Source organism: Cornus florida, unplaced genomic scaffold (genome assembly GCF_030987335.1).
Source record: "Cornus florida cultivar Cherokee Brave unplaced genomic scaffold, ASM3098733v1 CherokeeBrave_3.0.0_Hap2_Chr08, whole genome shotgun sequence".
In the NCBI taxonomy this organism is placed as follows: domain Eukaryota; kingdom Viridiplantae; phylum Streptophyta; class Magnoliopsida; order Cornales; family Cornaceae; genus Cornus; species Cornus florida.
This window is the reverse complement of record NW_026775578.1, coordinates 43,794,498-43,866,586: the sequence shown is the minus strand read 5'-3', so window position 1 is coordinate 43,866,586 and position 72,089 is coordinate 43,794,498. Positions and strand designations below refer to the sequence as shown.

The 72,089-nt window shown below is 37.0% G+C and overlaps 2 protein-coding genes and 1 pseudogene across 5 annotated transcripts; 1 reads left to right on the top strand and 2 right to left on the bottom strand.

Moving 5' to 3' along the window:
• Positions 1–15,325: 15,325 nt before the first annotated feature.
• On the bottom strand, positions 15,326–32,126 carry LOC132271534 (uncharacterized). 4 transcript variants are annotated; one of them, XM_059772935.1, is made up of 7 exons: positions 31,869–32,126; positions 30,876–31,611; positions 19,456–21,105; positions 17,330–17,514; positions 16,993–17,170; positions 16,071–16,890; positions 15,326–15,860 (listed from the first exon to the last, which is right to left on the bottom strand). In XM_059772935.1, exons 2-6 carry the CDS (start codon positions 31,582–31,584, stop codon positions 16,106–16,108), a joined length of 3,507 nt encoding a protein of 1,168 aa, XP_059628918.1. In that variant the 5' UTR covers positions 31,585–31,611; positions 31,869–32,126; the 3' UTR covers positions 15,326–15,860; positions 16,071–16,105. The 4 variants fall into 4 exon arrangements, with proteins under 4 accessions (XP_059628918.1, XP_059628919.1, XP_059628917.1 ...); XM_059772936.1 differs by having other exon boundaries at positions 15,326–15,828; XM_059772934.1 differs by lacking the exon at positions 15,326–15,860 and having other exon boundaries at positions 15,862–16,890.
• A 6,141-nt stretch (positions 32,127–38,267) lies between these two features.
• On the top strand, positions 38,268–51,367 carry LOC132270150 (extensin-like). Its single transcript, XM_059771352.1, has 2 exons — positions 38,268–38,335; positions 51,046–51,367. The coding sequence occupies exons 1-2, from the start codon at positions 38,268–38,270 to the stop codon at positions 51,365–51,367; spliced, it is 390 nt and encodes a 129-aa protein (XP_059627335.1).
• Positions 46,778–46,876, bottom strand: LOC132272051 (small nucleolar RNA R71; annotated as a pseudogene).
• Positions 51,368–72,089: the final 20,722 nt, after the last annotated feature.

The window sequence follows — 72,089 nt, the reverse complement described above, 5'->3', positions numbered from 1 at the left end:
AACAATACCTAGATTGCATGTTAATCATCTTAGTCTACTTCCCACACAATTCCATACTCAAGAATCGTCCACACAGTGCACCCAAAAATCCACAATCGAACCAAACAATGCACAAAACTGCTTCTGTAAACAAATAGGATCACAGAGCCTTTTCCAAAATAGTGGAGAAGGCTCAATTTGCCTAGAGCCGGCTCTCCAACAAGGGGGAGCCGGCTCTCCTTGCCTAGAGCCGGCTCTCTCCATGGGAGAGCCGGCTCTCTCCCTTTTGAGAGCCTCGACTTTGTTCCCTCTTCGTTTCCGACCATCTGCCTCGTCTCCGGCCCTTTCCTACCCCTCTGTTCTTCCTTAAAACTTGTCCTCACTGTCTAATATATATACAATGTTAATCCCCAGTCCTTAATTTACCACAGTACAAGTTAATATAGTGATATAAAATAACGACCAATTTAATACTTTGAAACAAACAACGAAGAACAGAGTTGCAAGAATTGTTTTCAGACAATATGCACATATACAGATGATCTAATTAACATATTCCAAGCATGTAAGATTCAATTAAAATTCAAATACAATCCTAGAGATCATCAAAGGATGCACAGAACACGGGCAAAGGGAGAGAGACAGAATAGAACTTGCCTTTCGGTTTCGATTTGAAACCTTTCAACATCGTCTTCTTAAAAGGTTTTCCGACGACCTTAGTTGCCGTTGAGTCTCCTCTACTGCTCTTGGTTTAACCCCACAAGCAACTCAGTCCTTTCTCCTTGGTCCAACCTTTAATGCATAACGGAAATCCTAACGAAACTCTCTCTCTCTTCCACACAATACCCTCTCTGTTTCTCTATGTCTTTATATACGAATAGGGTTTTAAAAAACCCCTTGCAAAATAATCACAGTATATTTATAGGCATATATAAAACCTACGTCTACTTATATTCAGAGATGGAATCACAACTAAACCCTAGTCGGCCAATTTTGTTATACGATTTAAAACCCTAGAATTTATAATACACCTTAAATGACCGTAATATTATAATTTAATTAATAATAATTACCAATTATTAACCTAATCCACATATACATATATACCCATATATACATGTATATATTTCCATGGGTATATACTGTACCCATTTACACTATCCAAAAGTCCGTGAATCCTAACCAAGCCCAACCTTGTTTTAAAAAATAAATAAATAAAACAATGGATTTAATTAAACATTTCAAAGGCCTCTTAAGTATATAATTCAATTAGAACAAAGAATTCAATTAACCAATTAAACATTCCAACACAACAACTAATCATTTAAATCAAATAAAAAAAATAATTAAACACAAAATCGAATAAACACACAAAAATGCCCTAAAAATAATTTGAATTACAATTTTATCCTTTTGAAAACTAGGGGTATTACATTCTTCCCCCCTAACAAAAGGAATTCTGTCCTCGGAATTCATGAAACTCTGAATTATTGTTATTAAAATTCATTTCCATTCCGTTGTGGATTCTGCCTCTGTGTATGGGCTCCACGTAATTCCAAATCCTTCTAGAAAAATTCATAGTTCTTATTATTAAGAAACATCATAAATGTACAACTCCTAGGTTGTATCTAACAATGACTCAATCCTACCCCATATATATTTAAGGGTAACAATCCTTATTCCTCCAAGTTCCATATAATAATTGCACCAATATGGTATACAATAACAAAAGCCAACACAGAATTTTACAACGAACTAAAACACACATAGTCATAGCATGCATTGCATACGCATACCTTAGTTTAAAACCCACCCATCAAGATATACCAATTAACATGTCCTTACATCAACCGGTTTACTTAACCAATTATTTGAGGTCTCAATATACTTTAATCATCCTAGTGCATTGGAATAAGTGACAAAAATTTACATCACCCTTACTCTGACAACCTTAACAGAAATTAATCCTCTAGTACCTTAAGCTCTATCTGAATAAGGTAACACCTCCACTAAGATCAACCCCAATATTTGAAGTTGACTTCCTTAATTTCCTCGTTAACAGCCAGTGTCATTATTATACAGGCTAAAACTCTAACTGTGAACTCAACAACGAACCGAAAGATATTCATATCTTATTAGTTATTGAAAGCATCTACATCTATATTCCCTTCCACCAAACAGAACTTAATTTAAAGTGTGAATCACCTCTTTGATGCATCAAAGTCATCCCATAATCCACTTTATCCATATGAACTAATGTTCTACTAGTTCAAATTAAACTAAAAATGGAGTTGATTTCATTAGAAATCAACCGGTATCCCATCCAGAATCCAGATCCTTTGGTAAAATCAGCAATCCCTCAACTAAATCATTGAAGGCAAAGTCAGTTTGTCCCTCCTCCTGATCCTCCAAAAAATCTGCTCCACATCGTGAAGCATCATGCTTCCACCAGAATGCAGAATGAACTAAGTGTTGTGAACTTCAGTCCTTACATCCTCCTCTCAATCTGTCTACTAAAAGTACCATTAGTCTGGTACCACCAGCTTCTGTCTGCACCCGTTACTTAATTTAAAGAATCATTATATAGGTGTTCAGTTTCATCATCCTATCTTTGACACACCCTAGTTCGTTAATATAATTAAGTGTCAATTAGACTCCTTGTCCCGCTTCAAAAGCTTAAGAAACATTTCCCATCCTCCATATAGTCATCAATGTCCTAACAACAACTAATTGTTGCCAATAATAACCCTAAAAAAAAAAATTCCACATTTTATACAGTGTCGAAACTTTGGTTCCTCCTCTAAGTGCAACACCAGTAACTCCTTCAAATGACACCCTCGAAAAAAATCATGTAATGATTATGAATAGATTGATGAAGATTTAATCAGCCCACAATTCTCACTTGGCGTCATTCCAATAAGTACCAACCAGCCCGAAATCCTCTATCCGAACCATAGTGGTATTACAGTGATCTTTACCTACCACAACCTCACGAATTCCCAAAACATTAACAACCACCATTCTTATAGCATTGTACAAACGAATCCCTACCTAGCATAGAGCATATCAAACTAATCATTGTAGATTATTTGACTCGTATTAGTAGTTTAACCATCCCTTCCCAAGTAGCATATCATATTAATGCATATCCAGGTCCAATAGATTGGCTAGAAGTTTGTATCTCTACCCAATCCTATGACCCTATATCCACAAATCCTAGCGCATATAACGCTATTACTCCATGTTATTACAATAATAGTTGGCTGACATACTTGTGTTCCCAACCAATCCATACTCCCAATCCGGACTAATTAACAAAAATAAAACACGTAATAACAAAACTGAAACACGTAACAATCAAAGATGAAACACGTAGTACACACAATACACAAAACAACCAAAATATAACTCTACTTAAGACATATTTCATTCCAGAGAAGAAATCCTCCTTTGAACTCAAGTTCGTAAAAGTTCATTCCATAGTTTCGTTGGTAATTATCCAACCTTGAAACTTATCCATTAACCGTAGCTTAACTGCACAATCGTTTGCTTAAACAAATATCCAAAGGCTTAACCCTCATCCTCCTAATATGCGGAATGTAAACCGTCTATCGTGGCTTTACAAACCAACTTAGAATGTCACAACCTAATCCCCATACTCTCCGGAATGTGATATAAAATCACGTCTTTGTTCTGGTAAGATCTCCATCCGATTCCCAAACTCCTAAAGAGTACTTCGCAAATAACTCCCGGAGAGATGTTACGAAACTTTAACTATATGTATATTGGTTCATACCAACTCTACTAATACCATTCATTATACTACTGGTGAATGTGAGCACCCTCGTGCGATCCTTTACCTTCAAGCTTCAATATCTCCTTTCTTGGGGTTGCTGATATCTCCTCCCTTAGGATCCTCTTCAGAATCCTACTCTTCGCTTACCTCCTTTTTGAGAACAGCTGAAGTTGTGTTGGTCCCGATAAGCGGTGACCTAACACCTACACCTTAATCCTTCCTTGGCATATACTTTCTAAGTAATGCTAACCTTGGAACTTCACCTTCGATCCTAAGTTATACTTCTGGCAAAGAACTCGACAACCTTTTCCGTTACTCCTTTGGGTCCGTATTGCTTTCGCCTTGAACCCCTTCTTCCTTCTCGGGTCAACCACTCTGTATCTACAGAATTCAATTGACATCAACTCCTCCTAACGATCCGTAACGAGAGTACAACAAATCCTAACATGGCTCTAAGTTTTAAGAGACGCAACGCGGAAGTCTTATAACGAAAACACTCCTAAGGACACTAGAACCAGGAGTGCTCTGATACCAACTGTGATACTCACGGATTTCCGGATGCGGGTTGGCCAGGCCCATGCCCGATAACCCGAGGATATCAAATCAATTAGCAATTTAACGAACACAGAATACAATATAGGAAACAGGAATGAATAAAATTTTGCTGAAAGAACTAAAATGAAAATCCTTTCATGGAAAAAAACCTCCTAATAAACTTTATATGCAAGAACTAGTTTGAATACACCAACTTCTCCTTTACTTCTAATACAACTCGGGAATCCATCTCGTGGACCCCTACTAAAAATATTCCAATACTGAACATGAACAACTGCAAAGAAAACCAATGATCATAATGAGAAGAAAGTACTCCTACGTCGTCGGTGGAGTGAATAACTGTATCTGCTCAGCACAATTAAGCTCTAAGCCTGGAACTGACGAACACCTGTAAAAATAAGAGTGGCTCAGGCCCACATGCAAGTTCTATCCTAACTGCAATCCAGACAGTGACCCGATACGCAGATACACCCTAGCTATCTCAGCAATAGCTATCTAGTCCATACATATATAAATATCCACACTAAGGGACATTCACTGGACTATGTAGGGGGTCTCAACCTGAATAGAAGGCAACATGCAAAAACGCACCCAAAGGTGGGCATGAGTACCTAGACCTAACAGGGTATACCTCAACCTACTATAACCAGCTACGCATCCACTGCATATATGCACCCTAACCAACGAGTCTGAGACTCAAGCTCATCTCGCGGTACCATAATCATAGATTTAAAATCAGTCCAAACCAGAGTATGTCATTCAATTTCTTTGTTGATCTGACATAAGACGTATAATCAGTTAACCACTCAACTTATTCAGTTGATATGAGTTAACTCCAAACAACAATAAATCCAAATGGTCACTCAACTTACTCAGTTGATCTGAATTAAACAAAATTAGGATTCAATATTTTACAATCCCTTCCTTTAATCCAATAGGTTAGGTTTATGCGTTTTGAGCTAAACCATCCCTAGTATGACACCGTCCCATACCGGTGCATACAATCCTCCATATCCATGTAATTGACAGAATATATATTAATCCAGCAATTAAAATCTAAAACCATGTAAAAATTACAGCCTATGATAAGTAGTACAGCAATTTAATATCCAAAACCAAAAGCCAGGTAATTGCAGAATAATTCATATAATACTTCAGCAATTTCAATTCAAAGCCATCATCCAGTTAATTGTAGAATAATATATACGATTTCACAATTAACATCCAAAACCATGTAAATTACAACATATAAATTAAATTTTAGCAATTCATAGTCCAAACCAATATTCAAATAATTGCAGAACTGTGTTTAACAAATCCAAGCTTATAACCATATAGTTGCAGGAACCGATTTAATAGTTCAACAAATAGCATCCCGGGCATACATAGATCAGAACTAATAATTAAATGACCTTCTCATGCATTTTAAACAAGTTTAATAATCATGCTAAATCCGATCAAATTGTTAAACTTTAATTAAGCAATTAATCCGTCTTCCATCTGTTAACAGCATAGAAAGTTCATTAATTTTATATTGTTTGTCCTACTGATTTAGAAATCAACTTTAATTAGTTCAAGGTTTTAATCACACCCAAAATTAAATATTTAACCCCTCTATGAAGTCCCATTAAATTTCTGAAATTTAAACAAGCCACTCAGTTCCTTTCTTCTGTTAATAGCATGCACAGTTGCATATTTTTACACTGCTTCATCCTTTATCATAGAAACTTAAACCATGCATTAATAAGTTTAATAACACTTAGAATTAACCATTTAGACCCTCTGTAAAACCCCAGAGTCAACAGAACAGTTCCCATGCTCCAACAGTAAATAAACTGTTCGTAAAAAAAAAAAATTCAGAGAACACTATTGAAAAGAGCCTTCTCCAAAAAAACTGGAGAATGCTCTAAACCACCTAGAGCCTTCTCTAAAAAAACTAGAGAAGGCTCTAAATCACCTAGAGCAGGCTCCACATTTTAGAGCCTTCTCTTTCTCCCTTTGAGCCTTCTCCTTTGCTTCCTATTCCACCTGCATAATTGCATCTCTTATGCACTGAAAGCTTATAACAATACCTAGATTGCATGTTAATCATCTTAGTCTACTTCCCACATAATTCCATACTCAAGAATCGTCCACACAGTGCACCCAAAAATCCACAATCGAACCAAACAATGCACAAAACTGCTTCTGTAAACAAATAGGATCACAGAGCCTTTTCCAAAATAGTGGAGAAGGCTCAATTTGCCTAGAGCCGGCTCTCCAACAAGGGGGAGCCGGCTCTCCTTGCCTAGAGCCGGCTCTCTCCATGGGAGAGCCGGCTCTCTCCCTTTTGAGAGCCTCGACTTTGTCCCTCTTCGTTTCCGACCATCTGCCTCGTCTCCGGCCCTTTCCTACCCCTTTGTTCTTCCTTAAAACTTGTCCTCACTGTCTAATATATATACAATGTTAATCCCCAGTCCTTAATTTACCACAGTACAAGTTAATATAGTGATATAAAACAACGACCAATTTAATACTTTGAAACAAACAACGAAGAACAGAGTTGCAAGAATTGTTTTCAGACAATATGCACATATACAGATGATCTAATTAACATATTCCAAGCATGTAAGATTCAATTAAAATTCAAATACAATCCTAGAGATCATCAAAGGATGCACAGAACACGGGCAAAGGGAGAGAGACAGAATAGAACTTGCCTTTCGGTTTCGGTTTAAAACCTTTCAACATCGTCTTCTTTCTAGGTTTTCCGACGACCTTAGTTGCTGTTGAATCTCCTCTACTGCTCTTGGTTTAACCCCATGAGCAACTCAATCCTTTCTCCTTGGTCCAACCTTTAATGCATAACGGAAATCCTAACGAAACTCTCTCTCTCTCTTCCACACAATACCCTCTCTATTTCTCTATGTCTTTATATACGAATAGGGTTTTAAAAAACCCCTTGCAAAATAATCACAGTATATTTATAGGCATATATAAAACCTACGTCTACTTATATTCAGAGATGGAATCACAACTAAACCCTAGTCGGCCAATTTTGTTATACGATTTAAAACCCTAGAATTTATAATACACCTTAAATGACCGTAATATTATAATTTAATTAATAATTATTACTAATTATTAACCTAATCCACATATACATATATACCCATATATACATGTATATATTTCCATGGGTACCCATTTACACTATCCAAAAGTCCGTGAATCCTAACCAAGCCCAACCTTGTTTTAAAAAATAAATAAATAAAACAATGGATTTAATTAAACATTTCAAAGGCCTCTTAAGTATATAATTCAATTAGAACAAAGAATTCAATTAACCAATTAAACATTCCAACACAACAACTAATCATTTAAATCAAATAAAAAAAATAATTAAACACAAAATCAAATAAACATACAAAAATGCCCTAAAAATAATTTAAATTCCAATTTTATCCTTTTGAAAACTAGGGGTATTACAATATATAAATGATTATATATATATATATATATATATATATATATATATATATATAAAGATATAAAGTAACCATATTAGTTTTATTTTATTTTTCTCTTACTTATCTTTCACGCCAGTTTTAGGAGTTGTAATGGGATGGGGATTAGGGTTTTATTTTATGCCTATATATATACATATTATAAGTCTGTATAGGGTTGTTAAAAACCATTAAGTAGACATAGAGAGAGGACGTGAAAAATATCGAGAGAAAGAGAGAGTCGAGAGTTTTGAGAAGAAGAAAGAGATTCGGCCAAGGGGTTCAAGGCCAAACCCAAGGGAAAGAAAGAGAGGGTTGTGCGTGGGCTAGAGTGTGCAGCAGGGAGGTTTGAAGGTCATCAAGAGTTGCAGGAAAATTAGAGAAGAAGAAGATTTGAGGTTTTCGTTCCGAAACCTCGAAAGCAAGTTCTTCTCTTACTCTCTCCCTTTGATATGTGTTTCTATACATGCCTAGGGTATTCCAGGAGACTTAAACAATTAAACTAAATTATTATGCATGCTTAATTGAACTAAAACAGAGGATTGTATGATTTTAATTCTATGTTCTTGATTTCTTTATTTTTAGATTTTTTATGCATGAACTGTTGTTTAAGTTGAATCTTTGCATTCTAAAACACTTAAAATAATTTAGTATGGACGTATGGGATTTAGATTGGGGCTTAAGACCCTTAACTATGGAGTTTCTAGGGTTTACAAAGGTTGAACCAACGAAGAAGACGAAGTCCAGGCAAACCGAGCCGACTCAGTTGCTAACCCAACCGACTTGAGTGGAATTGAGTCGACTGAGTTGGGGCCTCATGACAAGCAGAGCCGACTCGGTTGGTAACCGAGTCGACTCAATTGGCAATCGAGCCGACTCGGTTGGGCTGCGACTTGGGTTTTTGAGTGTCAATGGCCAGAATTGGTTTAAATTGGATTTAATCCTTACAGATGGGTTTAATGGACTTGGGGAAAATCCTAGAATGCATAAAATACCTATATATACTAAGGAGGTGAGTAGTTCGGAAGTTAAATAACCTATATGTTGTTTAAATTGGATGAAATGATTAATTTAATTGCTTTAACATTTGAAATTAATGTTTATATGGTTCTAAACAATGTTTATGAAACTTTATATTATTTATCTTAGATGTAGGTTAATTATTTGAAAAGTAAGTTAGCTACATGTTATTTAAACTGTTGTATTGCCTAAATAAATGCAATATTTATCTGTATGATGTGTATCATAATATCTCTGGATTAATTGATGTATTATTATTCTATTGTATCATTTATTGGACTATTTAGATTAATGCATCAGTATGGGATGGTGGCATTCTAGGGACGGATTAACCAAAGAAGTTAAGTCCTACTTACTTGTATTTATTAAGGACGGATTAACTAATATGTTAAGTCCTACCTATTTATGTCAGGCCACTTATCAGATGAATGACATTTTATTATACGGATTATATATATATATATATATATATATATATATATATATATATATATATATATATATTTATGAGTCATGATATGAGCTTGAATCTCAGGATTAATGATTAGGGAGTGTATATTGCCTTGGGAAGTCGCGTTGGTTGTAGGGGTTGTTAAGTACCCTGGTAGGTTTAGGTATTCAGGCCCACTACATGTGCGTTTTGCATATTACATTCTATTCAGGTTGAGTCCGCCCTACATTCCAACGGTAACCCTTTAATGTGTATCTATATATATACATATGGACTATTTAGCTATTGTTGAGTTGACTAGGGTGTATACGTGTATTGGGTCTCCGCTTGGATTGTAGTAGAGCAGAACTTGTTCGTGGACCTGGCCCACTATTATTTTTCAGGTGTTCGACAGTTCTAGTCTTAGAGCTTGATCGTGCCGAGCAGAGACAATCATCATCACTCTATCGACCTGATGTAGGGTTCTATCTATGTTATCTTCTTTTCAGTTTTATTTCCAGTAGGGATATTATTAGGGGTCCACTTGATGGATTCCTGAGTTGTAATGATATCGGAGGTTTTGGATATTTTTTCATTTGGAGAAGTATCTATTATTTAACTTAAGAATTTATTATTTAGTTTCTCTTTCTGCTCTTGTATTTATTCTTAGTTATTTATCTTTTGTATATTCAATGCTTGTTTATTACTTAATTGTTTGATGTCCCTCAGGTTTGGGCTTGGCCTAATCAACCTATATCTCGGAGTCGAGGGGTATCACACCACATTCCTAAATAAATTAAATATCCTAAGCAAGTAGTAATGCATGAAAATTTTAAAAGCAATATTTTATAAATAACTCACCACTCATATTTGTCATTGTAAGTTTTGAAACATATGTCATTAATTCATCGAACTATGTCATCAATCCAATATTGCACGTCTATCTCCTTTGAAATACTATGACAATTTTGTGTGGGGAAGTTTGTAAGAGGATTCTTATTTAAATAGACGTTAAAAATAACCATCTATATAGGTAACCCCATCATCATGGTAACCCTTATATTAAAACCCTTATATTTATTCAAATGCAGCCTTTTAAATGGTTACCCGTCCTTTAAATGGGAACCCTTCCTTTTTACAACCTTAAAATGGTAACCGGCATAAATGGTATCCCTTCATTTTTTAACCAGCCTGACAGAAATTCATTACCCAGTCTACTCAATTAATTGTACAGAGTATAAGTGAATTTCTTGGTGCACACAATTCATAATATATCCTTTTTGCAACCTTTAAATGGTAACCGGCACAAATAGTATCCTTTCATTTTTGAACAAGCCTGACAACAATTCATTACTCAGTCTACTCAATTAATTGTACAGAGTATAAGTGAATATCTTATTGCACACAATTCAGAATATAAAACCAGCCTTACTCATCTACTAACATCCATAAATGTGGTAGAAAGTAATCATTTCCACACTTAATGGATGATGAAGGTTGAAAACAATTTGAAGTCCCTCAGTTGTTGATTGTATTGAAGGATGGTATAAGGTGTTTTTCCTTCTTATTACAGTCTTAATGTATGGTTTGGAGGCACCATCTTCTGATTGGGGGACAACTATCCAAAATCTGTCAAAGCAATGCCTCGACATCGCTATTACGTTGTATTTATTGGTTGGAATGTAAGTATATTTACGAAGTTGGAAGAAACAAAAGCACAAACGTGAGGGTTTCCTAATGCTGAGTATTATCGTTATGATAGTCATGAAGAGGCTGTTCAAGCTTTAGGTCAATGAAACATGTAGGCTTATAGGGAAGTTTCCAAGTCTGAAGGTCAGTCGCAAGTTGAGGTTGTAGACGTAAGTCAACCATAACCAGTACACAATGTCAATCGCCTTCCATGCCAACTACAAACATCCCCTGAACAGTGTATGAGGTATGCCGAGTTAAGACATCAACGGGGTGTCATTGTTGTCGAGTGTAGAAGAGTAAGAGTGGTATTCTTAGAGTGTGTCACCTTAATTGAAATGGAACAGTCAAGAGAGACAGATATGGAATCCCTGATTGTTCAAATCAAACGTGAGATCTATCAATTATATGTTAGATGGCGTAAGATGGAGAAGTTTTCAAAGGTGAACAACACATATGAGCATCCAAACGAAGAGTTTGAAAATATTATGAATGACCCAGACCTAAAATCCGATTCGGAATTGTCAGATTTTTCGGACTCCGAGGATGATGACTTTGAAATTCTACCGCCAAGGAGTCGTGAAAAAAGTAAGTGAACTTCCTTATTGGCAAGTATGGTGTAGTACATTAATGGTTCACAATTTATAATGTATGCAATGGTAATATTCTTATGTGTGTGAACTAGTATTGAATGTTTGATTCTCATTAATGAAGTGCCTGCATGTGTAAAATGTCTTCTATAACCACACCTTATGTCTTTTATAAAGTTGACTTTCTCTTTAGTTATTGGTGGGATTGACTCACATAACCACCCATTATGTCTTTTATAAGTGTGGTATCAACTTTGTATGACTAACATGCAGTAATGACAATGGAGTAAGTGGAAAGCACAATAATACATATTTAAGATATAAGACTTAATAAATATTTAAATAACACACTGCTTCATTGATAATTAAATTTAACACAATACATAAAAAATTCGTGTCAACCCACAGAAACACCAACCTATAAAATATTATGTCTGAAGTAGTATGGATGCAAATATTCTGCTACTTACGAATTTATTGGGATTTTCTCTATAACTGTAGAACGAAACTATGTAGATAACTATTGGGATAACCGGTACATATGTATTTGCAAAATCCCAATAAAATAACTTAAGAAGTATATTTGGATTCTATTACTTTGGGCCTTTAAAATTAACTTACGAATTTATTGGGATATTCCATATAACTTTGGAACCAAAATATGTACATAATCATTGGGATTGTTTCTACATATGTATTTGCATAAGACTGTAACTTAAAAGGTTTATTTGGATTGTATTACTTTTGCCCTGCAAAAATTGAAAATATTTTAGACAACAAGTCAATTATGTCTAAAGTAGTGTGGATGCAAGTACTCTCTTACTTACGAATTAATTAGGATTTTTGTCATAACTTTGGAACGAAACAATGTACATAAACCAATTATATTTCAATGCATTTGTCTCAATTCAAATACTTAATTCACATGCATTTCAACCAATTACATTTCATAATGTATGATAAAAAAGACTTATCATGCATTTTGATAATACACAAAATTATACAAATTTGGCCAACCCACGCAAATTAGAAAAGCCAACAACAATTAAGTAGAGTTAAATCAACAACATCATAAAAACAATTTCAATTACATATTGGAATGATTGTCAATAATCAAAGAGTCGTTCAATTGGTCGGTTCATCTCCGAGATTGGCATTTAGGACGTTGGCCTGACACTCGATTCATAATTATTTACATCTATTGTCTTTGAATATAATCATGGGACAAAATGCAATCCAATTAGATGAAATCACAAGACACACAAAAAAATTCCTTAAAAAATAAATATAAACTTAATGTGTGGAGGAGGACAATTAAGTACCTTATCACTTCTGAAACCATCAGCGTATCATTCCTTGTGTGAATAATGAGTATTGGAATTGCATGAATCGCCAAAAAAGCTCTGTAACATTATATAGTTTTCCTTATATATTATAAGCCATCAATTAAATAATGATGCAACCTTGTATATTGCAATTTATATGCTTGTTCCACCTTAACAACACACTTGCCTGGTTAGTTAATAGAGTACTTACTTTACCACCATTAATAGGGGGTTGTAAGGCTGTTTCCAAAACCTTGTGTTATGCATTACACGTTGTTGTGGCGTCACATAACTTTCATCATTGAGAAATTCAGCAAGAATTTCACAGCCCTATAAAATAAATGATGTAAAACCTTTTACGAGAGGATTCCTTGTAACTATAATGAACATGTTAAGCAAAGTGTTGAAAATTGTTATGTTACAATATTGACATTGACTAACAGGTGGTAGGGGATTGTTCGACTATGACTACTACCACCTGCCTCTCCGGATGCAAGGGCTTCATTGAAATTCTACAACACAATTATGAGAATTATTAAGTATGCATAATTTAATAGACAAAACTGGTATTACTTATAAAACTGCGTGGAAAAATAGTAAGGGGATAAAAGTACCTGAACCTAAACTGTTTGTTTAGTTGATTTCGTCTTATTGCTACTCTTTAGCTCCGTGGTGGTTTTAACCTCTTAAATTTTCCTTTACGTGTATCTTTACACTTGAGGCTATTGGGGATTTTGTTAGGTTTTTTTGTTGCTCCCCAAATTTTGGTTTTTGGGTTTACCACCACTATAAATTGCATTCCTCTCATCAAACCTACGACTACAACTTGTTTGGGCATGTTTTTTTTTCCATTCCATAACTTTCACTAACAAATCATTGTATCCATCCTTATCCTCCGATGCAATGGAGGAAATTTTTGTCAAAACACGACAAAGTGCCCTGTGTCGTCTCCTAATCTTAAGTTTGGGATCCGCATCGGCAATCACTTCACCCGAAAAATTTTCTTCCAAGCTACCATCTGTAGCAGTTCTAGTCCACCTTCTTAATATATATCAACGAGGCAATAAATTGACAAACATGGAGTCCTTTAGGACTTTCAAAGTATGTCTGCACATAATACCCTCCCTTTCAAATTTACAACAAGAACATAACAATTCATCTTCTGATGTTCTCGTCACGCGGCGTTGCATCCCATCGTCACCGACAACTTTGTAAACATAGCCTCCATTGCTATCGATGGGACTACAACTAATGATACTCTGACTGGCAACAGCTGCTAAGAACTCGTCTTGGAAAAGCTCAAATATAACCTTTGTGTACAGCTTTGCCGCTTCTACTAATACGTTACACTTTATTTTCAGCTTTGTCGAGGGGGCAAAATTGATAACACAAAGTTAGCAATTTGAGTTGACCTTAATTGAAGTGTGAGTTCAATCCGATTAACTCGTAAACTATTTTAACTCAATTATTATGAATATTTATGTTCTTTAAATACAAATACAATTTCATTATATATGCATTTTATACTTAAATTAATTAATGGGTTACATCACCTATTTAATTTAAATGAATTAAAGTATACAAGACGCAGTTAGTAAAAGGATTACATGAATCTGTGTAACAAGTCATTGTTGTGCGAAGTGTTCGATTGAGATGTAGAATATTATTAGGTCGAAATGTATATGATCTGCTAACAATTTGAATTATCACCCCTTAACAAACAATCAAATTTGATATTTATAAATGGTAAAATATAAAAATATATTCCAAATTTTGTTTAAACTTAAACTTGTATTAAATATAGAAATAGTTGAAAAACTTCAATTTGTATTAAGCAATCTTGTTTATTACAAGATTATATATAATAATAATAATAATGTGAAGATTATTTTTTTAGCACATCATAAATTATTATATACTGTAGATTAAATTATGCGCAGATGCTTGTCTTGTTAGCTGCCTGTAAGCTTATAACTTGGATCCCTTGAGAGACCATAAGTTCGGGATCATTTGCGGGATATAGTTGATGAAAAGGGAGCTTTAACTGGCAACATATATGTCTATATAATGCGTCATTGTTTCACAACGTGCTTTCTGTTTAGAATAGACGGTGGTTCTGTTCGTCACTGGACTGCTTCTGTTGAGGGATCATCAGCTACTGTGTCGTCGTTTCACGTTGTGTCTCTGATAGAGATAGACGTGTTTTGTGTTGGAATATACGGTCGGTGGTTTTGCTCGTCACTGGATTTCTTTTGTTGTGGATCATCAGCTGTTGTTTCACGTGATTTCATCATTACTCGGCTGTTTCTATTAGGATAGATGGTGATTCTGGTCGCATTTTAAGAGAATGTGAGAGATAGATGTGATTTTTGATAGATCGTCACTACCGGAGTGGCAAAGGTGAGAGACAGACGTGCTTTCTGAGACTGTGAGAGAGAGATGTGATTTCTTGAAATGTACGACTGAGATAATCTAGCTTGGTTAAAAAATCATTAAATTACAGATGTGATATTGCATCAAATAAAAAGAATTCGTAGGTGTACTAGTACTAGCTGTGCATCAAGTAGAATTGCCGATTCCTGAAATGCTTTTCTGGATATTCTTCATTGTTCCCACGATTCACTGAATGTAAGAAGCAGAGGGTGTATCGAATAGCAGAGGGTGTATCGAATAATGGTGAAAATATCAGCCAGCAAAAGAACATCCTCCGGTACTTCCGGACATAGATATATACTAAAGGATATAGAGCGGGTACCGGAAAACGAACCAGCATCGTTAGCTTGGAAGGCTAGATGTTCTACCCGCGATTCAGTATTTTTACTCTCTAATTCAGAACCGAACATGAACTTTGGTTTCGTTTCGCTTCTTTAGGGAAGATGCCCAGATCATAAATAGGCCGTGTATGAATTAATAGGCCTCATATTCGGAAACGCAAGCCACTGACAGATAATGTGATGGCCTGCTGCCATGAAATCACCTACAAATCACGAACTGCTTCCGGCAAGAATAGCATATCATAAATAACAGAAACAGATAACATATGAAGGATAATTTAGGTTCTGAAAGTTTAAATCAAGTTCAGTAGCTTTTTACAAGTTTGGAGGGCCATCACCACCAATATACACACATACTGCTTAGAAGTCTTACTAAAATATATATATATATATATATATATATACCAAACCAAAAGAGATTATTTACCTCTGAGGATTCAGATTCCAAATTGAGGTCCATGATCAGTTCTTCCATGCAAACTCGTCCTTCAGTACATGTTCCCAGTCAGATGACGCGGTATCATTCCACACTGAAGGAAGCTGATTCCACTGCTTGCTGTTTCTACAAGATTGGATCACTAGATCATCTGTGACAGCTTTCACGGTTTCATGATCAGAACTACCTACAAATGGGCCAAATGTTTCACTAACATCGCCAGTGTGATGCTTCAATTGAGGTCCCAAACCAACGTCAGAACGTCCACCCTCTGATTCGACTCCAATAAATGGCCAGCGAGTTATGTTAACCGTAAATCCAGTATCAACCTCCTTGGGCAGTTGTTCTTCTTCCATAATCCCAGAACTTGAGTTCTCACCACGGCATTTTAGGATTTGAAATCTGGCCATTGCGGAACCCTCAACATCGTCCGTAAATCCAGCATCAACCTCCATGGGCAGTTGTTTTTCTTCCATAATCCCAGAACTTGAGTTCTCACCACGGCATTTTAGGATTTGAAATCTGGCCATCACGGAAGCCTCAACATCGTCTGTACATCCAGCATCAACCTCCTTGGGCAGTTGTTTTTCTTCCATAATCCCAGAACTTGAGCTCTCACTGTGGCCTTTTAGGATTTGAAATGTGGCCATCACGGAAGTCTCAACATCATCAACATGGCTGGTTGTGCTTGAATTAGGGGATTCTAGGAAGGAGATATCCGGGATCTGGCAATCTCTAGCCTCAGTTGTAAGCTTGTCAGCTATGTTTGGATGAGAAGATTTCTCTATGGGCCCGGTATCTTCTAATACACCTGAAGCATAGAAAATTATTATTATTGATTTTATGGTTCAATAAATAAGAAACATAACATTAATGTCACAGAAGCAGCATTTTTGGAGGTATTGATTTTAACCTTTTGCTTTGAGCGAATTGCATTTCTCCATCTCAATCTTCGTACGATCAAAGCGAGCTCTATAATTGATGGCACATAATGCAGCTTCTGCCTCAAGCCACAGATTCTTATACAAGAGTGTCTGTGTTTGCATTTCTTCCTCACCACAAAAATTCTCATTCAAAACCTTCTTTATAGCCTGCATGCCAAGATTAACGATCAAAGAACCGGGTTTTTTTTAAAGAAATTTATAAAAAAATAAAAAAATAAAAAAATTATCATATCCTTCCACAAAGAAGATCTCTGATTCAGCATCAATTATTTTTTTGGCATAGAAGATCAGAAAAGAAGAACACACCTGTACCATGCTATCATCTCTCACAATGTCTGCGTCATCCCTTAAAGAGAGAAAATCTGGAAATCTGTTAACTTTCTTACCAGCAGCGTTATGATTCCTCTTCTCCTTGTGCATACGCTGAAATTTAATCTGACCATGAGAATTAGCAGCTGCTTCTCCCGTCACCTTAGGCTTGCTTGCACTGGCTCCCTGGAGAATACATTATTATTGAAGTATCTCAAACCTGAATCTTCTGTAGTCTATTGCATCCATACATTTGTAAATCAATTAATGATCAACTGATTCAAGTTAGAACATGTAAACCAAACAACACATCAATGCAGGATTTATAGAAGAACAAACACCTGTCACTTAATTAGTATTAAGAAATATATGCCAAATCAAAGGTTAGAATCATATATGACTTATATATATATATATATATTGCTTTCAATCTATCTGTTGGTATTTTTAGCATTTAATGAAGCAGTGACTTATTTCCATCACTTTGCACTTATTTGTTTCCATCGTATAAGTGCATTTTAATGAAGCAATGCCTTATTTCTGTCAGTTCACACTTAATGTTTCTATGGATTAATTGCAGAAAACACCCCTGTAGCATAGGCATAGTGCATATAACATCCTTGCTGGTTTAAAAATACCCCTCCTAATCATTTGGTTCAAATAGGTCCATTCCGATCATCAGCCGTTAACAGAGCTAGTAAATGACTGAAAAGCCCTTGTTATGAAATATAAAAAAAAATAAAAAATAAGCACACAGTATCTCTCTCTAAAAAGCCATATAACATCCTTGTACAAGAAAATCCTGAAGGAAGATGAAAGAAGATTAGCAAGAAGCCAAGAACCACTCCACCACCACCACCAAAGAAAGGCCATTGCTTTTGCCTGCAAGAAGTTCACCAAACCCACAGCGTATTTTATCATCCTCCTTAAATCCCAAAACACAACGCCACCAGCAACACTGCCGGCAACTTTTTTGTTGGTGCTTGATGGAATATCAGATGGTGTCTCTGCTTCACACAAAGCTGTTTGTTGCATTGGTTGTCGTCATTCTTGGCGCCATCGCTGCCCTCGATCTCCACCCGCCACCACCATCCTCACTGCCATCAAACCCCTCCTCTACCCTTGCTGGACCCACCTTTGTAACCCCCGTCGCCACTTCCACTCGGCAACAATCTCAAAGCCTAGTCTCCCAAACCTCCAACCGCTTCAATGACCTCTCAATTCGCTGACACCGACGGCGAGTTCATCCTCATCATCGACAAATGGGTGATTTCAGTGATGTCGGATCGTTTGATGAAGTCCGATCAGTGTTTTAGTCATGTCTTGCCCAATTTTGGCAATTTCTGGCTAACCAGAACTAAACTCATTGGAGATAGGACGGCACCAGATAACCATTGAAGAGAGTACTGAAAATGTTTGCTAACCTCGAATCCATTTATATATATATATATATACACACACACACAAACGTACATTGTTTGATTGATTTTTGTGAAATAATGCCATTTAGAATGTGAGGGGGGGAGAGAGAGAGAGAGAGATCATTGTTTGTTATAATTTTTTTTTAGTTTCTCATAGAAGAGAGAGAGGGCGTGAGGGTGAGAGACATGGGTATTATACACACAGCATCTATACTAAAGGGGTGTAGCGAAGAATTCACTATTCTAGACACGTGGCATATCAAGCAGCAACTCGGTAGGATCTTAGCCGCTGCATAAGAGGTATCTCGAGTAACATCTATACTACAGGGGTATTTCTGCAATTAATCCTTGTTTCTATCATATAAGTGCATTAAGCGTTCTTATGCATGAGCACACATCTACGTGACATTGTGCACTGATGGAGATCTATCCCGAAAAAATCATTGCTTCATTGAATGCTAAAATTATCAACATATTAATTCATTGAAAATAGAAAAGAGGGAAGGATGGGTAATTTTTTGTGGCTGGGGGGCTCATTATCATAAATAAATGGTTGATAAAACAAGCACATCAATAGCCATTAATGGAGTTTAATAAAGCTTCAATGATTTCCGTCAAAATTGAAATCACGACTATAGAATGGGAATATGAAGAGATGGCTGAGTTCATAAAACATCCAAAACGAATGGAAAAGAAAGAGACATGCCTTGTGAAGATCAGGTAACACTCCAAGTTTTTGAGAAATGCTTTGCTGGGGAGAGAATGATTCTCGTGTGGGAGTCATTCGTCTATTCTTCTTTGATAAACATGCATCAAGATTGTTGATTGCATGCTTGAGGGCTTCGTGATCTTGTTCATTCAGTGCAGATGTATCATTTGAGCAATGACAGAGAAGTAATTCTGAAAGGTTATGCATTGCTTTAACTAGCATCTGAACATTCATTTTTGGAGCTGATTCTCCCTCATGCAGTTTTGCCAGCCTACTAGCATCTTCCCCAGAAGGCAAACATGAGACATTATCCATAGTAGCATGGAGTGGCACACAACCATATTCCAAAGCATTATTGGTATTCATCCGAGTGTCCGCCACACCAGCCCATACTTTGACACGCTCTTCAAGTTCCTGTTGCTTGGTTTGAGAAGGATTAAAGTCAGAATCACAACTTGAGTAATTAAGTAGGTCATATTCCTTTCTGGGTTTGTCAATGTCATTTGAAAATTGAACTCTACAGCTACTGCTTAGTTTTGGACAATCCAGTCCCACTTTCACAGCATCATCGGACCTGTGTTCTTGAGCAGCAGAATAAAAATTTGAAGATCTGTTCGCCAAAAGTGATGAATGATTTTTCTTGCACCCAATCTCATGGAGAGCACTACTCTCACATAGTTTCTGAGACGAGACTTTTACACAATCATCAGCATAGGGAGATAGAACCTGAGTCCCTTGAAGATTCAAATTACTGGATGTTTCTAATGTCCTCATAACATGCTGTGGAGTTACTGCTTTAGACTCCTCAAATGGAGAAAAATAAGAAGATGGAGCTCCTTTCCAGCAGGGTGAATCGACAGCAGGATTATGATGATCTAAACTCTCAGAAGAATTCTCAACTGAACCAACATTTTTAGCACTATCAACTGCCAAAACAAAGCCATCTGGGGCATTTATATCAGGAACTTGAAATTCAGATCTAGGTTTGAACGTATGGTCCAAAACATCCTTGCCAACCAACCTGTTTGGTAGCTCTTCTTTTTTGGTTGAGGATGCAGCAAAAAAGGAGTCATTTCCTCCCAGATAGAAGCTGACTTGGCTTGTATCCAAGCATCTTTCTTTCCCTTCAGAACTCAGTGACAGATGAGCCTCTTTTCTCTTTGATGTATTATGATCATCAAACTCCTCAGTGTTGACTGCAGCAATATTGCCAATAAAATTCACATTATCAGATAGAATCCTACTTGGTACTGAAATGGTGCCAGTGGCAGGTGGTCTAATGACCAGTGCAGGAGAAGATTTTGTCACTAATATGCAATCATTCATGCAAGAATCAAGCAGTTGGAAGCATTTCTCATGTGAAGGAACGTGTGGCTTTTGAAAGTTCCAGGATTTTGAGGCTGACTCGAGGGATGGTACTTGCGGATGAGATTCTGGAAATACTGAAGTAGCACCCAAGATTGATGTTCTTGAGGATCCTGCAGCATTGAACATGGGATTTTGTGCTAAAAATGATTTATCATCCAATTGTTCAGTGCTTAGAGGTACACTATGGTTTTCTCTTTCCAGAATATCAACATATTTGCTGTGTAAAATGGCAGAATCATCTTCACATTTGCTCAAGCTCTCAGCTATATGAGCTCCTGCATGATATCATGAATAGCAAAGAAAGTATAAATTTTAAAATATGGTTGCAGAAATGCTTAAAATAAGGTCCAGACCTAGGTAACTATAATGCTTAGAATTCTTTGACTCGGTTAGCCATCAAAAACAAATATTCTTCATATTATATTTTCTTGTACTTCCACAATCAAAAAGCTAAACTGAGGCTACACATAAGGATACATATAAAGATTGATGGATAAATAAAACCAGGGAGAATGTGTGGCAGTTTGAGTTGAAGGCAACACAGAGACCAAGAGAAGACCAGGAAACTTGTCAGTCATGATACAAAGGAAGAATGTCTAATGACTGAACATAAAGAGGAGGTTTGAGGGCGAGAAGAAGTCCTAGATAAAGTGTGCCTGGTTTACTGGGAAAATCCACACTTAACTATCAGTCAGATTTTCCTACACCAAGTTAGGTCCCTATACATAATTAACTGACAACGGAGTTCTGTTTCCAATTTGATAAGTTTGCTTTAAGGTGTTAGCTGTTGCAACTACAGTGGTAAATACTTGAGAGCAGGAAAGAATCTGGAATACAACTTGGGAAAACAATTTCCTGGTTTTTAAGGATGTTTATCCATCTTCTAGGATACAATTTTCAAGTTATACCATTTGAGATAGACAAATGCATATTGTTCCTTGTTATTCTTCTAGCATGGGAGAATAACCCTGCAGAGAAGCAAAGCTAAAGTAGAATGGCAGAAGAGGGTTTTCCCATCCAACGTCAATTAGTGGGACAAGACTTTGTTGCAAAGAATTGAACACAAAGAAAAAAAAAAAAAACTTTTATATGAGTGTGACATTAGATGGTTCATCTGCTTGCCAGAATGCCTTCGTGGTGATTATAAAGAGCATGATTGGAAGAAGGAAAACAAAAATGAACAAGGCTTTCTGAGCTTACAAAACTAGCTTACTAAAGGAACTTTTTGTTGATTGCACGAGCTAGTCCACAAACTCAACAAACACATTGCCAACTAAGACGACTTTTTTGCTTCAGAGTTCATCAAGGGGTCATGAATTCGTCTATGAGCTCATCATTATAAATTACTGCAATAGTTCTACAACACTTTTCCATTTTCTCAAAGTGTGAAAAAGTCAGGCATACTAATGGCTTTACTACAGGTTACATAAATTTTTTTTATAACTTTCCAAGTTTTATGAGAAGTTCTCATGAAAAATTTGGCACAATCTCGACAATCTATGTATGATCAGCTGTGAAACCCTGATATGCCAATTCATTGTATACAGGGACACAAGTTCAACTGAAAATGAGTAGAGCTATGCCAAGTTCTGGACTGTTCAATGTCAGCTTAAATGTTGATGAGTTCATGCTAAGCCCAATCTCCATCTCGAGCTTAAGTTGGGTGTTCAGACTTGATTTACTTTGCAAAGAGATTTGCTCATGAACCTTATGTATTCAAAAACATTAAAACAGGATTGAATGTTCCAGTCTGGTACTTTTAATATAACTATTTCTTTTTCTTTCTCTTTCTCTAACTTTCTCTCTCTTTTTCTTTCTTTTTGGTCATTTTTTTAAAAGCTGCACTTCTAATAAGGAATAATAGCTAATGCAAAAATATTAAAAATGTTAGACCAAACGCAGCGAACCAAGAACAAATCACGAATTAAACACACCACACAAAGAACACAAAGATTTAGCGTGGCTAGACACAAGTTGTCTACATCCACGGTGAAGATCTGGTGAAGGTTTTCACTATGCAGAAAACGGGAGATTAAAAGTTTCAGCCTCCAAACTCTAACTCTCTCGCTCTCTCTTAAGTGTGATTTTCAATGTCTCTCAATAATCCCACTCCAAAACGCCCTTATATATTGGGCTACAAGAGAGTACTAAATAAGGTCCACGACCCGCAAGCAAAAAACGGATCAAAAATTTTCCAACTTTAGTGGGCTTGGGCCCACACAAAGCTTAATCATCATGTCGAATGCAACCCGGATCCAAATTTGGGCCACAACAACACAAAAAAATTATGATTATATTAAAGAATCTTGTTGATTTTTTTTTCTCTCATAGCTCATTGGCTTTATATGACAATTCAACGGTTATTTCTAACATTAGTAATTTATAAGTTTCATAAAGGACTTTGTATATACATGGGTTGACCTAAAGGTTTTGACCGAAGGGCATTCTAGTAATTTTGATGATTACAAACTGTTAATGGTGTTTAGGCACTAATGTCTACATTGAGTGTTGTACTAGATATGATCACATATTCAATATAGCCCTCAATAAAGCAATGGTAATCAAAGTCACATTCCAAGCATTCCAATGCACATGAAGGCCTATGTTACTCGGACTCGGGTACGGGTGTTGGACACGGTTATGTGTCTAGAGGTCGAATCCATCTACCTATTAAATTATAGGACACAGTGACACGAATTAAAAGTGTTCAAAAATCGGGTACTCGACACGACATATATATATATATATATTGTAGGCATGGCATAATTAATTAATATGAAAGAATTTTAATGGCACTATTTAAATAAGTAACCTTTAGTGAAAGTATTAAATAAGCCTAAAGACAGTAGAAAGTTAAATTCATATTTATTGCACAGCTGTAACCATTATTAGTATTTAAAAATGTAATAAAAAAATTTTGTGGATTACACATCCTCTATGTTACATGGACTCGGATACAGGTGTCGGACACAGGTATGTATCCATACATCGGACGTGTCAAATCTCCAAATAGAAGGACACACGGACACGACTAAATATTCATTTTATTAATTATTTTATTTTATTTTCTAGAGTAAAGTAATGTTTTTATCTAATAGAATGTTCAATATAAACATTTAACTCATTTTAAAGTAATAATATAATGTAATTGAATGATTGGATGCGCTTTTTAAGTACATGTCCAACCAAAAGTATCGGACACATATCCCATACCCATGTCCGAAGGATATGTGTCCGACACGGGTACTTTACTACTTTTGAAGAGTCCATGTAACAGAGCACATCCTGCGAGGTTATAGTTGTAACCTAATAAGCAAGGAAACGGATACGGGACACAGATACGACATGGACACGGCGAATAATAAATATTATATATATATATATATATATATATATATCATGTTATAGTTCAAGAAATTAAGAGTAATATTATCTTTTATCAACCTACTGATGAAAAAAAAATTTGTGTTTTGCTGGGAAAAAGAAAGAAACAAAGAGGATTAGGGTATTGTTAGAAAAAGAATTAGGGGTTAGTTAAAAACAAAGGTAAGAATCCATAAAAGAGAAGAAATTCATGTTCACAACATAAAATATTGTTGTGAAAGGAAAAAAAAGAAGTATCAAGGGTTTGTGAGAAAGAAAATAAGAAGAGGAGGAGAGAGAGAGGACCATCCAACAGTAGCAAAGCTTGGTCGGTGGGAGAACAAGAGAGAGCCAAAGTTGATTGTGCAAGAGTTTGAATCTTTGAACTAAAACATAAGCCTAAATATATGATTATTTTAATATAAAATTGTTTTATAAAAAACAAAATTTTAACCAAAGGACCAATTAGTCCAGCGGTATCACTTCTTCCCCCCCCAAAGGGGAGGTAGGGGGTTCGAACCTCGGTAGAGGTAGGATGTGTGAGTAATTGCAAACTTTCAAAAAAATAAAAAACAACATTTTAAGTAATTATGTAATGATACCATATTATGGGAAGTTAATAAACAATTCTTCGTACCTACACTTCAACACAACTTTCTTAAAACTCCCCAAGAATGCACTTTTAAAAAAAAATCCCCAATAATGGGATACATGTGTCTATGGCGTGTCCGAATATTTTAAAAAAAAAAAAAAAAAAAAAAAAAAAAAAATTCAAACACATATTTTGGCGTGCCCAGTATGTGTCAGTGTTCGACACAGATTTTTTGCCTTTTTAGGTGTGTCTGTGCTTCCTAGGTTGTAATCCATATTTTGATGTGTGGCCATAAACATTAGTATGCCCATTTATGCCCTTTTGTGGGTTACAGCTGTCGCTTTGTTACCCACACATATGATATATCTGATAAGGTTACACGTCTGTTTGATCGATCAGTAAGGAAAAAAAAAAGAAGTAAAGTTATAATATGCGCGTGAATAACACTCTCCAGGTCCTTTATTCCATGCACAATACACGTGAGAAGGAAATGTCTTCTTCCTTTCAAAGCCCCAAGTCCAGACTCCAACCACCATTTCCGATTCACAGCTTCTTAACACCTTGTGTCGTCAACAGCCGTGTCCAGTAGACAACATGAAAGATTCGACCCATATTCCATGTCGTGTTGTGTCAGGTCGACGCAAACACCCTCGCCGGTGACAGCAAGTCCAAGTAACATAGATGAAGGCATCAATGATCAAGTAATGGACGTGGAAATGACTTGAAATTGAAAAAACTCATAGCTAGAAGCATTCAAAATTGACTTGGACCTCAAAGATCAAGAATTCAACTCAAACGTCAAGAATGCAACTCAATAAGGAAGAAGCCTCAAAGCTCCAAAATAAATGCCAAGCTTGAAGAATGGGGTAGATAGGTTGGTGAATATTTAGAATTCAATGTAAAAGTATTTTTGAATCTCTTTTTTAAGCTCACTTTTATGGGATCATGCATATGCACTCATATTTCACATCTTGATCCTTAAACAACCTAGAAAAAGGTCTTAAACATCACTGTGACACATACAAAGACCTAAACCACCTCCAAGGACTTAAAGACTCCTTCAAAAGCCTGTTTTTAAGAGTCTACCGACTGGTTGAACTCTACCAGGCTGCTGATTTGTCCATAGCTAAATGAAATTAAGGAGTGTATCTTATTCAGCCGTGAGCCGACTGATAGGTTTGAGTTCCAACCGATTGACACTCTAAACCAGCCGACTGGTTCATGCCAGATTGAATTCTGACGGCTATAATTGTATTATATGCACTCTCAACCACTCCTAACAGCTCTTTTCAGCCTTTAACCTCTATATATATGGCTGAGCATTTATGTATGAAACTTGTGAGAAACATTTATGAGCATTTAAGAGCTATCATTTGAGCATTTAATACACTCTTCACTCTCACTCATCGCATTCAATAGACTTGAGCTTCAACTTGAAATCATCAATACTCTAGTCTCATGAGCATAAATTTGAGCTATCTATCTTTGAGAGAGATTATTATGCTTCAATCTTCCTATAAATCATTTGTAAGGTGGGTTGGTTTGACCTAAGGGATTGGTGTGACCCAAAGGAAGTCTAAGAGTTGACTCGCCGTCGCCGACGAGGGTATCCGGGTCGACACGACACAACACGAACACGGGATATGGGTTGGACCTTTCATGTTGTCTATTGGACACGACTGTTGATAACGCAGGGTGTTAAGAAGCTCTGAATCAAAAATGGTGTTGGTGTCTAGACTTAAGGCTTTGAAAGGAAGAAGATGCTTCCTTCTCACGCATAAAAAAAGGACCTGCTGGAGCGTATTATTCACGCACATATTATAACTTTACTTTTTTTTCCTTACTGATGACCAAACACGTGTAACCTTACCAGATGCATCATATGCGTGGGTTACAAACTGATGGCTATAACCCACAGAAGGGTATAAAAGGGCGAAACAATGGGCATACTAATATTTATGGCCACACAACAATACAAGGGTAACAGCTGTAACCTCGCAGGCTGTGTAACCCAAAAAAATTTATTACTACTTTTTAAAATACTTATAATGGTTACAACTGTACAAAAAATATGGTTTTAACTTTCTACTGGTCTTAGGCTTATTTATTATTTTCACTAAAGGTTACTTATCTAAACAGTGACGCTAAAATTCTTTCATATCAATTAATTATGCCATGCCTACAATATATACATACACACACACACATATATATATATATACCCGTATCTGATTTTTGGACACTTTTAATTCATGTCCCCGTATCCTATAATGTAATAAGAAGGAATGAGAAGCAAGTTTGCTTGTTGTAAAGCTTTGGGCCCTGTTTGGCGTGGCTTTCTGGAGCTCCAAAATGGGCTTCTAACCTCAGGAAGTGATTCCACTAAAAAAGTGAGTGTTTGGAAAATATTTTTGAACGGGCTCCTTTAAAACGCTCACTTTTGAAAGCCCGTTCAAGGAAAGCCACAAAAATAGGCTTCTGAAACCCCATTCTCGGGAAGCCAATGAGGCAGTTAAATGATAAATATTGTGATGACAATTTTAACCCTACAAATTATAATATATTTCCAAATTAACCTTTCTTCTCCACTCCGTCTCTGCGATCTGGAAATAGTAATGACGATGTCCTAGATGAGAAAGAATAGCAAGTTTAAAATTGGGGGACCCTACTAGTGGGATGAGTAAGTATCTTTCTCGCCGTCCTGCTATTCTTTCTCGCCGGAGTTCCGCTAACAAATAGTTACTCAGCCCTCCAGTAGTTGGATTTCTACAGGAGAAAATTAAGAGTTTAGAATTTTAAGATGGATCATATTTATTTATGAAATTGGGGGAGAAGTACACAAAGAATTCTTACTATCCTCTTATTTCATATATTAATATGGAATGTAAGCTAAATTTCACGGTGATTAAGAGTGTAGAAAAAATGAAACTGAGTGTTTCTCCTTCCCCAATTTGCCACTGCCCTAGATCTGTAAGTTCATCTCTATCTCTCTAAAATTTCTCCGGACTAATAAAGATGGTATATTTTGTAGTTTAAGTTTTTTTTTTTTTCTTGAATTGTAATTTAAAAATTCCTTTGGAAAGTTTCAGAATTCTTATGGAAATTTTAGGACTGACATTCCTATTCAACAAGTTTCTTGTTCTCTTAATACCACAGCTCTACATATAGATGCTTCTCTGTTTCAACCTTTCCTATCTCTTTCAAAATTTTCAATTTCTGCAAATTCTTTACACTGTTCATAACTTGCAAAACTTGGACTCAGGTTAGACTTGATTTTTTGTGCACCATAGCACAATTCATTTGTTTTACTGAATTGATATACTTTGAATCTTTTATTTTCCTTTTAAATAATTTTATTTTTCTCCTATATTTAATGCATGATTTTTTCAATCAATTTAATGTTATGAATGTGTATTATAACATATTAATCCTCTTTCTTGCTACTTATCATCATTTGATTTTTATCAATGTATATATATTGATTTATTTAGAGTTGAATTATATTGCACTCTTTGTTTGTTTCTGGTTTCGAAGTTGAATAATTTGGTGGTATGTGTCCCTGTGTATATAAATTTAGTGCAATTTAATTGATTTGTCAAACTTGGTAGTGTAAAAAACTTATGAATAACAAGTTAGTTGAGTATGAGGCTCTATTGTTGGATAGGTTTCTCCATATTCTTAAATACTTATATAGGAGGATATCAGAGAAACACGGTAATGGATTTCAATAGTATAGTTGAAAAAATATTGATGAGGAATTCCCTAGCCCCTTCTCGGCCTCCCTTTTCCATCTTTCCCTCTCTAAACTTATGTTTATTTCTCTGTTTTTCTTGTTCTCTTTCTTCCATCTAACGGAGTATTTATTATCATAGGCATGGGACTTCCTTTAGTTGGTCAAAAGGAATTTTCTCTAGAAGCTTTGCTACACTAATGCATTAACATTATTTGGATAGTTGTTTGCTATATCGCGTGTGTATGCATGCTGGCATGCATGTGTACTTTGTGCATGCACATATACAAATGTGTTGCCATTGCAACAATCTAATGGGCACATAATATACTAACAGCCCATGGATAATAGTTTCAACTAAGAGGAATTAAAGAACTATTTAATTATGCTCATTCATCACTTAGAAATGTAATTGGATGTTGTCTTGGAATTTGGAAGGCTCGATGGGAAATTTTAAAATGTATGGCTTCTTTTCCATTCCCAACACAAAGATTGATTGTAATTGCATCAATGGCACTACACAATTAGATCCGACAAAAAGCAATAGCTGATTCCCAATTTCGACAATATGATGATGAAGGTTATGTAAGTGACAATGATGATATGTACACGCGTGCCACTCCATCGAAATCTAGTGCAACGGAGGACCAACAACAAGAAATGATCATTACACGTGATGGGATTGCTAATTCAATATGGCAGTCAACTAGATAAATCGTGCCTTAGTCTGTTTATGTCTTTGGATTGTTTTTAAAGTTTTTATTTATTTATTTTGGACAATTATTGTTTATTTGAAATTAGTATTTAAAATCTTGGGCATGTTTACATTATATTTCATTTGGAATTTATTATCAAAATAATAATTAACATTTTTAGTGGTAGAAGTTTTCTACCTAATTGTTCATTAAAGTGTTACAAATATTTTTATGGATATAAAAAACCGTTGTTAATATGATTCAGTATTATGTCAAACCTAATAATATAGGTAAATATTATAAGGTATTTATGTAAATTTGTAGTTATTTAATAGCCGAAGGACTTTATAACCAAACACATTAATATGTGAGTAAAATGACTTTTGGGAATAAAAAGACTTTTTAAAAGTAAGGCAGCCAAACGCCTTTTTTATTTCCGAATTCCTTTCAACAAAGTGATTCTTGGAAGCCCGTTATAATGAAAGGACTTTTCATCTCAGGAAGCGTCCCCAAACAGGCCCTTGATCTCCACCTGAAAGGAGAAGCCATAATGGATTTGAGAAGTCTGAAAAGGGATCTTGAGCCGAGTAGTAGGAGTTTTGAACCTCGCTAAATCGGCATGTCAATTGTGTTTAAATCTCTCTCCCCTCATCTCATTTAAATTGTGCACTTTGATTACCTTCACATATTGCTTATTGCACAATTTAAATTGATATTGCAAAGTCTTGGTTAAATCTATTAATCCGAAAAATTAGCCATTGTTTGCCATAAACTCTATTCAACCCCAACCCCCCACCCCTCTAGAGTCAATACTTGGGTAACAACATGGACAACACCTATATCAATTGTTCACAAGACTAACCGAGCCAAACTTGTTCAAGCTTATTTCATTAAGCAATAGAATTTCAACCATGGTTCATCTAATTGGTAGACGAGCTTCAATAAGCTTCCTAACCAGTCTAGCCTAAGTTGTTCACACAGCTCAATTTATTTGCAACCCTAGCAAAAAACTCCTTTAAGTCATCCATTCTCAGGTCTTTTAAACAATATCAATCCTAATTTGTATCTGACCTTCTCCTAGACCTTCTAATGCTGATGGCCTGCCTAAGCAAATAATATTAGAACTTGTGATAAAAGCCAAACAAAAGGAATGAATGCCTATAATGAATGACCGCAGTATAGTAGCAATGTAAATTGAGTGTACTGATTAGCAATTGTGGTGTTCAACAGCTTACTATATTCAGAATTATATACGACTGCAGAAGGAGAGTAAAGAAGGGGGAGTAAGATGTTATGAAAATACTTTGCACTTCGAATTTAGATCATTATCCCAGTGCCCAAGACCAAGATAACAACTTGATAGAGAAGAAACTATTACTAATCAGAAACAAAATATAACACAAAAAATTTCAGACTATCTGACATTATATCAAAAAGATAAGCCAACAAATGAGATCACTGTTCACTATAATGTAACAAGAAAATGTGGCAACGATGCACATTATGAAATATACTTTTTCAATGGGAAAAAGGGTATTACCAACAATGGAATGAAACATTTATGTCGAATCATTATTAAACCAGGAAAAACATGAGCTAATATACAAAAATAATAAGGAAAATATAAAAAACCTATAATCACAATGAATCACAAAGTGGAAATACCTTGCTCCATATAATTACTGTAAACATATGAACCAGCAATGTTCATCTCCTCCGAGCAGAAATTCCTTTCAAGCTCTACCCTTTTACCATGCTCCTCATTAGCCAATCCATTCCAAATGCCACCCCAGTGTGGTGTATACTCCAGACCAGACAAGCTTCGTGTATAATCAACTTGAGAGGGTACATCCGAGGGGACAACATGGGACATAGGCAACAAATCAAAACTAGGTTCATTAAGGGCCAACAAAGGAGTATCATGGTCAACCACGGGTGAGACATATGGGGGATAAAATGGTTTAGATTCAACAAGACTAGTCGGTATGTCGCCTGAATATCGAAGATATGAAACATCAATTGCATCTTTAGCACTAGGGTTTAAAGGAGACCAATTGGCACTTGGTGAGTTGATAGATTGAGATCCTGAAAACCCAAAACTAGTCACTGAAGCAACACAAGTGGTCCGTATCGAATCGACTTCTGGATTTACATTCGAAAAGAAATCAGGTCTAGAAGCTGAAGAGTATGAATTTGACCAATACTGTGATGAAGAATTGAATGGCACAGCATAAGGTGGTTCGGTGAAATTCACGAGTGGGTTAGACATGGGTTTGGGATTAGATCTATCAACAGTAAAAGGCGGTGCTAAAGCCGATAAATTGGAAGACGATGATGTCGATCCTCCATTACCCAAAGACCCTAGACCCATCATTTCTTTGTGTAAAAGGTAATTGGTCAACTGATCAAAACCCAACACAAATTTATATCAAATCAAGGGTTAATGAAGTGATTATCAATTTATCATGTCAAATTAAACAAATGGGTGGAGATAAAGAACGATCAAGAACAATATACTTTAACCAGAACGAACATAGTTTATATATGTGTATATCATTCTTGACATAAAAATATATGGATAAAACATGAAAGCCATCCGAATACAAAAGATTACGTCAAACATTGAACAGAATCGAAGATATCATATGGAAATCATACCAGTTACGCGGACAGTATAGACCCGAAGACCGAGCTGAGGCGTCTCTCTCCTTCGAAGCGAAGAGAGTGACGGTGAGTAAAAGTTGTCACTATTTTTTTTGGTTAAATTTTGGTAAAATTACATAGCACCCCTGTAATTTGCGTAAATAAATCTCCCCTTGTATTTCTCTATCTCCCATTTTCAATTAGAAAAATTATAAATTTATCTATGCGTAACAAATACCAATCGATAGAAACGCCTCACGAGGAGAGAAAGGGTAGATCTTATCCATGTTGACAAGAAGATCTTGTTTTATCAATTGGGGTGGCTTATAAAATTGATGGGGCATTGTAATATTAGTCTTCTAATTAATCAGCGTAGACTTTCTTAATTGGATTATACTTACCTACTAGGTGGTGAGTAAGTGATCCCTTCATTAGGTCCAATTACATGTGCACACAAGTGTGTAATTACACAATCAGAAAAGTTATAAATAAGAAAAATTGTGTGAGTGGCTGGATTTCTCCCAAAATAATTTGTTTTCTATATTTATAACTTTCCAGACTATGTAATTATAGAATATGTATGCAATTGTGATTGGACCATTTCATCAGTTAGTAGGGTGGTGCGTGCCTAGCACGAAGCACAAAATGGAGTGTAGTATGGCCAAGTTTAAATTTATAGAATGTCACTACCACTTTTAACTATAAATATAGTTAGGGTGAGTAGGGATCGTCCCAAAGGAAATGAAGTGTATTTAGTTTGGAAATCAATTTTGGATTAGTAAGTCGAATGATCAAAAATGTTTTGATTGGTTAATTAACTACAATGTCAACTAAATGGATGTAAGGTTAAACAATTGAAGTAGAGTAAAATATAGAGAATATAAGAGAAGGATTTTGGGACTTAGAGGTCTCCACCAAACATTACCTTCCTAGACACTCAATGTGTAATGGATGAGGGGAATTATATGTTGCAATATTAGTGTGTGTCATTAATTGAATCAACAAGCATGAATGACTAAATAAGTATACATTGTCTAGCCAAACTAGTGAATAACACAACATATCAAGTTAAGCCATGATTCCTTCCTTTAAATCCACAATCAGCACGCATCATCAAATTAGAGAAATATATTACTTGCATTCATAAGTATAGAACATCAAACAACAATCATGGATTGTCCTCCTATATAAGAAAGTAAGGTAACTACACTACAACAAAGCTAGAGACATGAAGATTAAACTAATTAAACTAAGGAAGATGCACAATCTATCAAGAAATGAGTACGAACCATCAAACAAACAACAAGAGTATTCCATTAAAGCACCATGCCTTGACCATCACTAGATTCATAGCATCAACACACATAGACATGCATCAATATCACAAAATCTAAAGATAAACACAAGATTCATATATAAATCAAATGTCAAGACAAAAATTACAACACAAATCCCCTCAAAATATAAAGCATCAAAGTCCAGGAGGCATGCTTAGAGCTATCTTTAGCCCCAAGAGAATGGTTTAGCCACTTATTGATATAGTCATACAACCCTCAAGGGCCATCTCCATGGTAGGAATGATCTTTTTCTCCTTGATGGAAACCCTAGATGAGTGAAAGAACTCCCAATGGTGTGTGTCTCTCTAATCTGTAAACTCCTCCAACCTTTCTTGTGTATAAGGTTCCTTTATCTAAAATTGTATATGTATAAAATGGCCCAAAATCCTTATATAGGTAGCTCAAGTGTCACATCGTCAGACCTCGTACACTAGGACCTCCAAATGATTGCACCACGAGCACACCTTTTAATTGGCTGGAACTCTGTTTTTCTCGCACTTGAGGAGGTTTGATCGATCACAAGGGTGGTCAGATCGATCGAACTATGGCGGCGCCTTTTTGGAATAATGACAAATCTGAGATATTTTCGGGATATTTTGGGAAAAGAACAAAAGTGGTAGGTAGGGAAAAGATCAAAGAAGTCTGATCGATCGAAGTAATGTTGGATCGATTGAAGATGGAAATTTCCTGAGGATAAGGACAAGAGGCTTGATTCATCTTGGTATGGTTGGAACGATCACTGTGAGATCAATCTGAGCTTGGTCTAATCGATCGAAGATTACTGTTTTTCACCACTTTGCTTTTTTCTTCCACTAAGCTTGAGATTGCATCTTTTATGCTCTAATTCAGCTGAATTGACTTATTTTGGGGATAAGTGTCTGAAAAGGGAAATAACATGAAATTAGACTAAAACGGGAAAATAAGATAGGATAAGGTTCTAGAATGATCAAGCTTAAGGGGTTTAAATGCGCACTTTTCAACGTTTATCACACCCCCAAACTTAAATGTTGCTAGTCCTTAGCAATGAACTACGAAGTAAAGAAATAAAATAAACAACTATACAACTATGAGCTAGAAAATAATAAATGGATAATGCCACTTTCGTAGGGAATACGATTACATTTAGCGAATGCAACAAACCTTTTAAACCCCTAGGTTACCCCTAGTGGACGAGTGAAGTCTCATGAGGGTGTCCAGAAATGATATCCACAAACATTAAACTCATTCTCACAAAAGAGGCACCAATATTCCAAACAAGCATTGGGAGAAAACTACTTCAAGTATGCAATTTTTCAACCATTTCCAAGCAATCTCCCAAAATCTCAACATCAAGTAAGCAAGTATAGTCCTTCACACATCAAGAAAATGATCATGTAAATCAAAACAACTCTAGAATCCTTTTTGAGTGAACCGGCATCAAATATGTTGCTATCTAAGCCAACTAAAGAAATGATCACATCCTTACCCTCAAATTAGCACACAAATCTAGTACCGATCATCAAGATAAATGGTAGACCTTTTATTAAAGCTTTATTCATCTAGGTGCGCTTATTCTTTTCACTTGATTTTTTTTTTTTTTTTTTTTTTTTTTTTTTCTAATCCTAAGGATCAAAGATGGAAACATAGTGCAATGTGTTGATCTATTAAGCTTTCTAACGATCCATGAGGTCGAGCGTTAGGTCAATGACTCCCAAACCGGACGACTTTAGAACATTAGTTATTAAACACCCCTAAGGACTTACAAGCTCAAATCAACTAGGCTACAAGTCAAAATAACTTCCATCTAATCATTTCCCACTTCTCACCTTTTGGGAGAAGTCCTCACTTTTTTATTTGCTTCTTCTTCTTCTTCTTCTTCTTTTTTTTTTTTTTTTTGTAAGTTATTAACCTAGAGTTTCGGCCCTCCACCTTTCGGTGCGAGAAATTCAGTGTTTGATGAGGCTAGAATCCCGGCTACTTAGTGAAAAAGGTTTGTTATCCACCTTTATCAATAATAGAAGCTTTCAATGCACTACTAACTCAATTGTGATATAACCAATTCAATAATCAACAAAGCATGTACCCCACAATTGAATGCTAGTGTGTGTCTGTGCTATTGTAGAATCCTAGAGTGAATCTTAAAACAATCACAAAATCAAGATGATGTGGACCACAAGTGTAAGCATGATATCAATCTTTCGAAAAATTTACTCCTAAAGGGCGTCCACAAGGCATACAAGGAGTATTGGACTCTCAAGTAAAGTAATTTTTAAATTTTAAGCAATATAGTTTTCAAAAGATCAAAATCATAGCTAGTCATGGACCAATCATAGAAAATCCCTCAAATACACAAGTCAAGTCAAGCAATTTTTAAATTTTAAGCAATATAGTCCTCAAAAGATCAAAATCATAGCTAGTCATGGACCAATCATAGAAAATCCCTCAAATACATAAGTCATGCTCAAATTTTGAATTGAAATGCGAGCAAAGAACACACATTACCCCCAAACTTAAATGGCACAGTGTCCTCAATGTACAAAAAGAATAATAGAAAGAGGAAAAAGTATACCAGAGCAGTTATGGCAAAGACTGGCCGGGACACAAGTATCCGAAGTGAGTGGTACAACCCCCCCAAACTTGGGATTAACTGTGGTCCTGAAAAAATGGCACTGGGATAAAACCTCATCAGATAACAAATGGGATAATAATGGTGCACAGTGGGCATGCTAGTGCGAGTGGGATAGTAAAATAAATAAAGAGAGAGGAATAAGGGTGGTCCTAAAAAATTTGGACAGCACTCTCTTACTGAAGTCATTGGGATATACCTGATAATGGAGTCAATCACAAATAGATATATCAATACATAAACTGACATCCAAAAATAGCATGTATAGATAATAGAATAGAAACAGTATAGAGTACATCACAGTATCGGGCCAACAGACTGGCCGCAAAAATATAGTAACAGTATCAAAGTAATAGTCAAAAATCGCAGATGTATATGATGATAAAGAGAAAGAGATTAGCCAGAGGAGGTCGGTCTAGCGGGGCGTGAACCCCAAAAATCTTTGAAAATGCCCTACAGCACAGTCAGCACATCAGCACGGAGAGTAGTCACGTCGGTGCTGAGAGAGGCCACATTTGCTCAGAGAGAGACTACCACATCCTCCAAGGTTTAGATACGCTCCCCCAAGCCTGTTGTCTGAGCTGGAGCTTCAGGAATGGCAAGATCAAAGAATTGATACTTGGCCTGGCTCTACTCCTAGGAATGAAGTGGTGACTCCTCTGGAGGCTCTTGCTTCAAGTCTATCTCTATATGTGCACCCATAGCTGCTGGTGCATCTGCTGATTCATCTATTACTGTTACTGCTGCCTCATCATCTGCCGTTGCCTCTACCACCTCGTTCTTTAGATTCTTGATAAGAGCATTGTAACTCTTATTCCAGTCCTTCTTGCCATAGTGGCAAGCCTTTGTCTCAGGATGCTCTTGCGGGTGAAAAGGATAGTGCTGGTCTCGGAGGATCTGAGTAATCAAATGCGCGAAGGGGAGGAACTTGGCCCGCCTAGGCTTGGTCTTGCTAATGTAGTCCGTATAGAGCTTCATCATAACACTCCAATAGAGTGTCGAGATAGAGAACCAGTAGCCTGTGTAGAAGGCATATAAGGCTGCAAGAAAATCTGATCGCCTCTGAATTTTGTGCCCCTCCATAAATATATTTCGGTATAAAACTGAATCAAAGAACCATAGGTCGTCGGGCAAGTGAGTCCTGGTGGCAAATGTCTCGCCAGCACTGGCAGGGCCATTCAGAGCTGCGGCCATGTCTACGTTAGATGGCCTCCGGAGAATAGGATAATCAACACCGGGAAGGAAGACGTGTGGGCACTGAGAGGCTGTGGCCAGTGTCTCAACTGTAATGCGGATGGGATGGCTGTCAATGTTGGTCCGCAACTCCGCCAGGTTACTCGGGGTCGGCAGGAGGTTCTGGTAGAACAACCGGACGAACTGCGGGTAAATTGAATTGGCCACCAGTGCCAGGATATGAGAGATGTTGCGCTGGTAAATCTCATCGTAGGCCTCCTTGGTCAGAATCGACCGGGAGAAGAAATTACCATCAAAGACGGACTCATGCACCACTGTAAGGCGCGAAAATCTGCTATCCACTTTGTCTCGGACCATGCCGAGAAAAAGATGAGGATACGGATGCAGAAGAGGAGGAGCGCTCGGACTGAGCGAGAACTTGCTCCTCTACCCGCTGCCGCACCCTGCGCTCATATGTTCGGCGGGCAGTGGTCTTGACTCGAGCCATGGTTTGCAAAAAAAAAAAAAAAAACACTTGCAATTGTAGTCAGTAACAGAAAACAGTATATGGGATACAGAATTGGAAGCACACAGATATAAACATGTTTGTCAAGTTAAGATAGACAACTCAAAATAAATTACATGAATTTATGCAAGTGATAATGCAGCCAAGTATAGACAGTGACTATTCCAATAAAGTGAAACATGCTAGATATGATAGAGCAGAATGCAACAAATGTGGAAAACACAGGCATTGGGCATAAATGAGATAGCATGGAACACAAAAGAGGGTATATGAGTTCTATATGCAAAGCAGTGAAGTTCGATCGATCATGAAAAAGATGGGATCGATCTAAGTTGGATCGATCATGACATGATTGAGATTGATCGTGCTCTGATCGATCAGAGCACTAGTGTGATCGATCGAACCTGTGGAAAAACATGAATAGTCACGGATTTGTGACATAGACAACACAGGGGCATTCAAATATGCTCGTAGGCTCCTATACACCTCAACAAAGCAAGAATGGTCACTTAAATCGACACGTGACGCCCGAAATCAAATTCGAAAACAAAATATATGCAAATATACATACATATATATATATATATATATATATATATACATGTGCTTAAAAACTCAAAAATGGCAACAACAAATCATGGGAAGCTCTAGATCTACTTTAGGGAACGTGGAAATCACTAGATTAAGCTCGAAAATTGAAAACAAAATTAAAACTTACCAACAAGAGAGTGAGAGAAGTGGACCGAGAGAGATGAGATGAGAGGAGTTCGGAGATGGAGTTGGGAAGCCTTGAGAAGTTGCCGGAAGTGGGGAAGACGATGAAACAGCGGTGGGAGAGAAGGTGGGTCTTGGATCAATGTGTAAATCGATCTAAGTGACCCTTGGGTTATTTTTTTTAAAACGGCTTCCAACATGTCAAATCCATCACACAGTTGGTCAGATCGATCTGACACAGATCGATCATGAAGATACTCAGATCGATCGAACTCACAAAACGACAAATTTTTTTTGATTTTTTTTTTTAATAGAATTTTGAAAATTGAAAATCTTTCTGGAAATTTATATATATATATATATATATATATATATATACATATATATATATATATATATATATTTTTTTTAAACTGAAAATTATTTTTTAATTTTTGGAATAAAAATTTTTATTTTTATTTTTTATTTATTTTGAAATTTGAAATTTAAAAAGAAGTCAAAGTCAACGGAAGTGCACAGATCGATCGAAGATTGATTGATCGGAACTCGATTAATCGAACAGGTGAAAACCTACAGAGATCTTCGAACGATACATAGAGAGATAATTTTTCATGGTTTTAAATTTTTTTCTAAGTATGGGACACAGATCGATCTGAAGGAAAGCTAGATCGATCTAGGAATACTCAGATCGATCAGGAAGAAAGTTCGCACGATACACAGAGTGATAAAATATGCAGAGATTTTCGCCCGATGGGATAGGAAGATGGGAATATGCAGGGATGATTGTTCGATTGATCAAACTTCTTCTCAGATCAATCGAGCAGACACTAAATGTCTAATTCGAAAATGAAAACACATGCATTCCGCGTCAAAGTCTCAAATGATGTGTATGATCCCAGAATATATCTAGACGATGGAAGAAAAGAAAGATAAGATAGAAATGAGGGAGGAATAGGGTTAAAAACCCTACGAATCACTAGTGTTTAACGTCTCTAGCAAGACGTCGGGCTCTTTAGTCCGGATCAAAAATCTTGTTATGCATCCCCTCCTTAGCGGGGTGAAAAGCATTTTGAATGCTACCCAACAAATTATTCCCTAGAGAACTCACTGGATTTGATTCAAAGGAGATTGATGGTCCTTAATCAAAGCAATTTTTGGGCCTCCATACCCTTTCAACACTTGGTTTGAAAACATTTTTCTTTGAAGTCTTTTTGGAAAGCAAACCATAGGAATGTTCAACATCAATGAAAGACTTAAATTTTTCACATTCATTTTCAATGCATTTTTCAACAACACAAACCTCTTCATGTTTGTCCAAAGAATTCGGGGTTGGATTGAGTATGTTCAACTTCACGTTCATATGCCCAAATGAAATTTTCATTACCCCTGCCCTACAGTTTATGTTGCCATTAGCGGTTACCAAGAAGGGACGGCCAAGGAAAGTCGAAATTTGGCTCTTGGGATTTGTGACCGGTTCCGTGTCTATGAATATGAAATCGACCGGGAAGAAGAATTTATCAATTTTAATCAACATATCCTCAATAATACCCTGGGGCTTTTTGATGGATCGGTCGATTAGTTGCAAAACCAACGACGTTGGTTTTAAATCTCCTGAGCCCAATTGAACATACACCGAGTATGGAAGAAGGTTCACACTTGCTCCTAAATCAAGAAGAGCCCAGTTAATGACATGGTCACCAATGATGCAAGAAGTAGTAGGTGAATCGGGGTCCTTAAATTTTAGGAGAGTGTTGTGTTGCAAAATGGAGCTTACTTGCTCGGTCAAGACAACTTTCTTTGATGCTTGGCTCTTGTTCTTCCTCTTTTGGGTGCAAAGATCTTTCAAGAATTTGGCATATGCTGGAATTTTTCTAATTGCATCCAAGAGAGGAAGATTAATCTTCACTTGCCTAAACATTTCAATGATTTCATTCACTTTGCCTTGTTATTTTTCAAGAGAATTGGATCTTTTTAAGGCATCTGGAAATGGAACTTTTGGCTCAAAATCTTTTTCAAAATCCTTTTTGGAATCACTTTCAACACAAGAATTTTTCAAATCATCTTTCAAAACTTTCTCAACAAAGGAGACATGCACATGCAACGAAGGAGGAATAAAATGTGAAATGGGATGGGTATCAACTTTTGGTTGTACCGGTTCACTCTCTTCATTGTGAACTCCAACTTGGTTGTCAACAATTTTTCCACTTCTTAAGGTTGTCACCGCATTGACATGCTCAATTGTGTGACCTTCCAATGAAGAATTGGTCTTCACAACAAATTGTTGCTTGGGAGGTGGATTCAAAGCCATCTTCCCCTTTTCCCTAGCATTTAAGGTACTAGCTATTTGCCCAACTTGGGTTTCTAGTTTCGCAATGGATTGAGAATGGGAATGAAGTAATTGGGTGTTTGTCTACAACGTACCCAAAACAGTCAACACTTTTTCCTCAAAAGCAGGACTCCTAGAATTTCCTTGAAAATAAGATAATTGATTAGGAAAATGAGAGTTAAAAAATTGGTTTCCATGTGATGATTGAAAATATAACCTATAACCTTGGGAACTTTGGCTTTGCATTGGGGGCGAAACATATTTGCCTTGAAAACCACCTTGGGGAGGGTTTGAGTCCTCTTCTTGGCTTTTCTAAGAGAAGTTTGGATGTTTCCTCCACCCGAAATTGTAATGTGTGCCATAGGGATTATTCCCTTGGTTGACAAATGCGGCATTCACTTGTTCATGGTTCTCATTTTGCACATGTCCATGGGGACAATTGGAAGTAAAATGTAAGACACTAAAACAAGTCATGCAAGATTCATTGGAATTGTGATGAGAATGATTAGGGGAGGAAGATACTTGATTCACTGAATTTTGGTTGATCAAACCTTTGAAATAAAGAATTGACTTCGGCGGCTATGTCATTGGAATTATCAACTTGATATAAGCTGACATTTTTCCTTCCACCTAGATTTCTACCATTTTTAGAAGACAATGATCGATGCATTGAATTCTCACTCATGCTCTCATAGAGACGCCATATATCATCCTCATCCTATCAAGATATGAACCACCCATGGAAGCATCTACCATTCCTTTAAAATTATCCGACAAACTTTCAAAGAAAAATTGCACTAATTGCCATTTAGGAACGTCGTGATGTGGACACTTCCTAAGCAAGTCGTTAAGGCGTTCCCATGCCTCGTGAAACAATTCCCCATCCCCTTGAGAAAATTCTCGAATTGAGGTTCTTATTGTATTAGTCTTTGAAACCGGATAGTACTTTTTCAAGAACTCATGTTGTATTTCTGCCCAAGAAGTTATTGAAAAAGGCCTAAGATTGTTGAACCAATATTTTGCCTTATCTTTAAGGGTGAAAGGAAAAAGTTTTAATCTTAAAACTTCTTCCGGCATGTCCGTGTATTTCACAGTCGAACACACTTCAAGAAACTCATCTAAATGCTTGTAAGGTTCTTCACTTGGAAGTCCATGATAATTAAGAAACATTTGAATAGTTTGCGATTTAATTTCATAGTGATGTGCTTTAAATGGGGCAATTGAATGTATGTAGGTGCATTATATTCATTTGGCACATAATGGTCACGCAAGCAATATGAGGATTCACAACCGGTGGTGCTACATAAGCACCATGATTAACTTGAGCAACGGGAGGTTGTGGAGTAAAAATTGGCCGAGGCACTCCCAATGGAACATGGCCTTGTTGTTATAGTGGTAAGTATTCCCGCCTATCACGCGAGTGACCCGGGTTCGATCCCTAGCAACGGCGCCAAAACTTGGTGCGCGCCTAGCACGAAGCACAAAACGGAGTGTAGTGTGGCCAAGTTTAAATTTATAGAATGCCACTACCACTTCTAACTATAAATATAGCTAGGGTGAGTAGGGATTGTCCCAAGGGAAATGGAGTGTATTTAGCTTAGAAATCAATGTTGGATTAGTAGGTCAAATGATCAAAGATGTTTTGATTGGTTAATTAACTACAATGTCAACTAAATGGATGCAAGGTAAAACAATTGAAGTAGAGTAAAATGTAGAGAATATAAGAGAGGGATCTTGGGACTTAGAGGTCACCACCAAATATCACCTTCCTAAACACTCAATGTGTAATGGATGAGGGGGATTATATGTTGCAATACTAGTGTGTGTCATTAATTGAATCAACAAGCATTGATGACTAAATAAGTATACATTGTCTAGCCAAACTAGTGAATAGCATAACATATCAAGTTAAGCCATTATTCCTTCTTTTAAGTCCACAATCAATACACATCATCAAATTAGAGATGTATACTACTTGCATTCATAAGTATGGAACATCAAACAACAAGCATGGATTGTCCTCTCATCTAAGAAAGTAAGGCAATTACACTACAACTAAACTATGGACATGAAGATTAAACTAATTAAACTAAGGAAGAGGCACAATCCATCAAGAAATGAGTATAAACCATCAAACAAACCACAAGAGTATTCCATTAAAGCACCATGCCTTGACCATCACTAGATTCATAGCATCAACACACATAGACATACATCAATATCACAAAACCTAGAGATAAACACATGAACATCTATTCTAGCATATATAGACATATGAATAGAATGAAATGATCAATTGGAAGTATTAAACTACACAAATCATTGTAGAAATAAGATTCATATATAAATCAAATGTCAAGAAAAGAATTATAACACAAATCCCCTCAAAATACAAAACATCGGTCTAGGAGGCATGCTTAGGGCTATCTCTAGCCCTAAGAGAATGGTTTAGCCACTCATTGATGTAGTCATCCAACCCTCAAGGGCCATCTCCATGGTAGGAATGATCTTCTTCTCCTTGATGGAAACCCTAGATGAGTGGAAGAACTTTCAAATGGTGTGTGTCTCTCTAATCTCTAGACTCCTCTAACCTCTCTTGTGTATATGGTTCCTTTCTCTAAGATTGTATTTGTATAAAATAGCCTAAAATCCTTATATTGGTAGCTCAAGTGTCACACCCAATGGTCAAACCTCGTGCACTAGGACCTCCAAATGATTGCACCACGAGCACACTTTTTAATTGGCTGGAACTCTATTTTTCTCGCACTTGAGGAGGTTCGATCGATCACAAGGGTGGTCAGATCGATCGAACTATGGCAGCGCCTTTTTGGAATAATGACAAATCTGAGATATTTTTGAGATATTTTGGGAAAAGGACAAAAGTGGTAGGTGGGGATAAGATCAAAGAAGTCCAATCAATCGAAGTAATGTTGGATCGATCGAAGATGGAAATTTCCTGAGGATAAGGACGTGAGGCACAATCCATCTTGGCATGGTTGGAACAATCATTGTGAGATCGATTTGAGCTTGGTCTGATCGATCGAAGATTGCTGTTTTCCACCACTTTGTTTCCACTTTGCTCCTTTTTTCCACTAAGCTTGAGATTGCATCTTTTATGCTTTAATTCAGCTGAATTAACTTATTGATGAGCACTGAAAAGTGCGTATTTAAACCCCTTAAGCTTAGGCATTCTAGTACCTTTATCTATCTTACTTTACAGTTTTAGATTGATTCCATATTATTTCCACTTTCAGGCACTTATCCTGAAAATAAGCTAACTCAGCCAAATAAAAGCTTAATTGAAGCAATTCTGAGATTGAACGAAGGAAGGAGCAAAGTGGAGAAAGAAAGAAGCAAATGAAGTCAAAGGTGGAAAACAGCAAAGTTCGATCGATCCAAGTTCAAGGTTCGATTGATCGAACACCCATCGATCTCAGCACTTCAAGGTAGATCCAAGCCTTGACCGAAAAGTATAAAGTTCCAAAAGTTCGATCGATCAAACACTTTTGTCCTTATTCAAATGATTGATCTTATCCACAGCTGTACCACTACTAACCACTTTTGTCCTTTTCCCATAAATATCTCAGATTTGTCTTTTTCCAAAAAGCTCAGCCAGTTGGATTGATCCAGCCTATGTTCGATAGATCTCAGCCAGTTCGATCGATCCAAGACCAAGGTTCGATCTATTGAACTTCCTCCAGTGCGAAAAAGTTAAAATTCCATCTCATTGAAAGTTGTCCTTTATCCAATCATTAGGGAATATTGTGTGCACGACCCCAGCTCATTTTGGGTGTCATTTTGACCTACCTAAATAGGGATAAGGATTGCTTTTTCAAAAGGAGCCAACATTACTTTCATATCATCTTTTGGAGAGGAAGTTTAGAGGAGGAGGAGGCTAGAGACACAATTGGAGACTCTTTATCAACAAAGAGCAGATTTCAACCATGGAGTTAGCCCTTAAGTGTTGGAGCTTCATCACCATGAGTAGCTAGACATCCTCTTGGGGCTAGAGTTAGCCCCAAGCATGCTTTCTATATCTTAATCTTGTGTATTATTGAGGGATTAGTGTTGTAATTGATGTTTTGACACTTTGATATATATAGATCTTGTTTATTCAATGATTTATGTAGTTTAATGCTTCCAATTGGTCGTTTCATTCTATCCATATGCCTATGTATGTTAGAATAGATGTTCATGTGTTTATCTCTAGATTTTATGTTATTGATATATGTCTATGTGTATTGATGCTATAGATTTAAAGATTGTCAAAACATTGTGCTTAAAAGAATGCTTTTGTGATTCTCTTGATGTTTCATGCTTACCTCTTGATAGATTATGCCTCTCCCCTAGTTTATTTTCATGCTAGTAGTGTAGATGTAGTGTAGTTGTAGTGTAGTGTTAAATGGAAGGACAATCTATGCTTGTTGTTTGATGATCCAAGCTTGTGAATGCAATTAGCATATGTCTCTATCCTTGTGTTGGATTGTGAGCTTAATGAAATGATTAATAACTTGTTTTGATTTATTGTGCCTTTCACATGCTGTTTAGACAATATATGCTTCATAACTTAGATATATTGTGCCTTTTACATGATGTTTAGACAATACATGCTTAACTAGTCATCCTTGCTTATTGAATCAACCAAATACATACACACCACTATTACAACCCACTAGTTGCCCTCATTAATCACTTGTCAATGATATAAAAATGCATTGCTTGGTGGCGATCTCTAAACCTCAAGATCTCTCTCTCCCTTACTTACTCTCTTTAGCATTGCATTCTTACTTAATTTAATTTAGTTGCTCTCTAGTTTAAACAACCAACCAATCACTTGTTTGATCATTCGACTTACTAACCCTAGTTGCAATTTCACATTCAAGTACTACTCCAATCCCTTGGGACGATCCCTTCTCACTCATACTACATAGTATAGGTGTTAAGCGGTTTATAAATTTAAACTATGATGCCCACTTGACACCAATTTCCAAACTCAAAGTGTTGTGCATTATCTTATGCGTACCCTCTGCAAGTCATCATAGTTTTTGGTGCCGTTGCCGGGGATTTGGCAATGTCGTATTTGTGGAATTCATTAGGAATTAGTACTCTTTTAATTGTGCCTTTTCTTTACTTTGATTTCATTTTTCTTTTTGGTTACTTATTGTGTTTGTTTTCACTTAACTAGGTGTATTGTTGGAAAGAAGCCAAGCAAAGGAGCATCCAAGCTAAGGAGCAAAGCAAATCAAAGCAAAATAAAGGAAAAAGCTAAAAATTCTAAAAAATTGCTAAGCTAAGCTAAATTTGGAGTTGAAGTGCTATAAGACCTTTGTGAGACTTTCTTGACTCAATCTCCTTAGTTAAATCGTGAGCCCGCGTGGAGGCATTTTTCTTGTCATTGTATTATTATTGTTTTAAACATGGGAATTGTGTTTGTAGAGGAAGTTTAATTGTATTGTTGTGAAGGCAAAGTGTTTGTTCATTTGTTGTGCTTGCTTATTTGTTATTGTGCATGCATGGTCGTCGTTCATTGAGACCAACTCTTATCCCTTTTGATTTGCATCTCGAATCCATCGTTAGAAATCTTAGGGGAAGGGGAAGTTCAAATAGAACCCGCCTATCAATGGATGACCATAATGATGATCATGTTGAGGACCTTGGTCACATAGACCAACAAGGCATCCTTCATCCAAATGTACACAATGAGAACATTCAAGTACCATTAGGCATGCTTAGGCCATACATTCACCCACCACCACAACAACAAGGCTAAGTTCCATTCGGAATACCAAGGCCAATGTATGCTCCACAACCTCCTATGGTCAATCGTGGAATTCAAAATCAAGGTGTTCATGTTGTACCTCAAGTTGCTAACCCACCACTTGCTTTGAGAGACCATTATGTGCCAAATGAATATAATGCACCCACATGCATTCAATTACCACCATTTCGAGCACACCATTCTGAAATGAAAGCACAAACCATTCAAATGCTTCCTAACTTTCATGGACTTCCAAGTGAAGAACACTATAAGCATTTGGATGAGTTTCTTGAAGTTTGTTCTACCGTGAAATACACGGACATGCCGGAAGAAGTCTTAAGGCTTAAACTTTTTCCATTCACCCTTAAAGACAAGGCAAAATATTGGTTTAACAATCTTAGGCCTTTTTCAATCACTTCTTGGGCAGAAATGCAACAAGAGTTTTTGAAGAAGTACTATCCGGTTTCTAAGACCAATGCCATGAGAACTTCAATTAGAGAATTTACACATGGGGATGGGGAGACATTCCATGAGGCATTGGAACGCTTCAATGAATTGCTAAGGAAGTGTCCACATCATGACATGCCTAAATGGTAATTAGTTTAATATTTTTTTGAGAGCTTATCGGGTAATTATAAGGGTATGGTTGATGCGTCCATGGGTGGCTCTTACATTGATAGGTATGAGGATGACATATGGCATCTCTATGAAAGCATGAGTGAGAATTCATTGCATAGAACATTGTCATCAAAGAATGGTAGAAATATACAAGGTAGGAAGAGTGTTAGCTTACTTTAAGTCGATAATTCTAATGAGATAGCCGCCGAAATGAAGTCTTTGTCTTAAAGGTTTGATCAATTTTTGATTAACCAAAACTCGGTAAACCAAGTAACTTCCTTCCCTAACCATTCTCATCGTGCATCAAATGAATCATGTATGACTTGTGCTAGTGTTCTTCATTTTACTTCTCATTGTCCTCATGGACAAGTGCAAAGTAAACCTAATGAATAAGTCAATGCGGCTTTTGTGAACCAAGGGAACAATCCTTATGGTACTCATTACAATCCAAGTTGGAGAAATCATCCGAACTTCTCATGGAAAATCCAAGGGGAAGGCTCAAACCCTCCCTAGGGCGGTTTTCAAGGGAAGTATATTCCACCTCCAATTCAAAACCAAGGATCCCAAGGTTATAGGCCATACCAATCACAAGGGAATCAATTATCTAATTCTCATTTTCCCAACCAATCATATTCCTAAGGTAATTCTAGAAGTCCCGCTTTTGAAGAGAAAGTTTTAAATGCTTTAGGCACTTTAGAAGCTAATAAACAATTGCTTCATCCTCACTCTTAATCTATTGCAAAGCTAGAAACCCAAGTAGGGCAAATAGCTAGCACTCTTAATGCTAGAGAGAAGGGAAAGATGCCTATTAATGCCCCGTCTAAGCAACAATGTGTTGTGGAAATCCAATCCTTATCGGAGGGGTGTACCATAGAACATGTTAATGCGGTGACTACCTTGCGGAGTGGTAGAGTTGTAGATAATCAAGTAGAAATGACCAATGAAGAGAGTGAACCGGTGCAACTACAATATGTCACCCGTCCCGTTTCATATCCTATTCCTCCTTCATTGCATACACATGACCTTGTAGATGAGAAAGTCTTAAAAAATGTGTTTGAAAAAGAAGTTTTGAAAAATGATGTTGAAAAAGTTTTATTAAAAAATGATTTGAAAACTTCTTGTGTTGAACAGAGTTCAAAAAAAAATCTTGAAAAAGGGTTTGAACCAAAGGTTCCATTTCCGGATGCCTTAAAAGGATCCATTTCAAAAGACAAGCAAAAAGTCAAGACCAATGAGATTTTGGAAATGTTTAGGCAAGTAAAAGTTAACCTTCCACTTTTGGATGCAATCAAGCAAATACCGGCTTATGCTAAGTTTTTAAAAGATCTTTGCACCCAAAAGCGGAAGAACAAAAGCCAAGCACCAAAAAAAGTGGTTTTGACCAATCAAGTAAGCTCCATTTTGCAACATAATACTCTTCCAAAGTTTAAGGACCCCGGTTCACCCACTACATTATGCATCATTGGTGAACATATCATTAATCGGGCACTTCTTGACTTAGGAGCAAGTGTTAACCTTCTTCCTTACTCGGTTTATGTCAAACTAGGCTTAGGTGAATTGAAACCGACGTCGGTAGTTTTGCAACTTGCCAACCGATCCATTAAAAAGCCTAGAGGTGTCATTGAAGATGTTTTGATTAAGATTGATAAATTCTTCTTTCCCGTTGATTTCGTTGTCATAGACACGGAACCGGTTCCCAATCCTAAGAGCCAAATTCTCGTTATCCTTGGCCGTCCTTTCTTGGCAACCGTTAATGCCAACATCAATTGTAGAACGGGGGTAATGAAGATCTTTTTTGGCCACATGAAGGTGAAATTGAACATATTCAATCCAACACCCAATTCATTTGACAAGTATGAAGGAGAGGTCAATGTTGTGGAAAAATGTCATGAATTCAGTAGTGAAGGAAATGAGTTTTTATGTGACTCAATGGTTTCTAAAGCTTCATCTTCAACCTTGCATTCTAAAAGTCTTGTTTCAAACTCTTGTTTTGAAAGGGCGTGGAAGCCCAAAGGTTGTAATTGCATAGGCAAAGGATCAAAAACTTCTTTTGAGTTTGATCCAACAAGTTCTTCCAAGAACAATTTGTTGGGTGGGGCTCAAGATATTTATCACCCCAACAAGGAGGGGATGCATTATAAGATCTTCGATCCGGGCTAAAAGAACCCAATGTCTTGCTAGAGACGTTAAAGACTAGCAAAAGCATTCGTAGGGTGTCAAAACCCTATTCCTCCCCCATTTCTATCTTACATTTCATTTCTTGCGAAGTCTAGATACTTGTTTTTGGTTTATATGCATTTCAAGGAACTTTGGTGAGGATTGCATAAGCTTGCATGTCAATTTTGAGCATTCTGCATAAGTTCGATCGATCTCATACCTGAGTTCGATCGATTGAACTTCCATCTGAATCCAATACTTAGAAAATTTTCAAGCCTACATCCAAATAGGCTCTCTGTCCTATCGATCCAAGAAAAATCTGCGATCTTAGTTCTCAGTTGGATCGATCATAGGAACTTCGATCGATCCAACTATCCTGTTTAATCGATCTTGAGTGTTGACACTTAGAATATTTTTGAGCCTGCAGAACCTGCATCCAAATCACCTCTCTGTCCCATCGTTCGAACTAATTCTTAGATTGATCAAGAGACATTTGATCGATCCAACTTCCAAGTTTGATCGATCTCATGATTCAACACTTAGAAAAATTTTCAGCCTGCATCCACTTGCATATTTTCAGCTCTCTATCTGATCGTTCGAAACATTCCAAGATCAATCTGAAAGTTCTTCAATCGATCCAACTTTCCAGTTCGATCGATCTCATGTTCCAACACTTAGCCAAATTTTTGAACCAAAAACCTGCATATTTCAGCTCTCTATCTGATCGATCGAACTCTTGTTTTGATCGATAACAAATCTTCATTTCATTGTTTTAACTTTAGTTTGACTTTTTAACTTTTGAAAAATCCAAAAATATTTTCAGTTTATTCTATTTTCTCTCTCATTTTATTTTGTTTTAATTTTCATCAAGTTTTCAAAAATTCAAAAATATTTTAATTTATTTAGTTTTTAATTAATTAAATGTTTATTCAAAAAAAAAAAAAAAACTTTGAGAGAGAAAGTTCGATCGATCTCAGCTGAGTTCGATTGATCGAACTAATCGGGGAATGTTTTTTTTTTTTAAAATCAAGGGTTCTCATGATCGATCATTTAGATCAATCTAACTTACCCTCAACTTCAAAACCCGCCCCCCCTTTTTTTTTCTCTCTCGTCGCCGCCGCTACACCTATTCATATCTTCCATCTCCGGCGAGAACCAAGCTTCTCTCTCTCTTTCTCATCTCGGTTTCATCCCTCCCTCTTTGCATCCACATCTCCCTTCGATTTGGGTAAGATCCGAGACCTCACTAGTCGATTTCAAGCTTCAATCTCATGCATGCATGGTGGATATGTTTGATTCATGCTTTATATATGATTGAACCTCCATTGTTGATGCTTGAAATATGTATATCGTTGTATATATTTTTGATATTTTTGTTTGATTTTGGAGTATGGGCCATGTTTGGGTGATGGGAGTTGTTGATTTGATGTGTTGTAGGGCCCACAAACACGTTCGTGTGGGCCCCGTTCTTCAAAAGTCACAGATCTGTGGCCTTTCAGTTTTCATCGTCGCACAGTTCGATCGATCAAACTTGTATCTCAGATCGATCTTGAGAGATCGATCGAACTCTTGTCTCAGATCGATCGAAGTTGTGAGATCTATCTCACTCACTTTCGATCGATCTAACTTTTGTGTTCGATCTCACTTTTTTTCATGATCGATCGAACTTCACAGATCTCACACACACACTTCATTCATCATATCTCATTTTCATGCTATCTTATTTATGCCCAATGCCTATGATATTCCACATTGGATGCATGTCATACTTATATTGCGTAACATGATTAATATCCAGTCACCTGCATAGATTCATGTCATATCTATTTTGTCTATCTTATTCGACATGCATGATTCTATATTATGTTTAACAATTCTTTATTCTGGCACTAACTTCCATTGCAAGTTTTTCTTTGCAGATCATGGTTAAGCGCAAGACTGTTGCCAATAGGTAACACAAGCCACAGAGACCTCATAGACAGCAGAGGCATGTTAGGCCTAGGACAGAGGAGCCAGCCGAGCCCTCTCATACTCAGGAGACAGTACAGCCTACACCACCTCAGTCACCTGCTCCTGAGGCTGAGGATGATCATATCCCATCTCCTTCCCAGGCTCATCCTGCTTTTACACCTTCACCATCTCCACCACATGCTAGCGCTGAGCGTACACCAGTACCACCTCCATCACGCCAGCCAGCTCACCAGGCGCGTGATAGGCCCACACCTCGATATGAGAGTATGCCAGTCAACCATGAGTCTGTCTTTGACACAGATTTCTTCTCCCGATCGGTGCTGACCTGATCAGCTTACCGTGATATTATTCAGAGGGGCCTGACCGCTATTCTTGCCCCTGTCACAAAGCCGGTCTACCCGCGGCTAGTACGGTTGTTTTACCAGAACCTCCGACCATTCCCGCGTACCACAGCCTAGCTAGTCACTTCTGTAGATGGCCATATGATCACCATCACTGTGGACACACTTTCCAGATCATGCTACTGCCCACACCGCTGTCTTCCAGAGCTTCAGGAGACCTATCCGAGGCTACACAGGCCTTCTTATGCCACCATGGCAGTTTACTTGACAGGTCACCATGCTGCTGGCGAGACTTTCGCCACCCACACATATCTTCCAAACGACCTTTGGTTCATCGATTTCGTGCTTTTCCGGAACATATACATGGCCGGACACAAGATCCAGAGGAGGAGCGATTATTTAACAGCCCTCTATGCCTTTTACACCAGGCATTGGGTGTCCATTCCCGCGCTCATCTGGAGCGTGACGAGAAAAAACTCAATTTTTCCAACCTTATCAAATATGGTATCTCAAGCTCACAGCACAAGATGAGTACCAGCATAATCCATTGTTAAACGCGGAAGAAATTGCTAACAGCATTATTCCGTACCACTTCGAAATTCACAGTTTCTTACATCTACAAGATACTGCTCGCCGACTTCTAGATGGAACTTATCACAATCAAGATCCAGTGTTATATTATTGTGATGGATGACGACTCTTTGTTACAACACTCAATTGCTATTATGATGACAACAATGGAGAACATCACATCCAGACTTCTAAAGCATTTTTAAAAGAAATCGTTAGCATGACAACGCTGGATATCCCCTCTCGGGTCAAAGATGGAGCCGAAAGACTCAATCTCGAATGGGATATTGCTGATGCACAATCACCAGCCAGCACTCCTCCACTTGATGAATATGAACTCCATAACATCATCAACGCTATGGAATGATGAACCGACACTCTTTTCCACTCGACTGTAATCTATCCAGCACACGACAAGAAGAGTTGTCCTGTCTACTTTTTCCAAAAGCAAAAGTAACCGAAAGCTGCCGATAATATATTCATCAACAGTGAAAGTTACCGACATTTTCTTTTTCAAACAGTAAAAGAAAGGATTCGTTCTTATCCTCTCAAGAACTGTTTACCTTTTGTAAGCTTATTTAAACCGCTTCTTCACAATGGATTCGGCATTATGCTTTAGTATCAGTCCTATCTATCTTTGTTATTTCTGTAAATCTTTCAGTTCCGTTTTGTGTTTCTATTTCCGCATTGTACTGTAACCGGTATCAGAGCCATACCGCGAATCTGGACCACTATTGTAAGTTTTATTACGTTTTAAGTTTTCAGTATCTACTTTGTGTCTTATTACTGTTATAAATCTCATATGTTTGATTACTGTTTCAAGCGCATATTATCCTGTACTTGCTTATTTGTTTGTACGACTTTGTTTAAGCTTATCACAAGACTCTTTGGTTTTAGGCACCATAACAGAAATCAAAAGGTCTTTAGAACCAATAACTGTTTGTATGGCACAACCTAGCTCTATAAACTGCATCCGTAATATTACCGGTCAAGATCCCAATGGCTATCGTCATATTTCTCATTTTCTACATACGGAACCCCTTACATTTAATCAAATCGGCGCAGGATTAAACTTCCTTATCGATATGGTTACTGATTGGAAAATCGATTTCCAACATAATCTAGAGGCTACCAATACCCATATGGATTCCTCTTTTGAAGATGTCCAACAAGGAATGATCTCCTTGAATGACAAACTTGAAACTCTTACCCAGATTTTCACTCTTTCTAATCCTCAAGACACATCCGTCCTTCAGGAACAGATTCATCAGATGACTATAGATCTAGCCAAGCTCAAAAAAGCTAAAATGTCAGACCTATATCCACCTGAACCAGATCCACCCGATCTTTCCAAACAGGAACCTCTCAAAGCTCTCCCAACGGAAAAATCACTTTTCGAAGAAAGTCAACAACCTCTTCGTTATAAGGTAAAACCTCTTTTCTACGGTCATGAAGAAATAAAAGTGTTTTCTGAAACAAACACTTTATATCGTCGTGATGACTATGACAACATCATAGATCAACTCAATTGTTTACAAGCACTATATGTAAACCCACAGCTTACTTTTGTTAAAAGCACACATATCATCAATCGCATAAGACAGATCTCTTTACAAAATGAAGATCTTCTTACTCACTTTGGTTATTCACCAATAGAAAGCGACAGTAATTCTGACGACTTGAAAGAAGACATAGATGACGAACAGATATATGTCTTTTCTAATGCTTCTGATTCCTCTTCTTCAGACTCTGAATCTGTCGATGAAACCATCGAAGCAGATCCTCTGCCAACCCCAAGATCTAAATCCCAAAAATCTTTCTCCAAGAACGTCAATCCGACACTGTTCTTGATGAAACCTTTTATGGAGATTTTCCTACTGAAGACCTTTTCCCAGCAGAAGAAGTTCCTTCATCCAGCCAACCAGCTGACGCCGATAAAGGAGAAAAAGGAGAACCCAAAAAGTCCTCTGTTTATACTTCCTCATATAAATATGATTTTTCTACAGTCCCTACCTGGACCAGAAAAGATGATCTTAATAAGTTTCCCACTTCACAACATGGAACTTATCTTGATCTTTCAAATGTCCCCTATAAAGATCATTTGAAAACCATTGATGAATGGGTACAGTCTTTGGCCATTCTCGTTAACAATTATAAAGGAACTTGGTAACGCGATCGTTTCCTTGACTACATCTCAGCAACCCTATAAGGTGATGCTCTTGATTGGCTTCGACAATGGGATCAAACTACTCAAGGCCAACGACAGAAAGACGAACTCTTAAACAACTTCGATAAGATCGATGGCGTCCTAAGAGGATTCGTTAAAATTCTCAAAGAAGAATTAGTCGGCCACACAGGAAAACAACTCCTAACCGACGATGCAACTTGCGCTCTTTTAAAAATTGAATTATGCGATATTTGCAGCTTTCCAGCCTACGTCAAAATTTTTACTAAATATTTTCATAGACTCCCACCAAATGCTATTGAACATTGGTTACCCTAATTTTTCCATAAACTTCCAAATCCTTGGGATGAACTTGCAGCAAAAGGTTATCTTGATTTTCTCGTTTGAATTCAGAAACCAGATAACATTGGTTTTCGTACCAATTTTGTCTATCGTGTCATTAACGAAAAATGTCTTGAGACTAAAGCTAAAAAGCAAGTCAAGAACCAAATCAGCAATACTGCTGAAGGCCAACGCTGTTGTGACAAGATTCTACAAGAAACTTGGAAGATTGGATGTGCACCTTATAAAGCTGCTACCCGTCCTCAACAATCCCTGAAAAGAAAAAAATTTCGCTGGAAAAAATGGCAACTTGGCAAGCGTCCAATTCGCGCCTCAAAGAAGTATGTTACACTAGCTACTTCTGCTCCCTCCAAACCCAAGAAAGGGAAAAAGAAAAAAGGTACCAAAAAGACCTCCAAAGCTTCTAAATCTTTGGAAATAAAAAAAGATTGTAAATGTTATATTTGCAATGAGTCTGGTCATTTTGCAACCAATTGCCCGCAAAAAGGCAAGAGTGTATCCAAAATGATTAAGCATTTGCAGACAGATAATCTCTGTGTTGTTTATGGTCACGAAATTTCTGACCTTAATGACATTTTGTACGAACTTTCTAGTGACTACTCCAGTTCTTCTCACAGTACATCCACCAGTGATACTGAAAGCGATATTACAGATATCGATACTATCTGTATGATGAATCTTACTCCTTCAAAACCTGATAAAAATACTAATATTAAACTTAGTGACATCATTGGTGAAGAAGTGCAGTTCACAAACGAACAGCTTATTCAGTTTGATAAACTTCAACGAATTAAAAAAGAAGAAGTTTACAAAACTTCTCGATTTGCTATCTTTTCCAAACGAATTTTAGAACAATTCAGCGGAAACACTACCATCGACTACACTTCTAATGGTCGTTGTGGTTTCAACATCCTTAGCAAGGAGAAAATCGAGCGCTGGAAAGAACAAAAACCTCGGCTTATGGAAACGGTTATCCATGACAATAGCAATGACGGGTTGATCTGTACCTCGTCGAAAGAGAGATTTATAGAAAACTGTTTGGGCTTCTATAAGTGTGTCATAAGCTTTGAAGCAAGATCCATTAAAGGAACGGACCTGTTTGTGACAGTCATTCCAATCTGCATAAATGCCGAGATGGTGACCAACAAAAACCACGAACCATTTGTTTGGCTGTGATGGAGTTGGTTTGTTTGTTGCCTTTTTAGCAACAGTGATCCAACCATCTTTATCTTTTGGTGGATTGTTGTGTTCATCCATCTGTAGGCATGGAGAGAGAAATATCAGGGTTAGATACTTCTGTTGGTCTGCTTAAGAAATCTGCAAGAAAATTGTTAGTTCCTTTGATATGTTCAATAGCAAAAGAATATTGAGCAATAACATTATACCATTTTAAACGACGTCCATCTAAACAATTCTTTTTGTTTATAAGGAAGTCTTTTACTGCTTAATTATCAGTGCGAATGATAAAATCTGCTGGGGCTAAATAAATGTGAAATCGTTTTATTGCTAATTTAATAGCCAGAAGTTCTTTTTCATAGATAATATAATTCTGTTCATTGGGTTTGAATTTCCCAGAATTATATCCACAAATTAATTCTTCTTGTTGAAGCTTCTTTGTAATAGGAGCTTTACGAGCTCGGATCATGGGAATGGAAGGGGTATCATCCTTCCATTTTTCTTTAGGAATGGCTTTTAACACACATCCCCATCAGAGATCTGAGGCATCGGTTTCAAGAATGAGTTTATCTCCATTTTGAGGAAAATAAACTTCAGGAATATGGACTAAATTTGCTTTGATTTGTTGGATAATGATGGTGTCACTATCAGTCTAGTCAAAAGCTGTATTTTTCTGTAGCTTCTTTATTAAAGGAAGTTTTTTTTTGTGACAAACCTTTAATAAAAGTGCGACCATAATTCAAGATTCCTAAAAAACTTTGTAACTGCTTTTTATCTTGAATAATGTCAGGAAAGTCACGGATTTTAATAATGATGTGATCTTGTAGCTTTATACCTTTGTGGGTTAAAACTAGGCCAAGAAAATCAATAGAATCTTTTTCAACATCTATCTTGGTTGGAGATAAGATGATCCCATAGTTTTTCAGCTTTTCTGAAAGACATAGAATATGTTTTTTATGTTCTTCGCTGGTTTTATAGAAAACCAAAATATCATCAATATAAACAACAACAAAATCTTTAAGATCATTAAAGATTGAATCCATCCATCGCTGATAGATTTGAGGGGCCGTATTCAGACCGAAGGGCATAACAGTCCATTGGTAATGACCGTGTGGAGTACTGAAAGCAGTTAAGGGTTTTGATTTCTTTTGCAGTTTTATCTGCCAAAATCCTACTTTACAATCAAACTTACTAAAGATTTTTGCTCCTCGAGTTTGATTAATAAGAACATCTTTTCTAGGTATGAAATAACCATCAAAGATCAAATGTTCGTTAAGCCGTTTATAGTTGATAACCATGCGGGCTTTACCTCTTTTTATTTCACTATGGTTTCGAACCATGAAAGCAGGGCTGCTGTGAGGGCCGCGAGTCCATTCAATGAGCTTCTTTTCAAGAAGATCTTGAAGTTGAACATCAAATTTGTCTATATCTTTGCGTAGATAGATCATTGGTTTGACCCGAATAATAACGTTGTCGTCTTTGAGCTTTAAGCTGCAAAAACGAGGACTTCTCTTCCACAAATTTAATGGATTATCAGAGAAATTTTGTCGTAGAGTGTCATACAACCAGTGTGTATCGGTTAAGACAAGTAAATCTGAAGTATCTCTTTTTGGTGTTTAACAATGGATTATACTCGTACTCATTTTGTGCTGTGCGCTTGAGATACCATATTTGATAAGGTTGAAAAAATCGAGTTTTTTCTCGACTACCAATGGTACTGGAAATCCAAAAAGTAAGGTGACGGCTATAGTTCCAACGCCTACTTAATTTGTAAATCATGGATTTGATCATGACAGGAAAAGGATGGTATGAATCAATAGAGGTGAAGGTGAGTTTGTTCACAAATCCCCAATCAATTGGTTCCATGGACCATTCTATACCAGGAATGATAAAAAAGTCAAATTTTGGGATCTCTTTTTCCATTATAAAGCATATCAAAGGTATTGATATCTTTATGTAACTCTTTATAATAATATCGGATGATGTCATAATGATCTTCAATCTTTCGGTAGATGAGTCGAAAGAGATCAGGAGGAAAATCGTTTCTTGCTTTTTCAAGAAGACATATACGATTGATTTTGGCAAACGTATTTTGTGGGAAATCTTGTTCTCCTACTAACTGGGCAAGTTTAAGAAAATAATTAATTTGAGATAAAGAGAAATCTTTTTCCCAGTCAATAGTAAGACAGATCTGGATGCAAAGCTGTTTAAGCTCAGCAGTCATGGCTGCTTGTTCAACGATGAGGGCTGTAAGAGCACTCAGATGTTGTCTGAATTTCTTATGTGCACCAAGTTTATGTGCTTTCCAAACATTATTAATTTCTTCATAAAGATCGTTTGGAAGACCAGGGTTGTAGAAATTGTTAATTTCTGCAGCATCTGGAGTTTGAGAAAACATTTTTTGTGAAGTTTGGCCCACATTATAGAAAACTGTTTGGGCTTCAATAAGTGTGTCATAAGCTTTGAAGCAAGATCCATTAAAGGAACGGACCTGTTTGTGACAGTCATTCCAATCTGCATAAATGCTGGGATGGTGACCAACAAAAACCACGAACCATTTGTTTGGCTGTGATGGAGTTGGTTTGTTTGTTGCCTTTTTAGCAACAGTGATCCAACCATCTTTATCTTTTGGTGGATTGTTGTGTTCATCCATCTGTAGGCATGGAGAGAGAAATATCAGGGTTAAATACTTCTGTTGGTCTGCTTAAGAAATCTGCAAGAAAATTGTTAGTTCCTTTGATATGTTCAATAGCAAAAGAATATTGAGCAATAACATTATACCATTTTAAACGACGTCCATCTAAACAATTCTTTTTGTTTATAAGGAAGTCTTTCACTGCTTGATTATCAGTGCGAATGATAAAATCTTCTGGGGCTAAATAAATGTGAAATCTTTTTATTGCTAATTTAATAGCCAGAAGTTCTTTTTCATAGATAATATAATTCTGTTCATTTGGTTTGAATTTCCCAGAATTATATCCACAAATTAATTCTTCTTGTTGAAGCTTCTTTGTGATAGGAGCTTTACGAGCTCGGATCATGGGAATGGAAGGGGTATCATCCGTCCATTTTTCTTTAGGAATGGCTTTTAACACACATCCCTAACAGAGATCTGAGGCATCGGTTTCAAGAATGAGTTTATCTCGATTTTGAGGAAAATAAACTTCAGGAATATGGACTAAATCTGCTTTGATTTGTTGGATAATGATGGTGTCACTATCAGTCCAGTCAAAAGCTGTATTTTTCTGTAGCTTCTTTATTAAAGGAAGTTCTTTTTGTGATAAACCTTTAATAAAAGGGCGACCATAATTCAAGATTCCTAAAAAACTTTTTAACTGCTTTTTATCTTGAATAATGTCAGGAAAGTCACGGATTTTAATAATGATGTGATCTTGTAGCTTTATACCTTTGTGGGTTAAAACTAGGCCAAGAAAATCAATAGAATCTTTTTCAACATCTATCTTGGTTGGAGATAAGATGATTCCATAGTTTTTCAGCTTTTCTGAAAGACATAGAAGATGTTTTTTATGTTCTTCGCTGGTTTTAGAGAAAACCAAAATATCATCAATATAAACAACAACAAAATCTTTAAGATCATTAAAGATTGAATCCATCCATCGTTGATAGATTTAAGGGGCCGTATTATGACCGAAGGGCATAACAGTCCATTGGTAATGACCGCGTGGAGTACTGAAAGCAGTTAAGGGTTTTGATTTCTTTCGCAGTTTTATCTGCCAAAATCCTACTTTACAATCAAACTTACTAAAGATTTTTGCTCCTCGAGTTTGATTAATAAGAACATCTTTTCTAGGTATGAAATAACCATCAAAGATTAAATGTTCGTTAAGCCGTTTATAGTTGATAACCATGCGGGCTTTACCTCTTTTTATTTCACTATGGTTTCGAACCATGAAAACAGGGATGCTGTGAGGGCTGCGAGTGCGTTCAATGAGCTTCTTTTCAAGAAGATCTTGAAGTTGAACATCAAATTCGTCTATATCTTTGCGTAGATAGATCATTGGTTTGACCCGAATAATGACGTTGTCGTCTTTGAGCTTTAAGCTGCAAAAACGAGGACTTCTCTTCCACAGATTTAATGGATTATAAGAGAAATTTTGCCGTAGAGTGTCATACAACCAGTGTGTCTCGGTTAAGACAAGTAAATCAGAAGTATCTCTTTTTGGTGGAGAGAATTTTTCATTACAAACAGAAGCTAAATTTTCTTGAATTTGAATTTCAACGACTGTTTGGTCTTTTAAAGTTAAAGAAATGGTTTTTTCTTTTAACTGTAAAGGAAGGTAACTATAAATAAAGTTACATCATAGGATGAAATCACCATGCATATATGGGAAGCAAAGAATCTTTGGGATAATGAATTTTTTGTCATTAAGCCAAATAGCAATATCTTTTGCCTTAAATTGGATGACATTCATGGGGGCTTCAGCATCAATTCCTTGAACACCAATGGGGCGTTTCATCTGTTGCATTTTTCTGAAGGAATAGCATTATAACGACAACAACTAGTAGCTGCTCCGGTGTCTATCAGGACACAAAGGCTGTAGGGTTTGTATCCTTTAAAGTTGAATATACCGTTGACATAGGTATATTTACGCTTTTTCCCTTGCGAAGGAGCTATTAAAAATTCATCTTTACCTGTGCTAAAATGAAAGAATTTTGCCAAGTTCATCGAATGATTTGAACCAGGTAAAAAAGGAGCATTTCTGTTAGGGTTAACTGGAGCTTTTCCTTTTTCAGTCCATGTAAAACGCCATCGAGGAGGTGCATCGACTGATGGACGAGGGGGAAGGATTCTTTCCCATCCAGTAGTTCTTGCTGATAGAGAACGCTGTACTTGAGGAGGTTTCTCTTTATTGGTAATATAGAGATTTGAACCTGAGGCATGAATAGTGGCTACAGTGGGTTCTGTAATGCGCAATTTTGGTTCAGAATTGATGTTATCAAATAACCAATTTTGAGGAATTTTGAGATCAGTCCAATTGAGTAGTTTGGGCTCAATAATGGTATCGAAAGGTCGAGGTTCAAACAACGTGACTAGTTTGGAGTCAATTGTAGGGAAAGTAGCAGTTTCGGGTTCGCGAGTAAGCTCATATAGAACTTTCCATTGGATACCAAGACTGGGAGAGTCATAATCCATTTGTGCATCAACTGGCTTATGGAAACGGTTATCCATGACAATAGCAATGACGGGTTGATCTGTACCTCGTCGAAAGAGAGATGTAATCTTGATTTGGACTAAGCCAATATGGATATATCGTGCTAGAGGGTTTTGTTGTTTCCAGCGCTCGATTTTCTCCTTGCTAAGGATGTTGAAACCACAACGACCATTAGAAGTGTAGTCGATGGTAGTGTTTCCACTGAATTGTTCTAAAATTCGTTTGGAAAAGATAGCAAATCGAGAAGTTTTGTAAACTTCTTCTTTTTTAATTCGTTGAAGTTTATCAAACTGAATAAGCTGTTCGTTTGTGAACTGCACTTCTTCACCAATGATGTCACTAAGTTTAATATTAGTATTTTCATCAGGTTTTGAAGGAGTAAGATTCATCATACAGATAGTATCGATATCGGTAATATCGCTTTCAGTATCACTGGTGGATGTACTGTGAGAAGAACTAGAGTAGTCACTAGAAAGTTCGTACAAAATGTCATTAGGGTCGAAAATTTCGTGACCATAAACAACATAGAGATTATTTGTCTGCAAATGCTTAATCATTTTGGATGCACTCTTGCCTTTTTGCGGGCAATTGGTTGCAAAATGACCAGACTCATTGCAAATATAACATTTACAATCTTTTTTGATTTCCAAAGATTTAGAAGCTTTGGAGGTCTTTTTGGTACCTTTTTTCTTTTTCCCTTTCTTGGGTTTGGAGGGAGCAGAAGTAGCTGGTGTAACATACTTCTTTGAGGCGCGAATTGGACGCTTCTTGGAGCGAGATTTTTGGGATTTAGATCTTGGGGTTGGCAGAGGATCTGCTTCGATGGTTTCATCGACAGATTCAGAGTCTGAAGAAGAGGAATCAGAAGCATTAGAAAAGACATATATCTGTTTGTCATCTGTGTCTTCTTTGGAGTCGTCAGAATTACTGTCGCTTTCTATTGGTGAATAACCAAAGTGAGTAAGAAGATCTTCATTTTGTAAAGAGATCTGTCTTATGCGATTGATGATATGTGTGCTTTCATCAAAAGTAAGCTATGGGTTTACATATAGAGCTTGTAAACAATTGAGTTAATCTATGATGTTGTCATAGTCATCACGACGATATAAAGTGTTTGTTTCAGAAAACACTTTTATTTCTTCATGACCGTAGAAAAGAGGTTTTACCTTATAACGAAGAGGTTGTTGACTTTCTTTGGAAAGTGGTTTTTCCATTGGGAGAGCTTTGGGAGGTTCCTATTTGGAAAGATCGGGTAGATCTGGTTCAGGTGGATATAGGTCTGACATTTTAGCTTTTTTGAGCTTGGCTAGATCTATAGTCATCTGATGAATCTGTTCCTGAAGGACGGATGTGTCTTGAGGATTAGAAAGAGTGAAAATCTGGGTAAGAGTTTCAAGTTTGTCATTCAAGGAGATCATTCCTTGTTGGACATCTTCAAAAGAGGAATCCATATGGGTATTGGTAGCCTCTAGATTATGTTGGAAATCGATTTTTCAATCAGTAACCATATCGATAAGGAAGTTTAATCCTGCGCCGATTTGATTAAATGTAAGGGGTTCCGTGTGTAGAAAATGAGAAATATGACGATAGCCATTGGGATCTTGACCGGTAATATTACGGATGCAGTTTATAGAGCTAGGTTGTGCCATACAAACAGTTATTGGTTCTAAAGACCTTTTGATTTCTGTTATGGTGCCTAAAACCAAAGAGTCCTGTGATAAGCTTAAACAAAGTCGTACAGACAAATAAGCAAGTACAGGATAATATGGGCTTGAACAGTAATCAAACATATGAGATTTATAACAGTAATAAGGCACAAAGTAGATACTGAAAACTTAAAACATAATAAAACTTACAATAGTGGTCCAGATTCGTGGTATGGCTCTGATACCGATTACAGTACAATGCGGAAATAGAAACACAAAGCGGAACTGAAAGATTTACAGAGATAACCAAGATAGACAGGACTGATACTAAAGCCTAATGCAGAATCCATTGTGAGGAAGCGGTTTAAATAAGCTTACAAAAGGTAAACAGTTCTTGAGAGGATAAGAACGAATCCTTTCTTTTACTGTTTGAAAAAGAAAATGTCGACAACTTTCACTGTTGATGAATAGTTTGTCGGCAGCTTTCGGTTACTTTTGCTTTTGGAAAAAGTAGACAGGACAACTCTTCTTGTCGTGTGCTGGATAGATTGCAGTCGAGTGGAAAAGAGTGTCGGTTCATCCTTCCATAGCTTTGATGATGTTATGGAGTTCATATTCATCAAGTGGTGGAGTGCTGACTGGTGATTGTGCATCAGCAATATCCCATTCGAGATTGAGTCTTTCGGCTCCATCTTTGACCCGAGAGGGGATATCCAGCGTTGTCATGCTAACGATTTCTTTTAAAAATGCTTTAGCAGTCTAGATATGATGTTCTCCATTGTTGTCATCATAATAGCAATTGAGTGTTGTAACAAAGAATCGTCGTCCATCATAACGATTGAGTGTTGTAACAAATCTTCGCAAAGTTCGATCGATCGAACTTATTTCTCAAATCGATCTTGAGAGATCGATTGAACTCATTTTTTTTTTCAGTTTCTCAGATCGATCGAAGTTTTGACATTGATCTCACATTTTTTGTGATCGATCGAACTTCACAAATTTCATACACACATTCCATGCATCTTATCTTGTGTCCATGCTATCTCATTCATGCCCAATGCCTGTGATTTTTCACATTAGATGCATTTTACACTTATACTGCTTAGCATGTTCACCTCCTATCACTTATATAGATTCATGTCATATATGTTTTGCCTATCTTGTTTGACATGCATGTTTCTATTTTGTGCTTTCAATTCTTTATTCTGGCACTGACTCCCTTTGCAAGTTTTAAATTATTTTCAGGCCATGCCTAAGCGCAAGATTGTAGCCCGCAGTCACTATCACCGCCGGGGTAGGCACACTTTTTATGCCGAGGATGGTCCTTCTCATGCACAGGACCCTGCACAAGAGGAGCCATTAGAGCCTACTCCACCTCAGTCACCTTCACAGGCTCAGCCTGTATTTACACCATTTCCATCACAGGATGAGGTTGAGGCTGAGCATTTACTATCACCATCTCCACCACATCAGCCAGCTCAGCTAGCCCAGGAGCGTGACAGGCTCGCGCCTAGATATGCACAAATGTCAGTGGCTCATGAGTCAGTTTTTGATGTTGATTTCTTCTCCAGATCGGTGCTGACCCGATCAGCTTATGATGATATTATCCGAAGGGGCCTTGCAGCTATTCTTGCCCTAGTTACTGAGCCAATCTACCCGTGGCTCATACGGATGTTCTTCCAAAACCTCCGACCGTCCCCGCGTACCACGGCAGAGCTGGTCACTACCATAGATGGCCACCATATTACTATTACTATGGACACACTAGCCAGATCATGCCATTGTCCACACCGATGCCCTCCGGAGCTACATGAGCTATATCCGAAGCTATACAAGCCTTCTTATGCCGACATGGCAGTTTTCTTGATAGGTCACTATGCCGATGGCGAGACCTTCACCACCCGTACTTATCTTCCAGATGACCTATGGTTCTTTGATTCTGTTCTCTTTTGGAACATATATATGGCCGGGCACAAGATTCAACGGTGAGGAGACTATCTGACAGCTCTCTACGCATTTTATACAAGCCACTGGGTATCTATCCCCGTGCTTATCTGGAGCGTGATGAGGAAGCTCTACGATGAGCATATCAGCAAGGAGAGGCCCAAAAGGGATAAGTCTCTCCCATTTGGCCACCTCATCACCCAGATCCTGATTGATCAGCGCTATCATTTCCATCCTCGGGAGCACCTTAAGAGAGGTTCCTATCACTTCTTGAAGAAGGACTGGGACAAGAGCTATAATGCTATTATTGCCCGACTACAGGAGGATGCAGCTCAGGCGGCAGAGGACTTAGCTTTAGAGGATTTAGAGGCTGAGGCCCAAGCAGCAGCAGCAGACCCGGCAGCAGACGACGCACTAATTGATCTGGCTGTCGAGCGTATGGATATTGATTTAGAGAGACCTGCAGATGACGTAGAACAGCACTCTCCAACTGGATCACCCATTCATGCAGAGGAGCAGACTTAGGATCTTTCTTCTGATTCATCTGTACCTGAGGCTCCTAGTCAGATCCCCAGCTTTGGAGAGTGTCTTCAGGCTCTTGAGGATGAACTGATACTGCTACCATTCGAGCCGATGTTGTGGCCCACCGAGCTGAATTTGCTAAATTCCGCACGGATGTCATAACTGCACTCTGAGACTTATCTCACGATATCCGCAGAGCTTGCCCTGCCCGTCTTGCCTCGTCCACCTGAGATTCCCAGTTTCTTCGATCTTTTCATACTACACCCTCTATGATCTATACTTCATTTTTGTCACTGTATATTATTTGCAGCCGGATATGTCAGCTTTGCTCTTTTAATGTACTCTATACTTTATTTTCTTTATATATGTTTTTGTTATGGATGTCATCTATTATGTTCTTATATCTATCTGTTTGACTCCATCAGGTGCATCATAGTGACTTCAGTGAGAGAGAGTGTTGCCCAATTTTCAGGACAACCCTTATATCTCTCTCGCTGCTTTATTTCATTTACACTTGCATGTCCACTGTGCACTGATTATCCCTTTTGTTATCTGATGAATTTATCCGAGTGCCCAATTTCAGGACCACAGTTAATCCCAAGTTTGGGGGGTGCTATGCCACCCACTTTGGATACTTCAGTCCCAGCCATTCTTTCCCTTAATTGCGACGGTATACTCTTTTCTTTTGTTCTCTTTGCATATTGAGGACACTGTGCCATTTAAGTTTGGGGGTAATGGTGTATGTTACAGTGTTTGTTTTTAAATTTAAAATTTTGAGCATGACTTGTGTATTTGAGAGATTTTTTATGATTGGTCCATATTAGCGATGATTTTGATCTTTTGATGACTATATTGCTTAAAATTTAAAAATTGCTTGACTTGAAAGTCCAATACTCCTTGTATACCTTGTTGAAGCCATTTAGGAGTAAATTTTTTGAAAGATTGATATCTTACTTGCACTTGTGGTCCACATCATCTTGATTTTGTGATTGTTTTAAGATTCACTCTAGGATTCTACACTAGCACAAGTGCACACTAGCATTCATTTGTGGGGTACATGCTTTGTTGATTATTGAATTGGATATATCCCAATTGGGCTAGTAGTGCATTGAAAGCTTTCATTCTTGATAAAGGTGGATTACAACCCCTTTTCACTAAGTAGCCGGGATTCTAGCCTCATCAAGCACTGAACTTCTCGCACCGAAAGCAAAAGCAAAAGCAGCTTCCAATTGATCATTTCATTCTATCCATATGTCTATGTATGCTAGAATAGATGTTCATGTATTTGTCTCTATTTCTTGTGTTATTGATGCATGCCTATGTATATTAATGCCATAGATCTAGAGCTTGTCAAGACATAGTGCTTAATGGAATGCTCTTGTAATGTTCTTGATAGTTCATGCTCATTTCTTGATGGATTATACCTCTCCCTTAGCTTAATTAGTTTAATTTCATGTCATTAGCTTAATTGTAGTGTAGTGGTAGCATAGTTGTTAGTTGGGAGGACAATCCATGCTTGTTGTTTGATGTTCCATACTTTTGAATGCAAGTAGCATATGTTTCTAACCTTGTGGTGTATTTGGCTTGTGAGCTTAATGAAAGGATTAATGACTTGCTTGATATATTGTGCTTTTCACATGCTACTTAGACAATATATACTTAATTATTAGATATATTGTGCTTTTCACATGTTGATTAGACAATATATACTTAATTAGTCACCATTGCTAATTGAATCAACCAAATACACACACACTTCAATATTGCAACACACATTTCCCTCATTAGTCACTTGGTAAGGGTGTAGAAAAGTATTATTTGGTGGTGACCTCTAAACCCCAAGATCTCTCTCTCTTACTTACTCTTTATTGCATTCAATTATTTAGTTTAATTTGCTCTCTAGTTTAATCAACCAACCAACTATTTGTTTGATCACTTGACCTTCTAACCCTAATAGTGATTCCACAAGCTAGTACGACAACTCAATCACTTGGGACGATCCCTACTCACTCTTGCTACGTTAGTAGTAGTGGTGGTAGTGGTTTTATAAATTTAAATTTGACCTAAAAGGCTTTTCTTGAACCGCACATTCACTACATTATTTTGGCATATAGGAACGGCAGTCGTCATTTGCATTCAATGTTTTCCAACCACCTCTAACACATTCACTATAAATATAGATGGTTGGTTTGATAAATTTTACACACCATTTTGAGAGACAATATATTGCATCAAAGAGAGTTTTTCTTCTCACATTTTCCCTTTATCTTTCTCATTCATTTCATATATCATATATGAAAGATTCAACCAAGGATTCAAAGGGTTTTTGCTCTTGTTTGAATCTTCATATAGTTTGTGCTCTATTATACTCTTGAGAGATTATAAAAGCTTATATTTTCACTTATATCATCTCCTCTCATTCATAGAGTTTGAGCTTCAATCTATTCATCTATACTCTAGTTGTGAGCCTTGATTTGCTTATCAATCTTTGAGAGATATATTTGTATGCAACAAATTTGATATTCATTTGTAAGGGCTGGTGTGGCCCAAGGAAGAAGAAGCAAGGTAGCTTCAATTCGAAAGGGTTGGTGTGACCCAAAGGAAGATTAAGATAGGTTGTCTCTTAGCAAAGTGAAGTAAGGTGTTGCTTCATATAAAGATTTGCTCTCTACCTGTAAGGAGAAGCCATTGTGGATTGGGAAGTCTTAAGAGGGGTCTTGAGCTGAGGAGTAGGAGTTTGTGAACCTCGCTAAAATTGCCGAGTTATTGTTTGCAATTTTTCTTCCCTTATCTCTTTTACAATTATGCCATAAATTGCTTACTTTCATATCTTGATATCATATCTTAATTATTGCATAATTGATTAAATTGTTAAATAGAAATTGTAATTCTATAAATTGCAAAAAATTGGCCATTGACTCTATTCAACCCCCCCCCCCCCCCCTCTCCCCTCTAGAGTCAATTCTTGGATAGTAGATATATATAGAGAGAAAAAGGAATTTCGAAATGAAGAGGAAAATTGGGGGGGGGGGGGGGGGTTTGGTCTTCATTTTGATGGTGTTGCCTTAGACATGCAAGGTGTCACATTTTGGTGGACATAACTTTATGCTAAGTTAACTTTTAGCCCTTATTTTTCTACTTCAATACCAACAAGCTCCCCAAAATATCTCCGTCTAATATATACTTACATATATATGTATATGTGTGTTAAATAACAATAATGCCCCTGAATGTAGATGGCAAAATTGGGAGAAGTGATGTGTAAAGAAGTATATCAATTATAAATACCACTCGCTCTAACATAAATTCTTATAGAAAATGGCTAAGTAAGGGTCATTAATCCATGAAGATTGCTAACTTATGGCGATCAAAACTATAAGATTACTTTTGAGTTTGATAGAAAAATATTTGGTTTAATGGTTTGGTTGTCACTTTGCATGAACTGAAATTAATACTTAAAACAGAAAATAAAATGAACTGAATTCAATTGGATTGAAAATATAAAGAGAAGAGGTTAGGGAATTGGCTTCACCAAGACCTCATAAATATGTCTAAATGCAATAAACTTGGGAAAACAATTATATATAACCATGACGTGTAGGAGTACAAGACAACCACAACAGCTTCTAGAATTTCATATATTTCAAAATTAAGCATAACCATCTTTGGTTGGAATGGTTCATCCACCTAAACTAAGTTGTATGAACCATCTTCCCTAGGCATGGCCTATCAAAGTCCTCAAATTATATGGTATTGCATATGCAATCAAAGAAGCAAGTATAATTTATCTTCAGTAGGCATGGACCATCTACCTAACTACATTAATCTAAAGGTATAGTATGGTCCATCTTCTCTAAGAATAACCTATCAAAATTCTCATAAAACATGCCAAGAAAACTATTTCATAAACTCATCCTCATTGTCACTAGAAGAATGTAAGGAGTATAATTATGAAGATATGAATTCTAAGACAATATAAACATCTTAACACATCATATATTAGAATGAAATTTAGTACATCAATTTAATGTGTAAAACTCTAGCTTATGAAATTTGTTATATACATATAAAATCCCCAAATTGAATTATAATTAAAGCATATTTACTTGGCCAAGGTTACATCAACCCCCTAGGAAGGAAGTTAGCTCATTATAGACATGATAGAAGCTTCAAGAATAGAAGGAAAAGAGAACTACAACTTCAGCTCCATGGAAGCCCGCTTTTGCAGAAAGGAAAACCTAATTTTTCTTTCCCTTTCTCTCTCCAAAATTCACACAATTAATGATAAAAATTGAATACCCCCTTTAGAGATATAAATATATTCTATATATCCTCAGAATCCCCTTCAAAAACCCTATAATTCTTGCAATTAAGTGAGGGAGAGGAATGTTCAAAACTAAAAATATCTAACAGCTCATTATCTTCGCAGGTGGACGTCCGGATGCAGCGGGCGACATCTGGACGTAGCTTGTCATGGCTAGCTTCCTTGCTCGCACAAGGTGCTGTCAATGGGCTGAGAGTGGCATGCAGTGTCCGGACGCCAATACCTGCGTCCAAACATAAAAACCTTTGGTTACTGGAATTTTATTTCTTCTCTCACAATTGTTTTACCCCATTTTTCAACTGGACGTCCGGACGTCCAATTTGTGCTTGGAAGTTGCGTTCGGATGTAACCTTGATTTATGTGGGTATTGCATCTTATTTGTTTGTCTTATTAGGTAAATTTCTTTCCTCAAGCTAGGCTTGTTCATGAGCTTTAAACTATTTTGATTGATACCACATCTTACAATGATCCATGTTTGTTAAAACCCTGTAAATCCTTATTTTTATTTGTTTTAGGAGACAATTCTTGAAAATAAACAAAACATGCAAAAGCTTATAAAGTACACATTATTAATACAAAAATGGACTAAATCATGCAATTAAGGAAGCTTGAATATGAAATATTCAGCGCTTATCAAGAAGTTCTTGAGCCTGAAAATTGTCTCGACTTCCGAAAAATTCTAAAATTAATCTTATTGCCTCTAATTGACTTAAAATAATCAAAATGCACTTCTAAAACTCTCGGATCAGGAAAATGACCCAAAATGATCCTCGGCACCCGCATGACAGGCAAAACGAGGCACGAAAAAATAAATAAAAATAAAAATTTGAAAAAAATCAGAAAAATCCAGGACATTACAATCTACCCTCCTTAAAAAGATTTCGTCCTCGAAATCTACCTTTGTTAAGAAGGAGGCCCGCAACTGTTCGAAAAATAACTCATAAGACCCATAAAACTACTAGCTTATAAACCTTATTGCCTTTGACACTGGATATATCAATAGGCAATCACATACCACCGTCACTAGCAACACAATGCTCACCACCCTATATGGGTGCTCACCATACATCATCCTACCACGTAGACAATTGGATTTTATACATAGCTTAAAACTGACCCCGATTACTTCTACACAACCACATAGAGCTCCAAAGCTCACAAGAAAGACGGTTTTTCGACCACCGAACATGAGGACATTAAATCCTCAACTCATCCTTCAAAGGATATACGAAACTCGAGACAAAGGAATCCCGATAGACCTGCATTTGCCACATAATACGTAGTTATGCCCTTCCTTGACCATACATGTGACCACCAATCACAAAATCTAGCAACCATGATACTTAATACCTCCTAAAAGGGCTAAGAAAAAATCGTCCAACGGCTACATAAGCACGGGTTATACTAATCATAAAATGTATTATCAGGTACTCAAGATACAAATCCCTAAAAATTATTCCATGAATCAAATCATTGGACTATCAAACTTCATTGGGCACATATTCCTACCTGAAGTACCTCATTATCCAAAACAATTTATTTGAATCTATAAAATACTATTGTCTCCAAATGAAAGTATCTTTCAGACTAAATCCACATTGTCACGCCAACTTAACACATAATACAATGCCTTCACTATCGCTAATCACTCAAAACAATCATTAACCTTTGACTCAACATCGTGTTAAAGAGTGACTGATTTCAGGAAAAATTGTTGACCAGACCATTCTCATCACCGGTCTGATCTCAATACTAATGTCGTTCCCGTCCTCAGGTCTAAACCTCAATCACAATCTCACACAGTCCATGCGACAACCACCGGACTTATTCATTACCTGAACATTGTTCTACACAACCTCACCAGTGGTACAGTCATATCATCATACATATTACTCTAAGCACCACAGTCAAACCTTGATTATACAAGTCATAATGAGCTAAGGATAACACAATACTACATTCCATAATCAACGACTAGCATAAAAGCTCTTCGGTCCTCTCATAACACCTATACCAGGTAGACAATTCCGTTACATCATTCGACAATTACTACCTTGTTAAAACACCTCATAAGACTACTTCATGTCTAAAATTTCAAACCCAGAATCAATCATCACAATTATTCCTCAAGAAAATCCCACATTAACTCCTCTAATTACATAGTACTCAAACAATACCAACATTTGTCCTCAAGATATTACTTAAACAAAACATCAATGAAAATATTTAGGTACATGATTCACATCACATCACCTAGTCCTCCTAGAACTTATAGTTCATGACATATCCCCTAGTCATCACTACTAGCATCAGACACTAGGAGTACACAATCCTCGGTCAACAACTCATGCCCGACACTCTATCGGTCACTATTATCCTCAGAATAAGCATCTCTAAAACCAAAGACTTCACCTCCCTCCATGGGAGTAAGTTAACTAAACCAGCTAAACCCTTACCAGGGACTTCTAATCAAAGGAGGAGAACTATCACCAATCTGCCCATCTACAGGCATGCACAATTCCTAAATGAAGGAATAAGACTCTCAACCAATGATGTCCTTGTCAGGACCCAAACAAACAGAAAGGTAATGAACCCTTCTCTCCTAATAGACTAACAATCTAGATCTAGGCATACTTAACACCCTGTCCTATACTACTCATCAAACATCCAACCATGGACACCTAATCTCACTTGAGATGAAACCAAACTCTTTACATACAAGGAGATGAACCATATAAGATACTCGTCAAACCCGCATGACCAACGCCCATCGGGAATCCTATAGGGACCTAACATTGAAACCTCGCACATCCAATGCTAGACGAAA

Bases quoted from the DNA above. Each gene is read 5' to 3' on its own strand.
- LOC132271534 (XM_059772935.1), bottom strand. From the start codon at position 31,584: ATGATGGGTCTAGGGTCTTTGGGTAATGGAGGATCGACATCATCGTCT. The intron at 21,106-30,875 runs GTATTTCCACTT...GATATCATGCAG, and splicing joins CAGTAATTATATGGAGCAAG to GAGCTCATATAGCTGAGAGC. The intron at 16,891-16,992 runs GTTAAAATCAAT...TCTATGCTTCAG, and splicing joins CAATTCGCTCAAAGCAAAAG to GTGTATTAGAAGATACCGGG.
- LOC132270150 (XM_059771352.1), top strand. From the start codon at position 38,268: ATGGAGTTGGGAAGCCTTGAGAAGTTGCCGGAAGTGGGGAAGACGATG. The intron at 38,336-51,045 runs GTGGGTCTTGGA...GAGACCTCATAG, and splicing joins AAACAGCGGTGGGAGAGAAG to ACAGCAGAGGCATGTTAGGC.